The following is a 72,089-nucleotide window of genomic DNA, read 5'->3' on the forward strand; positions in this document are numbered from 1 at the left end:
CCCTCGTTGTCAACGCTGCATTGGAAATTCAAGTTTCCAAACAAGGTAACTTGATTCAGGCTTATGAGGAAGAGGCTAGGTTGCGGAAGGAGCAAGCAGAGGAAATGGATAAGAGGGCGGAGGATCACAAGGCTGCCCATGCTGCTCTCTTGAAAGCCCACGAAGAGCTGGAGCAACGCATGACCAAGCTAAATGAAGATAATCTGCAGCTGGCCGATGGGTATAGAGATTTAGAGAAACGAGCCAAGAAAACCGAGGAGAGGCAATGATTGATGACCGAGGGTCTTACACTGGGATATTCTTCCTCCTTTCATCTATCTCTTTCCTCTTATTTTTATCATTATGTTGACAAGAGTATCGAATTGTCCTACAGGTTATTAATCATATCAAGAACGGGCCTGAGCTGGTAGACAGCCTTGCTATCTTGCTCAATACTTCGTCTCAAGTCAGCCGCAAGGATGGCATTGAGGAAGGTGTGGAGTATCTGAAGGCACAACATTCTGTTGAGGAGCATCCACTGCATGGTCTTAATATTGGGAGAGAGTACAACAAACACATGAAAGAATACGACGATCTGTCGTTTCTTTTTCAACTCTGCTTCTCTAATTTGCTTCGACAGAGGATGGCTTCCAACGCCTAAAAGAATATTTTCAAGAGTCATCAGAAGATACGCCTTCCACTCCTTCAACCTCTCCCAAGCCAAATACTCCTTCCCAAATCCAAGGCCTAGAAGACGTAGCCGCCTAGAATCCGTAGAATAATTATGACTATGCTTTGTGATCCTTCTCTTATTGTAATCCTTTTTGACTCAATACAAGAAGTTTTTTTTATCTTTTACACTGTTTCTTATGAATAATATAAGTGTTAGAATTAGGATCTTTTTGTATGTCAATAAAGGATTCTTCAAATTTATTGACTTGCGGGTCACTTCTGACACACAGACCATGAATTTTTCTGACACGCGGGTCACTTCTTGCACGCATGCCAGGAATTATTTGACACGCGGGTCACTTCTGGCACGCAGGCCATGAATTATTTGACACGCGGGTCACTTCTGGAACGCAGGCCATGAAATTATTTGACACGCGGGTCACGTCTGGCACGATGGCCATGAATTATTTGACACGCGGGTCACTTCTGGCAAGCAGAGCAGGAATTATTTGACACGTGAGTCGCTTCTGGCACGCATGCCAAGAATTATTTGACTCGCGGGTCACTTCTGGCACGCATGCCAGGAATTTTGGTTTAATTTGTAAACAAGACATGACTTTGGACTAAATGATTATTTGAATAAGACACGGATCGCAGGCATATTACATGATAACCTTTACTCACATATGGTAGCTACAAGCAGCAAGCATTCTAGAAAGAAAGATAAAATGATACTTTCACATGTAACATCTTTTGAGTTGAGTAATATTTTAAGTCCTTGGGATTTCAGTTCCATCTAGTTTCTCTAAATTGTAGGCACCTATTAACAATACTTCTTTTGACAAACCTCCTGCATAAAAATTGCATTTCTGTACCCTTGAGTCGTAATATTTCTGCAATTGACGTTTGTAATTGTGTTCACGGATAAGTGTCATTCTCGCCATTCTTCAAGAAGATCGAGGTTCAACCGTAGTTCTTCCTCGTTATTATTTGTAGATAAAACTCTTGTTGATTGCATGCCAATTTCGGCTAAAATCATGGCTTCTATTCCATAAATTAAACTGAACGATGTTTCTGAATTAATTGACTTTTTCTGAGTCTGAAAAGCCCAAAGTACGTGAGGTAATTCGTCTACCCATCTCGTTCGTCTAGTACCCAGTCTCGACTTGATTCCGTCTTTAATGTTTCTATTGGCTCTTTCAACTTGGCCATTGGCCTGTGGGCATGCAACCGATGTAAACACCTGATTGATCTGAAGTTATTTCAACCATGCCTGCAACCCGCTATCCGCAAACTGCATTCCATTATCACTAACCGACGTTTGTGGGAGGCCACACCGAAGATTATGAATTCCCACAAAACATTTTTCACACTTGCGCCCGTGATGTATGCAACTGGCTTGGCCTCAACCCACTTAGTAAAATAATCAATTGCTACAATGAAAAACTTAACGCGTTCCGGAGCTTCTGGAAATGATCCCATAATGTCAATAGCCCACTTCTGGAACGACCATGCGGATGTTACTGGCACCGGTTCATTTTTTGGCGTTAAAGTCTTAGGAGCATGATGTTGGCCTGAGTCACATTTTTTGATCTCTTTCACTGCGTCCATATGCATTCCTGGCCAGTAATAACCTGCATTCATAAGCTTGGTCACTACCATCCTTGGACCCCGCATGAAGACCACAAATGCCTTCATGAATTTCTCTTATCAAATAGTTTGCATCCTCAGTTGGCCTGAGTCACATTTTCTGATCTCTTTCACTGCGTCCATATGCATTCCTGGCCAGTAATAACCCGCATTAATGAGCTTGGCCACTACCATCCTTGGACCCCGCATGAAGACCACAAATGCCTTCTTGAATTTCTCTTATCAAATAGTTTGCATCCTCAGCGTTACATATCTGAGAAGCGGACCCAGGGACGAACAAACTTATAATACCCCATCTTATACTTGGTAATTTAAAGCTTTATATCTTACTTTCTGAGCCGCTGCTTTTTCTTCTGGAAGTATTCCAGATGTCAAGTAAGCAAGAATTGAGTCATCCAAGACTCAACTCCTGTTTGAATGACCATTATTTGATGTTGCGTAACTGAAGGTTGATCTAGGACTTCGACGCGAATGTCTTTTGCAAAATGTTCAAAATTCATTGAAGCCGATTTGCTCAGAGCGTCTGCGGACTTTTTGTCACTTCTTTTAATTTGAATGACTTTACATGATGAGAATTGGAGAATAAGATCTTTTGCTTGCGAATGATACGAAGCCATAACATCATTCTTTGCCTTGTATGTACCATTGATATATCATGCTATCAACATCGAGTCTACCTGTGCTTCTAAAAGCTTTAAACCGAGGTTTTTTGGCTATCCGCAAGTTTGCTAAGAACACTTCATATTCTGCCTCATTATTGGTACTTTTAAAGTCCAATTTGATGGCATAAGTAAACTCGTGCCCATCAGGATTGACCAATCTAAGACATGCGCCTGACCCTTCACCACTTGAAGATCCATCGGTAAATAATGACCAGACCTAGTTTCGTTCAGGAGTTATTGGAGTCTGATGTTCAATTAGGCATTCTTGTTCTTGTTGTACATAACTTCTGTGACAAAGTCTACCAGTACCTGACCTTTGATTGCGGGTCGAGGTCTGTACCCAATCGAATGTTCCCCTAGCTCGATAGCTCATTTTGCTAATCGCCCGGACAATTCTGGCTTGCTCAATACGCTTTTTAATTTGTATTCAGTTAGTACGTTGATTGGATGCCCTTGGAAGTACCTGTGGAGGCATCTGGCCGCATAAAACCAATGCTAACACTAATTTTTCAAGCATTGAATATCCGGTTTCCGCATCCGTCAATGTTCTGTTTACATAATAGATCGGTGTTTGGAGATTCATTATGTCTGTCAATAGTACAGCCTCAATGGCGATGACAGATGCTGAAGGATACAAAGTCAATGGTTCTCCCGCCTGCGGCGCAGTCAGAGTAGGCAAATCCATCAAGAACTTCTTAACTTGCGAAAATTCTTATTTCGTTACCGCGGTCCATTTAAAATGTGATTTCTTTAAACAGTTTCTCAATGTTGACACAAAAGGGAAATATTTAGCTGCATGATTGGCTAGAAATCTATTCAAGGCCACCAATCTACCATTCAGTGTTTGCACCTCTTTGACAAAAGAAGGTGAAGGCATGCGGGCAACTGCTTGGACCTTATTTGGGATAGCCTTGAAACCCGCACCCATGACGATCACACCCAAAAACTTTCCTTCTTTCATTCTGAAAGAACACTTGCTGGGATTAAGTTTCATGTTAATCTTTCTCAGGGTACTGAATGTTTCTTCTATATCCCACAACATCTGATCTTCCTAAGTACTTTCTATCACAACGTCCATGTATACCTCTAGGTTGTGCCCGATTTGTTCGTTAATGGCTTCATCCATCAACCGCTGATAAGTAGCCCCTGAATTTTTAAACTAAAAGCATCATCTTATAGCAAAACGTGCCTTGATAAGTGCGGAATGAGGTTTTATCCTCATCACCCGCTACCATGCGGATCTGGTGGTAACCTTTGTAAGCATCAAGGAAACATTTGTATTTGAAAGGTGCCACTACATCGACTTTCAAATCGATTTCTGGCAACGGGTAACAGTCTTTAGGGCATGCTTTGTTTAAGTTCTTAAAATCGATGCACATCCGCCATGTTTCATTGCTCTTGGGAACAATGACTGTATTCTCAACCCACGTTTGATATTGAATTTCTCGAATGATCCCAGCGTTCAATATATCTTGAACATGCTCATTCACAGCCTTTGTTTGCTCAGGACCCATCTTACGTTTTTTTCTTGACAACTGGTGTGAATGCTGGATTTACCCGCAACTTGTCTTCCGCTATCTTTCTTGGAACACCTGTCATGTCCGCAGGTTTCCAAGCAAAGATGTCCATGTTTCTTGTTAACAATTGTTTACAAAACGTCCTCACTATCTCAGAGATAGTAGGTCTAATCGTGATTGTTTGATCTAAAAATTTCTTATTCAACACCAACTTTTCTGGTTCAGTTCTTTCCGCTTGCTTTTTATTTCCACTGACTCGTCCTCCCTGAATCATATGAATGCTCAAATCCTTGACCTGCTTTTTAGGTGGGCCAAGATTGACTTGTGCGGAAGGTTTGTTAGTCCATTGCCTCAATGTTTTAACAAAATGTTCCAACTTTCCAAATTTAACCACAGCCTCAATCTCATTTTTCAAATTAACGCAATCGTCTTTATAGTGACCGATATCTTCATGAAACACGCAATGCTTTTTGGGTTTGAGATGTGCTATCTTCATGAGTGGTTGAGGTTTTCTGAAATTCACATTTTTCTGTGGTTAAGATTTCTGAGGGAGTCTTTATCAGTGGAGTCCAACTGTTAGTATTCCGCGTGAGAGTACTTGCTTTATTTTTGTTGCCGATTAGTGTTCTTGCGTCTGGTTGTTTCGAAGCTTCCGCAGGAGGTTGAAGTCTTGACCATATTGATCATTTAACTGACGTGTTCGCCCACGAACTTTGAAATTCCACTTTCGGTGCTTGTTTGGGGCTTTCAGATCCCAAAGTTTTTTTATGTCCCCGTAAACAATTTTGCGGCAGACATTATCTCGTCCCATGCTTTGGGCATTCCATCTTTGCCCATTAAACAACGGATCAAGGCATTACTTCACACGTTCTTGCGGAAGGCTCCTCTCAACATGTCCTCGCTGATTCCTCCAATGTTTAAGCTTTCATCGTTAAAACAAGAAATGAAGTCTTCGATAGACTCATTGTCTCGCCTAACGACGCTCAGAGTTTCGGACGGGTCTCGTGTGTGTTTCTTCTGTCGAGTGAAATGTTGAGAGAACTTAGCTACCAGATCATCCCAACTTTTAATCTGTCCATCAGGTAGTTTTTCGAACCATTCCCGAGCCGCCCTAGTCAACGTCAATGCAAACATATGGACGGTCCACCCACTGAATCCTCTTACCGTCACAAAATTAAGTAGGTGATCGCTTGGGTCAGACATTCCATTATACTTCCCTAAGGTAGTAGGAATTTTCACGTTAATTAGGAACGGAGCTGTGGCAATGCGCGAGATAAACTTTGACTTCTTGGCAAACGCTGCGGGCCGGTATGGTTTTGTGAAGTCTTCTTCCGCATCGCTACAATATTCCATATGGCAAACTATCACGCGTGGGCGACTAGTTCCCTCTCTTCCATGGACCTGACTATCACCGCTGAAGTAACTAACCTCGTCACGCGGTACGTCGGATCTCTCTGACTTCTGAAATCATGACTCTGGTCGTATTCAATTATGTGGGAAGATTCTCGCACAATTGGGCGATCTCTATCATGACCTCTCCTTTCGATTTCTTCCTCAGAGAATATTTTAGTCCGGAGACTCACACGCATCTGGCTCCTCCGTATTGATGGAGGAGGAGATGGATATCTCAATGGAATCTCATCATAAACTAAAGTTCGAGCGCGAATTCATTCTTCACGAATCATACGTTCATATTTTGCTAGAGTGTTTTCTTGCTGCTGGCGCAACCATTCTTCAGGAGATTGAACTCCTTCAGATATGAGATTACGAAGATGAGATCTCGCAAGAGTAGAATTACCAGATCCGTCTTCCAGATCTAAATCCGTGCAGACCCCGGCGAGTTTCTATCATCACATGTCCTAAATCACCTAGAGTCAGACCCCCAGGTGCGACGACATCCTCAGAACATCTAGCTATTGCCGGAGTTTCCGTCGGCCCTTGGAGAAATTGACTTATATCGTTCGGAACAACAAAAACCTTTACAATTCTAGCACAAGCATGGATGATGCCAATGAAGAAACACAGATCTAATCCCTATGGAGTTGGATCAATGAGTCCACAGGATTCGGGTCGAACAATTACCAAACTAACGATACAAGCCCAATATCTCAAGTCCAATGACAGCAACCTGCAAAACAACCACCGTGAGCTCGTTACGGGAAGGACAAGAGGGGGGGCTTCCCATAACCACCCTCTGACATGAGAATAAGAACCGTTCTAATGAAGAGAAAAGTACTTAGAATATTTAGAGTAAATCGTGGGGAGTGAATGGATACCTTGTGAAGATGATGAAAGTATTTATAGCCGAAGGGTTTTGGGAATATTATTGGTATAGCTGTCTTTTTCCAGAAGATGCTCTTGTAACAACTTGGACATGTTCAGCATATGATAGGACGAGTTGAATGGCCATGTGCACGGTTATAACAAATTCGCCACTTGTCCTTTTCTAATTTGTTGTTGCATCACGTGCTTCCCAAAGAAAAATCCTTGTAAAACTTCTAGAAGGAAGCTAGTTAGTTACAGCTATCCCTCTGACGTCACCCTCTAATCACCTTCGCGGGTGGGAGTTATAACCTGCGGATGACTTCTGAGGACGTCTGTACCACTCCGCAAATAGTCTCTGGATTTTGTTCTTATTCTTCCTGGTGGCTAATATGTTCTGCGGGTGACGTTTGAGGGAGTCCTCTTCCACCCGCGGATATTCCTTACGGGTATTTGGGTCTTTTTGCTACCCGACCTCTATAACGTTATAAAACCATAATCATTACAATTATGAGTGTAATGTTTGTGGATTTCCATTTTTTTTAATATAAGTAAAAAATATTTCAAAGAACTACATCTAGATTTAAGGTATAATCTATGTTGGCAGGGTAAAGGCAGATGAAGTGGTGAAACTTATGAATTCAACCTTACCCCAATCCTTTAAATCAGGGTCATTGCGGACATGGTAATTCACTTTCACTTTAGAAACATATTTTTCAACTATTTTTTATTTGTAAAAGATTGGTTTTACCAGTTTGAAACTTGATTTTAACTTGTTTAAACTGGTTTCAAGGTAGTGGGTTACAAACCACTTTCAATTTTATGGCAAGAATGTATGGAAGCTTGGATTTTGGTGATGTAAGCGATAATCATATATTTCAGTGTTTATATTTTTTAAACTTACTTTTAATAACATGTGATGAATCTTGTGCTGTGGGGTTATCATGGGATAAGTGGAAGCATGAGGCGAATGAGAGGATTGGGACAGATGGGTGGTGGTTTGAGCGGCTTAGGTGGTATCTTACTATCTATGACAATATATGTTTTCTTATATCAGGTAGCACTATAGTATGGCAATATATAATTGGGACGAATGAATGGTGGTTTGAGCGGCGTGACTTGGTTTGGTGAGTACCTTACTATCTATGACAATATAGGTTTTCTTATCAAGCTGGATCCTGGATCTAAATGTTGCTTTATCAGGTTTGTAGTAACTATTACAAGTCCTAAAATCGCTTAATAGGATCAACGGTGTGAAGTTACATCTAACATTAAAAGTTGAATTTGTCTTGTCTTATGAATTTTTATTGAAAGAAATGGGTGCAGTTAAACTTTCGAGCAGCCTAATACTTACTACATGATCACTTTTTGATTTATCATTTTAAAAGTTCAAAATTCTACACACTAGGAGCGTAAGTGAGCCGATCCGAGTTAAAGCTTGTCTGGGCTCGAGCTTGAGCTTGGCTCGCCAGTTTTTTCAAACTCGGGCTCAACACAAGCTTGGGTTGTATTTATTAATTAATAATTGTTTTATATACATTTTTAATTATTTATATAAATTTTGAGAAAAACTTTAAACAATCCTAAGCTCGTCTTGAGCTCGTGTACTACCCTTAAACGAGCGAAAGCTTGGCTTGAGCTCGACTTGGTAATGTAAAATTGTAGCATATAAGTCTAAAAGAGGTAAAACTAAACACACAAGGCTCGAGCTCGGGCCCGGGCCCGAGCTCGATAGCTTTACTAGAGGTTAAAACGCAGTTCGTAAACTTAATACAATAATAATTTCATTTTATATATATGAGGTATAAAACGCACTTCATAAACTTAATACGGTAATACCTTTTTTTTAAAATTGATATAAAGTATGTCGTTGACAAATTTATTTTAGGAACTCAATTTTGGTTTTATTTGTTGTTTTTTTGAAATTTGTTTTAAGTTCCAAGGTCCAAGGATTTGTTTTAGTTTCCACTTGTTGTATTTTCCTACAACAACGTTAACAAGTTACTATTAAATCTGATTTTTTTTCATTTTGTACATAATTAGATTGTCGTTTTGAAAGCAATATTCGAATCCCGCCACATTGCGTGGGTTACGTACTAGTCTCTATATATGTATATATTCACTCGCTCACATATAGTGGTGTGCATAATCAAAAGAAATAATAAGTTCTAAAACACATACTTTTGTAATTTTTTTTAAGCTTTTGGATTTTAACGTTTTTAAAATTTTTAAAATTTTTATATTTTTTATTTAGAATACTCCTAAAATCGGCAGACTCGAATGGAGATTAAGTATTAGTTGTCGTTAGTAGAGTGGTAACCTTTAAAGAAATTAAACAAGACAAATAATCTACAACTCAGGCTACCTCCCGAGAGTGCTTAGTGTAGCGGGTCCTCAGCCTCACCCCTTCATCACCATCACTTGTCGAGTGACTTGGCCTTGTAATCCCGATCCGCTCTCTCCACTTGATTCTCGTCGATGTGACCGTGCTCGTTAGTCCTTTTATGATGTGCCCCCCCAACTCATCCACACATCGTAGATATTCTCCTTTTGTAGGTTACAAACATCCAATACCTCATTGATTTTTATCTTGCCTAGCTCAAAATCCCGATGCACGCTTGTTGACTTCACAACTTCCATTGAAGCTTCATTATTTTTCTTTGGAATACTTTTCACTTTGAAGCACACCTCTGTATCTTCTATTCATGACCTGATTGATCTCTCATCGATATCTATATTTGCTTTTAAGGTAGCTAGGAAAGGGCGACCAACAACAATAACTAGGACTTGATCGTCCTTTAGAATGTATAAGATGACAAAGTCGATAGGAAAAACCAAACATCTCACCTTCATCAAAAGATTCTGAACAATCCCATTAGCGCGCTTGATTGACCCATAAGCTGTTTGTATGATCATCTTCATGGGTTGAAGTTCCTTCAGACCTAAGAACTTGGTACATCATGCGTGCTTTTGTATTTCAGGTCATTGATATTGTTAAATTGAAGACTTATACGAACATGTAATGATATACTGGGAAGACCGGACCATGATTTGGTGTCTTAGGAAGTATTAGAAGGATTCGGAAATAGTTTGGATGAGAAACCATATGCTGATGCTAAAAATATATAAGGTAGGTGGACAACAAAACGCCAAGAAATAAAACGAGCATATCCTGGGCTAGAAAATGAGTTATGGGACCCAAACTATATGAATTTAGGGTTTCTAGATGAGAGGAGTATGAAAATGAGTCTTTGGTCGCGTACTGCGTCATAATGGGTACATGTCCATCGATATACGCGATGGTCATAAAAACGTAAAAATGGGTTTGGACCTATATGTTCTATTTTGTGAACCCTAATCAGATATCTTCACTTTCAACCATCTACGAGAAAAAAGGGAGATTCTAGGAGCCACAGATCACGTCCAATCACCTCTGGGTTCTTAGTTCATTATCCTGAATCAATAGCCAAAGACTTATCAAAGATCATGAGCTGCTGATCTGTCTCGAGTAATACTCAGGATGTGGAGTATTGTATCTTTATAGTTTTTTCTCATATTTTTAGAACGAACTAGTCGTAATTGTCAATTATCAATCTATGAACATTGATGTTTGGTATTATTGTGCATAAGGTCGGTTTTGGTTTATTTCAATCAAGACTATTAGTTTGCCCATTATCGTGATATGTGCCCATTGCTACGCGACGGACGTATGGCTGGGCTGTCGCGCAGCGGACGGAGCTCATTGTCGACGGGAATGTTGTAGAACATTCGATTTATGCCATGTTGATTCCATTTCCGCCATTATATATTCCTAATCTTGTAATTCATGAACCTAGACGGCTATTACATGTCATAATATTAATGTGATACTTGAAAATTATGGATGTCGGGTATATAAAAGGGTGGTATTGATTGCTATTTTTTGGGTGCTTAAATATGTTGATTACTAGTCGAATTCAAAGTTTAAGAAATTTCATTATTATGTCATTACTTTGATGAACATGATTTTGTTGTATAAAATGAATAATGTTGAACTTAAAATATTAAACCTTTTTGTTAATTGATATATTTTTATTATGAACCCGAATTGTCATAGTTTTATACCGACATGTGGTCTTAATGTGGCATGTTTACCGAGACAATTAGTTTAGTTGTATTTCAGTGTGTGTTTTCAGTTTGTCGAGTCATTTTTTTGTTTCGCTTGTTTATTCATTTAATCGGGTCCTTGGGGATAATTTTCTTAGTTTGAGCATTACGAGTATAGATCGACCCAATCTCTATTCGGGTAGGATGATATGGATGTATAGAAATGTTGGGCCTAAATTAAGATGGTTTGTACCTTGTCTATATATGTTTGATTTAAGCTTGTAATGTGGGCTGGGCTACGGGCTAATATGTAAACCGAGATCTCCTTAAGATCTTGGTGGGCTTTTGGTCAGTTTGGGCTTAGGTGTTTGGTTCCCTATATATAGTGCATGTATTGTATAGGGTTTGGTTGTTCATTCATTTGTGTTTTGGCCATCTACGAGTAACTAGACGTGCGAGTATTGTAAGTGCTTAAGCACCGTATATTAATAATACGTGTGTTTTGAAGCAATCCTGGTGTTACGTTCTTGTGTTTACTCGTGTTCTTGATTCACCAAGTGTTGGTATTCTGCACCAATACTTGTTTGTTGATATCATAATTGTAGTGATTTAGATTCGGGACTTACAATTGGTATTAGAGCCTTAGACCTTATTCAGGCTTGTTATTGTGATATCAAAGATTCAAGAATTGTGTTTCTTGGTGGTGTTGCTGTTTTCCGGCGAAACTGTGACCGGAGAAGAAGAAGAAGAAGATAATTTTTGGGAAAGATTTGATTTTGGTTTAAATAAATCAAAATCCCTTTATTCTCGGTAGTTTGTTACGTTTTAGATTGAGTCTGTTGATAATCAGGGTTCTCGGCCGAAATAATTGGTTGTTCTCAGCAAATTCTGGTGTTCGGTGGTGTTTGTTCTCGGCTACACTCAGTTCTCGGACTGAGTTTAGTCAAAAACATAGTTCTCGGTCAAAGCTCTGGGTTATCGGTGAAACTTGGTCAAACTCTTAGTTCTCAGTCATCATTTGGTCAACGTTAGCTGCTTTCGGTCAGCGTTTGGGTTCTCGGTCAAAGGTTGGTCAGACATTGAGTTCTCGGTCAAAGTTTGGTAAACTTGGTAGTTCTAGGTCAAACTCAGTCATACATTGAGTTTTCGGTCAAACTCGGTCAACCAGTGTGAATTTGTTCACAGACCAGTTAAGTGTTTGGGCTTGTTTGATTTTGACTTAAGTAATTTTTGGACCTATAATAAATCAATTAATCCAACTAAGATGGATCAGTTAGCAATTAGTAATGGATCAAACAACAACACTTCACTCCATCAAGAACTTGACTCCATAATGGGGACTGCCACTCGTATACCCCGTCTCTTGTCTCATGAGGGGTTCAGTGAATGGAAATTTCGTTTTGAACATTACGCCAAGATGAAATATTCCAAAATTTGGAAAAGTATTGTTAGGGGACCTCAAAGAATCACCTATCAAAAGGATAACTCTGATATAGTTCTTGTGAAACCAGTTGCACAGTATGACGATGATGATTTTTCTAAAGTTGAGGAAGATGAGAAAGCTCTCTCCACTCTAACCATGACACTCTCACCCAAGATTGCTCTTCAATTTAGAGAACTTCAGTCTGCTAAAGAGTTATGGGAGGCACTGATCGAAGTATATGAGGGGAATGAAGATATGAAGAGAAGTCGCCAAGATCCGCTGCGACAAAAGTTCAATATGTTTAATTATGTTTTGGGAGAAACGTTGGAATCCTAACTTCAAAGATTCATCTCACTTGTGACTGAAATGAGATCAGCACGGATTTATTTGAAAACTTCAGAAATAAACAACAAGCTGGTGAACTCATTGCCGAAGAGTTGGGACATGAATGTTGCGGTTATCAAAAAGACTAAGGACCTCAACAGAACGGGTATGAGTGAAATGATAGCCACTGTTAAAGCATGTGATATGGATGATAAGCAACGTGCAATAAATCATGCAAGCTCTTACAGTGCGGCTGGATACAATGTTGCCTCCAACAGTGCTCTTATTTCTCAAGACAGTTTCTCACTGTTCAAGGCTACTCAACAACCACCTCGGGGTAACTTCCAGATGTTCTCATCCACTCGAGATTAATCATCATCATCATCCAGCCCACCCCAACCAGCTCCAGTATTCTTCACCAAGTCTGGACAGTCTTCAAATGATACTCACACTTCCAGTCAAAACTTCAGTAAGATCCCTACCATATCAACAGAGACTCAAGAGAATATAGCTCTAATGGCAGGATTCATGAATTTGTATAATGCATTTTTGGCTGGAGACTTGGTTCAACCTGTGGTTGCTGCTGAGCTAGATCAGATACATCCCGATGATGTTGAGGAAATGGACATCTCGTGGAAAATCGCCATGGCAGTATTTCATGCGAAGAAGTTCACTAAAAGGACGGGTAGAAATAATTGGAACATGCCTAATAATCAAAAGGTGGGTTTTAACAAAGACACTCTTAGGTGCTACAATTGTCACGAGCCGGGTCATTTTGCTCATGAATGTACTAACCCAGCGAAGGATGGAAATACGGAAAGGGCATTGGTTCCAGTTGGGAATGCCAGAGGTGAGGCTGGAGGTAGTTCAGGTAATGCAAAAGAGGTATGGTTGCTCAACAGTTCTCTTGGGAAGGTCAGATGGCTGCGCTCAACATTGGAAATCAGACTGCAAACTTCATCAATGTTGAAGACACTGGAGAAGAAGATGCTACAGAGAAGAAGGTCAATGAGCTTCAATTTGCGTATATGACGTTCACTTCTCCAAATTCATCTGAGGTAAGTTTTCAACCATGTTCATTAAATTGTGTTGAAAAAATAGAAATGTATAAGCTTCATAACGATAACCTAAATAGAGATATGGAGAGAATAAAATCAGAAAATTTCAAACTTAAGAAAAATGAAAAAAGTTTTCTAGATAAAATAGAAGCTCAAAATAAGGACATTTCTAAGCTTAAGTCTGATTTTAGTGTAAACTCTTGTCATCATCTTGATGCCAAACAGGAAATCGTTGAATTGACTGCTAAACTGGAAGCCTCCAAGTTAGAAATTTTAAATCTAAGTAGTAAATTTGAAAGGGTTGAACTAGAGTTTAAAAAATTCGATGGCTCCAGTAAAGTTGTCAACTCAATGATTGAAAATCAATTGTGGTGGAAAGAAAATGAAGGTGAGGGAATAGGATTCAGTCAAGTTCCCCCACCCTACAACCACAATTATGTCCCTACCGTTGTTACCAAAGAACAGGAGGAATAGGTAAAGGACATGAAGTACGGTAAACAAGACAAAGGTGATGGAACCAGTTCAATGAATGCTGGTCCGTCTTCTTCAGATATGAACGATTCTAATGTGTCTACTTCATGTGCAGAAAAAGTAATTGTGAAGGAATGGACTGATTAGGATGACGACCCTTGTTTTGAATTTGATAATGACATTGTTTCTGATGTTTCTTTAAAACTTCCTGTTTTAATTCCGTTATTCCGACTGTTTGTGTGGGTTCTGTTTTAAAGAGCAAGGATTCTTGTGTGGTTGATTCGGTTGAAACTTTGAACTCTAATAATGTGATTTCTAATAACACTAAAAATTCAAAAAATTTCAAAAAATACGTTGCACCTAAATTTGTCAAAGAGGGAGGCTCTAATGACAAACAAGGTGATAAGCTTAATGAAGCTAAAAAGGGGTCTCGCAGTTCTAAGCAAACTGGTCCGCACAACCAGTCCAGACAAGGAGTTGCCCAAAATGATTTTTACATAAAAGGTCAAACCTGTTTTTACTGTGGCACTCCGGGTCATATTGCCAGAAATTGTCCACATCGTCCATATGTCCCTTATTATGGATTTTTTCAGAGGAACATGCCCTATATGCCTCATAACTCGTACAGGCAGAGATTCAGGTACAATCAGGCTAGTCCCTCTTACGATGACTGGAGTCGAAACAAATCTGGCAAGTTTAGTCCTCATCAGACCAAACCTAACATGTTTCGTGAGAGGGTTAGAAAAAGTGTTTCAAATTCAAATATAAACACTAAGTCTAAACCAAAACAGGAGGAAAGGACAAATTCGTCTTCTTCCAAATCCATAACACCGGAGGTTACGACAATCATTCGTACTTATAATGCGAAGTCATACAGACATAAATGGTTGCCTAAACCTCCGGCAAAAGCATCTATAAAATCTATGTTTGACGATCAAAAGGACATGTTATGGAAATCCGTGACAACTGTAGATGAGTCAGGGTCACCCAGTGTAACTATGGACGGGGTACCAAAATCTAACTAATCCCATGCTTTTTGCAGGGGCAGCTATGGAGGAATATCATCAGATCTTGGTATGTTGATTGTGGCTGTTCCAGGCACATGACAGGAGACATTACCCAACTACATGACATTCAGACATTTAATGGTGGGTATGTGTCCTTTGCGGGAGGAGAAAAGGGAAAGATCACTCAGAAGGGTACTGTAAGTAACGGTGTTCTAAAATTTGAAAATGTCAATTTTGTTCCATAATTGAAGCATAGTTTATTGAGCGTGTCACAAATCTGTGACAAAGATTTTTCAACTCATTTTACTAAGAAAGAGTGCCTGATTTTGAAACATGGTATAATTATACTAGAAGACTGGATTCTTGTTCGATCACAATGAAAAGTTAATGCTTTTGTGATCGACATGAACAAAAATGTTCCTAACGAAATAACCTGTGTGTTTTCAAAAGTGTCAGAACATAATGCAATGCTTTGGCATCGTCGTCTTGGTCACACTAATACTAAAAATCTGAATCGTCTTGCTAAAAATAATTTGATACGTGGTTTACCAATTAAGGATTTTGTGACTATTGAAAAGTGTGTGGCTTGTGCTTTGGGTAAACATCATCAAATATCTCACAAGCCAAAGTTGATTAATACCATATCATCAGTTTTTCAATTACTTCATATGGACCTTTTGGACCATTTCATGTTTTGATTCTTTCTCGTAGCTCTTATTGTTGTGTTATTACTGATGATTACTCACGCTTTACATGGGTATTTTTCTTGTCAAATAAGAGTGAAACTGCAGATTTAATCAAGAAGTTCGTAATACTCATGGAGAATCAACTGAACTTGAAGTTGAAGGGTATTCGTTGTGACAATGGAACGGAATTCAAGAATGCATCATTGAATCATTTCAATTCAGAAAAGGGGGTACTAGTTAGTACAGCGCCGTAAGAACACCACAGCAAAATGGTGTAGCTGAAAGAAGAAACAGAACTCTTATAGAGGCGGCAAGAACTATGTTGTGTGATTCTAAACTGCCCTTGTTCTTCTGGGTAGAGGCTATTAATACGGCATGTTATGATCAGAATCGGGTGATAATTAACAAGTCCAAAATGAAGACTCCATATGATATAGTTTATGGTCACAAACCCACTGTTGCACACTTCAGAGCGTATGGTTGTCCCTACACACTGCTAAATCTTAAGTCTAGTCCAAAGTTCAGGGCCGCAATGAGTGTTATTTTGTTGGTTACGCGGGTAATACAGCCTACAGGGTATACAAAAAATCAACCAAACAGATTCTAGAGTCCTATGAAGTTCGTTGATTAGAAGAAAATGAGACTGACGCTCGTGTTGGTCCTGATTGGTTATTTGACTACAACGAACTTTTCAAACCATTCAACGTGTTTCCCGTCATCAACACAGAACCTTTAGGTGTTTCCACAGTGGAGGCTGCAAAAGATAATTCACAAGCAGTGTCTCACATTTCTCCACCACTGGATGATGATGTCGTCGAGTTAAGTAATGATTACCTGCAACTGACACTCAGCCCAAGGAAACCTCAGAAACAGATTATTCGCCAAACACGTCTGAAGATGCTGCTATTGTTGAGGGGGAGAGTTCCATCCGTCAGATCTTCGGGAGCACAATGTTTCCCGATGCCATTCCAAATGAATATGTTGCCGGTACTTCGTACTCCCACAGTACAGCGACATCTGGCTGGAAGACTCCCCTTGCTGATCTTAGTGAGAACTTGTCAAATCTGAAACCTAACAATGATGTTTCTGATCATTTAATTCCATCGAGAATCCAGAAGAATCATCCGATTGAGAATGTCATATGTCCCATTGAAGCGGAAGTGTCCACCAGAAGTCAGACAGGACACATTACCAGCTGTATGTTTTCCTGCTTCATTTCTCAAATTGAACCAAAGACAGTAGAAATGGCTTTTCAAGAACCTAGTTGGGTTGTTGGTATGCATGAAGAATTATATCATTTTGATAAGTTGAAGGTTTGGAGATTGGTTAAGTTACCGTATGGAAAGAAAGCTCTTGACACAAGATGGGTTTTCCGAAACAAGCAATATGACACATGGGTTATTGTTCGAAATAAGTCTTGATTGGTAGTTCATGGTTTTCGTCAAGTTGAGGGATTAGATTACACTGAAGTCTATACCCCTGTGGATAGACTTGAGGCCATTAGAATTTTTCTGGCCTATGCATCATACATGGGGTCCACAGTGTATCAGATGGATGTTAAGACCGCATTTCTGTATGGTGAAGTCAAGGAAGAGATTTATGTTGATCAGCCACCGGGTTTTGTTGATTCTAAGAAACCAAAACACGTCTACAAGCTAGACAAAGCATTATATGGGTTACATCGGGCTCCTTGAGCGTGGTATGCTACATTGACCGCGCATCTTCTTGATCATGGCTATAAGCGTGGAACCATCGACCAAACCTTGTTCCAGAAAACTGTCAGAAAAGATTTGATTCTCGTCCTGATCTATGTCGATGATATCATTTTTGGATCCATCAGCGCTGAGTTGTGCACAGAATTTGAAGGTGTAATGAAGAAGAGATTTGAGATGAGTGCATTGGGTGAAATGACAACATTTCTGGGGCTACAGGTTCGCCAAAGCTCGACGGGAATTTTACTGCATCAAGGGAAGTATGTTGAAGATATGCTGGCAAAGTTTGAACTTCAAGATTCCAAGAGTGCCAACACTCCCGTGGCAGAAAGGCCACTATTGTCATCTGAACCTGAAGGGAGTCCTGTAGATCAAACGTACTATCGATCGATGATCGGGTTTCTGACGTATCTCACAACCAGTTGTCCTGACATTATGTTTGCAGTCTGCCAATGTGCTCGTTTTTAGACTAATCCTAAACTCTCACATTTAATTGCTGTTAAACGTATCTTTAGATATCTGAAGGGACAACCAAAGTTAGGTCTTTGGTATCCCAAACAATCAGAATTTGATCTTTATGCTTTTGCTGATAGCAATTATGGTGGAGATGACATTGAAAGGAAATCCACGTCAGCTAGTTGTCAGTTCTTAGGAGACAGTCTCTTTTCATGGCAGTGTAAGAAACAACACACGGTGTCTACCTCGACCGCCGAAGCGGAGTATGTTGCCGCATCTGCTTGCTGCTCTCAGGTTATCTGGATGCAAAACCAATTGCTGGATTACGGTTTGGAATTTCTTGACACTCCTATTTTTTGTGATAATGATGCGGCCATTGCAATTGTGAAAAACCCTGTTCAACACTCTAAAACCAAGCACATCGATATTAAAATTCATTTTATTCGTGAATGTTTCGATCGAAAATTAATTCATCTTGAACAAGTCCACACTGACAACAATGTGGCGGACTCATTTACAAAACCGGTCGGAACATCAAAATTTAATGTGCTTGTAGGTTTTCTTAAAATGCTTCGTTTCGAGGATTGAGTCTTTTTGGGTATAAATTTGTACATATTTGTTTATCTTTGCACAAATTTAGGGGGGAGAAAAATCAAAAAGACAAAAATAGTGTGTGCGTGCGTTGTTTTTATTATTTAAGAAAAATCAAAATGTCAAAAACAGTGTGTGTGTGCGCTGTCTTTATTATTAAAAAAATTAATTAAAAATTACTACTCAAGATTCATTCTCGCTTAAAATTATGTCGATTTCTCAAGTTTGAAGGACATATACTTGTATATGGTTGGTCCGGTATTCTACTTGTAGTTTCATAGGATAGCCATTTACCCAACGACTGAAAGCACCCGGGACGATTATGATGTGTTTTGTGTTTTTTTCACTTAAAACTATGTCGGTAACTCTGAGCTGGAAGGACATGTATCTTCATACATGTTTGGTCCGGTTAACCACTTGTGGTCATACAAGATAGCCATTTACCTAATAGATTTACAGTGACCGGGGTGACTGAATTCTTAACACGTGTGTTTTATGTAACTCCCTGGGAAATGATATTACTATTCAGTTAACAGCTTTTTAGAAGCTTTAGTTTTTTTTAAATAAAAATTGATCCAACCTTTGGAAAGTGATAGATAAATTGTTTTTGTGTGCCTAACGGGTGAAGTTATTAAGCTTAAAAGGCTCTAGAACAGCCATTGATTTGTATGGTAGCTTTCCACGATGCGTAAAAGTTGAAGTGATATAAACTAAACTAGCTAAACTTACTGTGGAGAGTCATTTTAAAGAAATGTGCATGTCTTCACATACATCTCTCCAAAGGATAGGCAGAAAAGCAATTACCCAGTTATACACAAGCCCGTTAGTGTCTTGATCACCAAAAATATTGTGTTGTTAAGTTATTATTATTATTATTAAGTTGTATAAAAAAACTACAAAAGAGTTTATTTTATCCTATTAAAATTGTTTTAAAAGATTAAAGGGTCAAACTAGAACTACAGAGATGGGGCACACAAGTAAGTCCTGTCATGTTTCGAATGAAAAGCTTGTCAGTTCACTGGCTTGTAAATCCAACGTTCAACCTTAAAGCTTAAATTTTGGCTTATATAAAAAATATTTTGATCAAGCACTAGGGGGTTGGAGTCAAATTGGGGTGATCTGGGGAAAGCCAAATACGCTTTGAGAAGAGATAAAAGGCATCACAGGTCCATGAGTTATGTCCATCTAAGCTTTATGTCGAACTGAACCTAACTCATATCACCGATGCAATGAAAATCATGCTACGTTTGTTATACCTGCTATCAACCTGTCTCTTTATGTCATAATAACGCTGAACATGAATCCTAGTGACAGCCTCTTAAACGATATGATTCCATGTTCGGATTTTTACATAAAAGAGCGGCGTTTTTACAGAAACTGAAATTTGATCCCGATCTTATAAAATTCTAGGGAGTTCTTTTGTACGTTAATGTGTATAATCCTGTTATTTAATTCATTTGGTACGACATTTTATTTTATTTTATTTTATCTGTTTTGTTTGTTTTATCTCGAATCTACTCTCCTCGAAACGTTTGTTTAAACTGAGCTTAGTTTCACATGGGTTTTGAAAGTTTTTGTGCCGTTTGTCTGTTTGGGTCATCTCATGTTTGGACGGATTGTTTGAGCCCATTTAAGGGTTTTCGGCCCTTGATGGTTAGGGTATAAATCTTACCCCTAATCCATTATCATCTATTTTTAAACTAACAAAAACTTTTCGTCTATCAATTCTCTCTGATAAACCGAAAGCACTCTTGCATAGTTTGATTGAGCTAGTTCACTCGTTGATACTAATCGATTATCTCACAGGTAAATGAGCAAAAAGGCTCAAGATAATTGGTGTTTCGGTGGGTTCTTGAAGGCATTGATAATTGTGTGACCAGATTTTGAGGACTGTAAAGGGTCGTAGATCATTAGTATAAACGTCTAAGAACCTAAATTGGTTGTTTAGAGTATTATGTTGGAGATTAGTGTTTTTGTTGCAGGTTTTATGGAGGTTTAATGGAGATCTCGGTGGGATGAAGAAGACTGCACAATTTCCAAGGAGGAACCCAAGGGGTTCTTTGTCCACAGCTGTCAAGAAGTTCTCGGTTGACTTTCGTTGACCGAGAACCCCTTGCCTTGACCGAGAACTCTCGTTCTCGGCTAAATTTGACCGAAAACATCCATTCTCGGTTGACCTTAGCTGACTTCCATTGACTTTCGTTGACCGAAAACTCTGATGATGACCGACAACTCACCTCGTTGACCGAGATCTCTCCAGTTGGGCCTAAATCTCACTGATTGGGCTTGACCAATACTGTTATTATTTTCAATGGGCCATATGTTGATTATTTGGGCTAATTTTTAAATCTTAAAGCCCAAATCAACTAATGATTTTATTTTTACTAACTTGATTCGTTTGGTGCAGTAATGGTTAATCTGACTCCATTAAAGTTTGTTGATACGCACAATATTGCTGGACACCTATATGATCCACCACTGGCCCACAAAGAATTCGAGTCTATGATTGTCGATCTCAACACGTGCAGGATTTCTCACACACTACGAGAAAATCCTGTTATATTCAAGAAGATGATCACCGAGTTTTGGAACAATGCCTCAATCAATCAACGAGGGCAAGATGGAGTCGTGTCTAAAGACTCCAAAGTTCAAAAGAAGCCAGTGAGTATCACCGAGGCTATCATCAGAGAGGAGTTACTGTTTGGTGATCAACCTGATTACCCGAAAGAATATTTCACTGCTGACGATACTGAGATCCTCACCAGAATGGGTTACGAGGGTACTTTCTCTGGCAATCAAGAAGCTATTTCACCCTTACTGGAGGTTCTTAATTCACACGTTTTTCACATGCGTGTCGGGTAGAAAAGGGGGTTATGACGAGATAAGCCATATCCAGATGTCTACTGTCACTGCTCTAATCATGGATTGGAATTACAATTATTCCAAGTTTGTTTTCAATGAAATGATGAGCAATCTGAAAGGGGAGAAGAAAGAGATGTTCCTTATGTATCCAAGATTCTTGCAGATGATCTTTGATTCTCACTACAGCAATCTCGTCAAGTCTGTTGATACTTTGGATATGAAGTCTATGGGACCCAACACCTTTGGGTTAATTAAACAGTCCAGAAAAGGATCCAAGATTGTGTATCAGGGTCTAAATGCTCTGGTGAAATTTGGACGATTTGCTGAAACAGAAGCTGAGCCAGTTATAGCTCAGGTTGTTGATGAGCATGTGGCACCAGTTCAACCACGTGCTGCAGCTTTTGAGATTTCTAATGACGAGAATGAAGAGACAGAACATTGTAACTTGGAGTCCGCTCCAAGTGCCCAAGCTTTAGAAGATTTTGAAAGATTCAAAGAACAACTTCAGTCAACTGCTCTGAAACCTCCTCAGACGGCTGCTGAAACTATTGAAGAAGACATAATTGAAGATCCAGCCGCACACCTCGGTTCATGCAAACGAAGAAAGAAATGTGCTTGATAGTGAACATGAAACAACTACAACACCAACATCAATTGAGACCACCAGCCCACAACAACACATTCTCCAACCTGAGTCGCATGCTCTAGAGACTCATGTTGAACCAAGTGCATCCACAGTTGAGAAACTGATTCAAGATCAGGTTTTTGATGACTTTGCTCGTGATTTTGATTTTGAATCAGACATTCCACACACTGATGAGGCCAACATGCCATTTAATACTGCTCCCTCCAGCTCATCTGGCCCAGAAAATCAAGGTCAGTGAAGTTCGAATGTTACTGATAAGATTGCTGAGATTGTTGCCATGCAAGAAAAATTTATGCAGAACAAGGGCAAGGGCATTGTGTTAGAAGATGCTTCGGTTGACGTGCAAACTCTCCAACGTCGAGTTTTTGAGCTCGAACAAGATTTAGTTGTTAAAGGTGTCCGTATTCAAGAGCTGGAAGCAGGCAACTCTGAAAAAGATACCAAGATTAAAGAACTACAGTCCAACATAGGAGAATTAACAGCTTTGTATCTTGACCTCCAACAAAAACTATTTTAGAAGTTTGGAGATGAGTTTAAAGGCAGCGATGATGTAGCCTCCAAAACGCCCAACATTGTTCAAGGTGGCAGCTCTACTACTCTCCCTGTAGAGAACATTGATGAGTCCAAGACAATGAAACAATATATGGACGCACCACCAATCTTCAAAGAAAAGTCCGATAGAATTCAGAAAAGGTTACTGGCAATGAAGAACTCAAATCAAAATGTCCAATCATCAGATCATCCAGACATATTCATTGTTAGTTTCCCAAAAGGCTTCTCAGACAAATATGTTGATCGTTCGGGAGTTGTGTCATGGGGCTTCGATGTCGAAAAGAACATGTGGTGGGTTAAGAGGAAGACCGGGACCACCGAGTATTACAAGAAATTGAAATATTTCGGTTCTTGGACTAAAGTAGATCTAAGTGACTTGATAAATTCCCTTTTACCAACCCTACCAATGATAAGCGTGGTACTGATTTTTGGAACTTTTTGAGAAGTCAAGTTGATAGAGGCTTTCCTAATATGACAACTGCTGAATCCTTTTTGAAAAAGCTAAGGGGGTCAAGGATCCAAGGACAGGGAAGACAATGGTCAACATTATGTGGCCTGCTACTAACAAGGCCACTCACATTCATGTACCTGATGCAATTCCAGATGGCACCTTAGACAACATGAAGCTCTGGATGTATGACAGTGTAACTTCCATCGTGGTTGTCAAATTACAAGATGGTAAACGGCAGTATAGATTTGTTGAGCCAAGACATTTGTTGAATTTTGGAGAAAGGGATATTAAGACTCTCAGCATGTTTTAAATAATCGTTGATCCAATTTTTGAGGTGGCTGCTAAGGAATACACGAGTATGGTTGCGTCTATTATCAGATGCAAGCTTTGGGCCGGTGCATTGAAAGATGCCGACATCGATTACATGGAGCATGATTAAAGACCAAGCTACAAACCAATGGGGAGATTGTTGGGCCTAAATTAAGATGGTTTGTCAGTCTATATATGTTTGATTTAAGCTTGTAATGTGGGCTGGGCTACGGGCTAATATGTAAACCGAGATCTCCTTGAGATCTCGGTGGGCTTTTGGTCAGTTTGGGCTTAGGTGTTTTGTTCCCTATATATAGTGCATGTATTGTATAGGGTTTGGTTGTTCATTCATTTGTGTTTTGGTCGTCTACGAGTTACTAGACGTGCGAGTATTGTAAGTGCTTAAGCACCCGACGTATATTAATAATACGTGTGTTTTGAAGCAACCCCGGTGTTACGTTCTTGTGTTTACTTGTGTTCTTGATTCACCAAGTGTTGGTATTCCGCACCAATACTTGTTTGTTGTAGTGATCCAGATTCGGTACTTACAAGAAATATGCAAAGAGTATACCCAAAATTTTCATCTTTGGTTATTTTTTATTTTTAGTTTATTTTTATGTTAATTTATTATTTTTATTATTATATTAATATTGTGGAACGACCATGACCGAAATGCTATACGGCCGTCGCCAATGTTTATTGTCGACATATTTAATTTAATGTTTTATTTTGTAGATATGTCAAACCCATCGGGATCGTAACACGCCGTCGGGTGCAAGAGGCCGATATAGAGGCTCGCGGGTGCGGGTCGCTGTAGCCCATTTTCCGCAGCTTGTGGTGCACCAGAGTACCCACGTTACAATGAGCAGAATCCATGGTTTTGGAGATCTGGTATGACGGGGTGGTGGTCCAACCGATCCCCGATATTAATATACCCTCCATTGTTGGAGATCCGGTATGACGGGGAGGAGGGTCAACTGATTCACGATATCAATAGATCTACCATAGTTGAAGATGGTCGGTAGATACCTCACATGGTTCTTCACTTCAAGCATGGATCAGAGGAGCATAATATGTACCAACGGTTTCGTTCCCTGCAGTTACTCAGACACATGAGCTTTTCCTTGGAGTTTGATTAATCAGTTGGGATGAGGTGAAAAGATTGAAGACTATTTGATAGAGCGATGGAGGTCCATGTTTGCATGTGAATCGGTTCGGTATGTTGAGCTCAAACATGAGTTCTATTCCACATTAGACACGACGCTACTGATTTTGCAGAGCCATATGCCATATCATTTTCACTTGGCCGACAGACTTATGAGATGTCTATGCCGGATTTTGTTGTAGCCACCGGGTTATACACACATGCGGATGTACATACTCTAGCCTTTATTCAGAGTATCCATGTCACACCCACACCAAAGGCGGCCGAACATATCGGGGTGTAACGGATTGCCCAAGAATGCAAGACACTATTAAAGTGACAATATTTTAACAACTCAATAATTTCATTCAATCACCAAAAGTAACACATCTTATTCATTCAAATAACACCAAATATAAGAATTTAATTGTTCATTCTTCTAATAACCTAAACGGTCTCAAATAAGATAGCGTCTTCAAACTCCAATCAACCAATGATCAAACCTATAACAATGCATAATATAATATATGTCAACACGTATGTTGGTGAGCAATTTCATATTTTTGCTTATATATAATATGAGGCAAAGTCCACAAACGTATATGAGACTAATAACAAAAGCATCAATTGCGGTATATAAATCATAAGTAAATGAGGATCCTTTCTTATCAGTAACAACCGACGTACTCGGATAATGAGGCCCTATTCTACTAGCACAAGGCTAAAGTAGTTAGTGGTGCGTATGATCATACTTATTGAGGCTCAACAACAACATAAAATAAACACTCGTGCACGTAAAACATATGAAACATATAACACACAATAGAACAAGTATTCTAAGTATCATACACCCTAGAGTTTGTGGTTTGAGGATCGAGTAATATAAATCATTCTTGTTTTGAACAAGTATGCAAGTTACCCCCAAAGTATATAAAATGAAAACGAGGGATGAAATGTACTCACATGAAATAAGTAACTTGAAGGATAGTTTACGATAAAATGGGGAAGGTTAAGTTCAACGGGCAAGACCTAGATTAAAAAGGGTCTTCAGTTAGTAGATGGTTTTAAAAGCTTTAAAGTAAAATAACTTGACAAGTAAAATAATTAATTAAACCTTGAGAGTTAAAGTGTAAATACATAAGAATTAAAGTAATGATTTTTAAAAAAGTAAGTTTACTCGAAATCGGGTCTCGGTATTCTATTCATTAGTTTTACTTAACCTTTGTTAAGTAAATATTTGGGTAAGGTTGCAATACTGCAAGATCCTTTGTTAGATAGATACCAAAACGAGATTTTACGAGTGTTCGAATTTGTCGGTTCGAGTTATTATAATTGGTCAAGCTCGAAGCCAAGATTTCAAAGTAATAAATGTTATGAGATAATGAAATCAAAAAAACTTAACCAAGTGTGTAGTTCTATTAATGAGAGACTTGACGTCCGTTAAGCGAGTGTTTGGTTTTGTCGGTCCAAACATGTTATAAGATCAAGTTGAATCTGACATGCCAAGTATTTTGAGAAAATGATTAAAATTAGTTTAGAATATAGTTTTAGAGAAAAATACGAGATTCGGTGGCCCAAAACACAACTTGTGTGTCTTAAGCGAGTGAACTCAGTTTAGTTCGGTCTTGGTTCGTTCCTTGACTCGGAATAAGACCGAGGATGGTTACCACATACCCAATACTATAAAACTTATTAAAATGAACATAGAATTTATAATATACAAATCTTACATGTAACATATTATTAAATCATTTTAAATATAAAGCATCTAAACGAGAGTTCGGTCTTGGTTTGGTCCTTGACTCAGAATAAGACCGAGGATGGTTACCACATACCCAATACCATAGAACTCACTAGAACAAACTTATAAATGATAATACTCAAGTATTACATACAGTATGTTAACAATAAAGTATTTAAACAAATGTTCGGTCTTGGTTCCGTCCTTGACTCGGAATAAGACCGAGGATGGTTACCACATACCCAATACCATAGAACTCATTAGAACAAACTTATAAATGATAATACTCAAGTCTTACATACAATATGTTAACAATAAAGTATTTAAACAAAAGTTCGGTTTTGGTTCGGCTCTTGACTCGAGATGAAACCGAGAATGGTGGCCACATACCCAATACCATAGAACTCATTAAAATGATTTGGAAACTAAAGTAATTAGAAACTAAACAACATTAGTAAGCTTGCATAAATTAAAGCATAAATTAAAGTGTTTAACAAGGACTATCATAGTCCTCCAAGAAGCCTTGCCTAACAATACACCTAAACCGACATGGCCGGAGAAGGTAAAGCCAAGGAAACAAGGGGTGTATGTTTTAGACAAGTTATTAAATGGGATTTAATTAACAATAATTAGTTAGAAACAAAGATTAGCATTAGTTTGACCTTGAAGAGTCAAACTATCAAGAACTTGAAGAATGGAATACGTGGATCTTAGATTGAGAGAGTTTGGAGAAGAAATAGCAAACCAAAATGGGTGAATGGGACTTGTTTTTATTGCGGAAAAAGTATAGTTTACTCATAAGGGGTATACTTGAATTTCATTGGTTAAAAATGATCAAACAATGCACAAAACAACAAGAGGTGGTTGACACAATTAGTCATTTAAGTTTGTTTTAAGTCGTTTTTAGACATAAAGAGGTGTTTTAACGTACCGAAAAGGATGTTTTCTTGATCCGACATTTTTGTAACATAAATGAACATAAAAACCAACATTTTATTAATAAAAAAGGATCTGAAAGACCAAAACGGGTTGGGTTTCCAATACAAAAACAAATACAAGTTAAACCGAAAATGACGAATGTCACAATCCAAGGTTATGATCAGCAGGGTGATCGGGTGTTTTGGATACTTCAGGGACATCCGATTGAGTTTAGGAGTAGATAGGAGATGGGGACCACCCCAGTTAAGTTATAGAGTCACTTATCTGGAACCCCATGTATAGGAACCTCAACAGGGTTGTTGCTAGAAATCTTGTCGGAAAACATTCTGGCCATGACAGGTGCAACTACCTTGATTTACAATGCTTGTTGTCGATCATTGGCCATTGGGAGGCCAACATTGCCATGCTTTTACTCTCTTGATTTTCACAAACTGCTCCCTGACACACTTAGAGACCCTGACGAGCAGGCACGTGTTCAGACTGGAGGTAAGACTGGAGGTACTGGTGGTGATGTGGGACTAAGTGGAGTAGCCAGTGATGATGTTTTGGAATAGTAGTTGGTGATACAACAGACAACCGGTTACATTTCGGTTATCATTAAACAAAACCGTAATCACTATTACAAAGCATAAACCACAAAATCTAGCCCAACACTTGAGTTCTATAATTGTTCAAGAGTTGTGTGAGTTAATACTTGATAACTCAAGGTTGATCCTTTAAAACTTAATTAATCTTAATTGGTATTTTAAGAATAATACAAAGGTTATTTTTACTAAAATATCAAAGACAATTCACATAATAATTTAAGAGATTGTCTCATCTTTAAACTAAGTTATCGTATAAATACTCTTTATAAATCATTTGCTTACATAAAATGATGTTTTAGGGGAGGTCATGAAGTTAGCATATCTCTTTTCTTTATATCATGAAATAACATGACTTAGGAATAAGGTGTTATCCCCACATTTAATCACCATAGCAAGCTCATTTCACATGGTTACTAACTAGTTGTTAAACCAAGTTAAGAGGATTTCTAACCAAGATGATACACTTTTATCCTTGATCATCTCTTTAAAAATATAAAACCCCAAAAATATTGTCTTTAATTTATGTCTTTAAATTTCCTTTTAAAACTAACTTGTCAAACCAAATCACTATGATGTTTACTTTCGGTTAAAATAAATAAAACTATTTACTTGTAAAAATCAAACGAGTGTGTATGTGGATTGATACTTGGTTCTTTCCTATACTTTACTTTATATACGATATGTACACTTGCCTATTTGTGTGTGGTTTAGTTAAGATTCATTTTTTATAAATTTTAAAACTAGACGTTGTGTGAACAACCTTTTAAAAACAACTTATTCTATATTATCCACACACATCAAGTTTTTGGTGTCATTGCTGGGGACACAGTGAATTTGTACAAACAATCCAAGTATTTATTAAACCTTGTTTATAGTGTATATATTTAAAACCTATCAAAAAGAACAAAAATATTTTTCTTTTTTCTTTTTTCTTTATTTTTATTTTATTTTTATCTTTCTAGTTTAATAAGTTGCTTAGTTAATTTAATTTTAGTTGTGCTATTAGACTTTTTACCTTCCTAAGTAGTGTATGTCATCTACATATTCTCCCTAACTCATTTCACAACTTTTCGAACCCGGACATCACTTTTGCCGAAGAACACACACTCAGGCACGAAAAGCAACCAGAGGATTTAAGAACGAACCAGAAGGATATACAACAACCGAGGAAAATGAAGAGGAACCTATGATGAAGGAACTAAACAACGAGCTAAATATGAGCCAATATGGAAAGCCAACACTTGACGGCTATGGCAATCGCGTTGCACCACCCGAAATTCTTCTAAATTTCAAATATCATATACTGTACCGTTCATGTGATTGATAACTCTGTCCAATTTCATGGGCTTCTCGATGAAGATCGTTTATCTCATATCTCCCGATTTCTTCAAATTTATGGAACTTTCAAAATCCAAAATTGCTCTGAAGATAAAGCTAGGCTTAAACTCTTTCCATTTTCACTCAGAGGTAAAGCCTTGGAATGGCTTGAATCTTAACCATCCAGTGCCATCACCGTCTAGAATAAGATGGTAGAGATATTCCTTATAAAATACCTTCCACCCGACAAAACTACAAGTATCGAGACAAGATCACCGAATTCCGGACGGATGAAGACGAATCACTACACGCAGCATGGGAGAGATACAAGAGCCTTCTTCGACGATTTCCGCACAATGGATTGAACGAGTGGCTTCAAGTCCAAACTTTCTTCGACGCTCAAAATAGCCAAAACAAACAGGCAATCAATCACGTAGCTGGTGGAGATCTCAGAACTAAATATCCAAATGAGGCATTCGAGATCTTAGAAAAATCTGCCAAGAAAAGTTTTGCCTATAATCCATCTTGATCAACCCCATCACACAAAGTCATACACCATGTCGACAACAATACTTATATCTCTTCGCGTTTTGAGGCCCTCTCGAATAAATTTGAACAACTTCAGGCTGGGTTGGTCAAAGCAAAGGTAAAGTGCGACATGTGTGGGGGAGATCACAAGGTCAAATACTGCCAAAGTATGACTATCGAAGAATGTGATTCCGTAAGCCGAAAAATAACATGTATGGAAACACTTACAACCCTCGTTGGAAAAACCATCCTAACTTTGGCTAGAGGGATGGAGCCAACAATCAAGCTCCCACTGTCTATGATAAACAACCTTTCAATCAAAACCAACCCTCTCAACCTATACCTCCATACCAAAATCAAGGTGCAAGTACCAGTCAAAAACCAAATGGTGGATCTACAGTGGAGACTCTACTGACGCAACTCATAGCTAGTACTAACGCTTCAAACAAATTTACCGAAGATAGATTCCTAAAGAATGAAGTGGAGCTAAGGAACCAAAAGACTTATTTATAAAACATCGAAAACCAAGTAGGTCAGCTGGCCTAACTACTTTCTGAGAGAAATGTTGGGTCAAAAGTTTGACCCAAATAAGAAGATTTGACCTAATTGAAGAATATTGAAGATTGGAATCTTCTCAACCTCCTCAGAAACTGCTAAGTATTGAATCCGGGTACACCTTGGACCTTCTAGTAAGCTTTTACTTAGCCGAGTACGAGATTTTGCCTTCCGGGCACGGTTTACTTTAAAGAATCTTCTTAAGTGGATATCCGAGCAAGGTATGCTTTTTGGTGATTTCCGAGTAAGGTTCATCTATTTGGCATATCCGAGTAAAGTTCACTTTGTCAAGCAGGGTTGTTCTTCAAGACCAAGTATTTTACTCTTCCGAGTAAGGTATGGTCAACCAAGTCCAAGAAGCCAAGTAATTGGAAGACCGGGCAAGGTATTATTTAATAATTATGGTCTGAGTATACTTGATGAGTTGATGGAATATCTCTAAGTTATATCGAGTAAGGTTCTGCTCGAGTAAGGTATGTACTCCCGAGTACGCCTTATCAAATAAGTTATTCAACTAACAAAGAGCCGAACAGGATCATAGAAGAACAAGGTTGCTCGTGAGGATTTGTCGAGCAAAGTTTGATAAGTCCAAGAAGATTGAAGTCTACTCGGTGAATATTTTACTTGGTAAAATATTCTCTAAGTAAAGTCTACCCGGAAACTGATTCCGAGTACACTTCTATGTTTACCAAGTCTGAAGGAAGGCCGATTACACTGCGTACTCGGAGACTGAAGTTTAATGAAAAGCTTACCCGGAAGACTTGTTTTACACTTAGTATATTTTTGAATATGTAAATTGAGTATGTACTATCGGATAGGGTTTCTAGAAGGAATGACAGCCTGTCTTAGGTTGGCAGGGCTATAAATAGAATAATTAGGGCACGCCGCCAGAGACACGAAATAGACAGAATATACTAGTGGATAAGACCAACACATTAATTAAGAGAATATTGTGTGTGTGACGGCTGTCCTAGGATTCCTCCTAAACCCTAAATCGATTATCCTTTTGTATGATTAACGTTATATAAATGGAAATCTTTTGAGTGAATCCTTCGTGTGTCCTCGTATTTTGAATATTCATTGCAACCGTATGTTTGTTATTGATTCCGCCTTTAACAAACGGTCATCTTTCTAAACTTAGTAACCCGTCATTAACTCTCTTGTCAACACGATTAATTTTGTGTGAGTTATGACATGATTGATTAAGATCCGATTCTAAGCGCAACCTGACAAGTGGTATCAGAGCTGGTTGCTGCTATTTTTAGAAAGATTGTTGCTGATTAAGTTTTGAAGAAGAATGATGTAAGCAGAGCACTGTTCGATTGATTTGTGACGTTAGAGGCTCTGTTCTTCATTTTTCTTCCAGATCTACAAGTTTTAGGTGTTTTCTTTTCCTTATTTCACTTAAAGCTTTGATTTTTATTGTTGAATCTTGTCCTATTCATATCAGACATCTCAGATCTTAGAATTTATTCTCAGATCTGATTATTTTACTTTATTTTTGATAAAAGCTTAACTTTTGTTTTAAGAAAATGTCTGGATATGAGGAACAAGAGGTGTCTACTAATAAGATACCTAGATTGTATGATCAGGAGAACTTTACCAAGTGGAAAGTGCTTTTTGAGGCTGCCGTTTGTTATAATGATGTGGATATGTGGAATTCTATCAAGAATGGACCACAAGCTGCAGTTGAAGAAGGTGCTAATGCAAACGCTATTGCTGCTGTTAGAGAGAGAATGAGAAAGGTTGATGACAGGGCATTGGCTATGCTCAAACTTGGTCTGTCTTGGGAAATCCTCACAAAGGTTGCACATCATCAAACTGCTAAGGCAATGTATGATGCAATCCTTGAGATGTATGAAGGGAACACTGAATTGAAGAACATTAAGAAGCAAAGACTGAAGCAACAGTTAGAAAGATTCAAGTATAGAGATGGTGAAAGGTTGAAGTCAATACTAGAACGTTTTCTGAGTATTGTGAATGAGTTGAGAACAACTGACTATGTAATGACTGACTTTGATTTAAATACAAAGTTGCTCAACTCAATGCCAAAAGAATGGTATACTGCTTGCAAATTCATCCTTCAAAAGCAAAATTCAATGAATTGAAATTGGATGATGTAGTATGTTTTCTTCAAGCTGCTGAACTTGAAATGATTGAGAATGAAATGATCAAGGAAGATAAACCAAGTTTCAATGTGTCAAATGCTTTAATTGCTCCAATGGGGAATCTTACAACAAAGAATCAACAACAAATTCCCATCATTGAAGAACCAAGTGATCACAACAATGAGAATGCTAGGTCTTTCATTAAAGGTGGTTCAAGCAATCAAAGTGGTCAACAGAGATTTAATGTTCAATTGATTGAAGATGATTCAGTTTCTGTGGGAAATGGAAATGCTCAAAGTGCTGGTGCAGGGTATGTTCAAGGGAGTGAGGCACAAGCCCTAATGACTATGTTCACTGAGTCCTACAATGCATTTGTGGCCAAAAACATGATTCACACAAGTGTAGTGCAGGATGATTTGGAACAAATAGATGCTGATGACCTTGAAGACATGGATCTCAAATGGCAAGCTGCAATGTTGGCATTAAGAAGCAAGAGACTGTACAACAGAACTGGTAGATCACTAGTTTCTGGTCCAAATGAGAGAATAGGATTTGATAAGTCCAAGGCTATCTGCTACAACTGTCAACAGCCTGGACACTTTGCAAGAGAGTGCAATTTGCCAAGGAACTTTCAAGTCAATCAATTCCAACAGCCTAGAAACCAACAACAATACCAGCAGAATGTGCATAGAAACAACAACCAGCAGAACTTCAACAATAACCAAGGATTCAATCCCAACAACAGCAACTTTGTAAGGCTCCGAACCCGGTAGCCCTACTTGCGCGTCGGATTTACTCATAAACACAGTTCTTACAAATCAGAGTTCATTAAAACTTTCGCGGAATATAAAAACTTTCATGAAACGTTACAGCAATCCAACACTTGCCTTAATTAAACATTCTTGTCTTTCAAAATAAACGTCAATTACATTAAAACATTTTGAGTCTTCAGATGCCAGTCTCCTATTCGCCCACCATGTGCCCGCTCAAGCTAGCTGTCTCATTCTACTCAACTGCGTGCATACTAAAAGTCAGCTACGCTGAGTGAGTTCTAGTTAATCAAGCAACTTATCATACAACCACTACATACAATATATACGTATCCGAAGACACATATTCCACAGTCTAACATGCCACTGCTTAACCACTAAATTACCCCTATAGCTTAGCCTCTTAATTACCCCTACAGCTTAGCCACTTATGCCACTTTATGCCACTTGATGCCACTTTAATAACGAATATCGTTATGCCACCTTGCCACTTTAATAACGAAGTCACGTATAGGCTTACCCTACCACGTACTATCGTCATGCCACTAACACTCTTACTAGACTCTGCCACTTCTATCACAATCTACCCCTACTTGTCTACAGCACACTTTATATCAATACAATATTTACATAATAAGCAAGTCACATCATAGAATACATACACACTAACAACCACTTGACAATCACTATCCTTGGCGATACGTGCAATATCCGAAGATCGTTCACGTACCGACAAGCATTACATAATAGCTACTTGTATAACATCTATACACTTACCACTTAAGGTAAGTGTATTCACACTTTCACATCTAACCTGCTTACCTTACCACTTAGCCTCTTATTTACACCTACCACCTTGCCACTTTGCCACTTTAATAACGTATAACGTTATGCCACTTTGCCACTTTGCCACTTTAATAACGTATAACGTTATGCCACTTTGCCACTTTAATAACGTAAAACGTTATGCCACTTTAATAACGTATAACGTTATGCCACTTTGCCACTTTAATAACGTATAACGTTATGCCACTTTGCCACTTTGCCACTTTAATGACGTAGTCACGTATAGGCTTACCCTACCACGTACTATCGTCATGCCACTAACACTCTTACTACACTCTTGCCACTTCTAACACGCTCTACCTCTACTTGTCTACAACATGCTTCATATCATTTACATAATAAGCAAGTCACATCATAGCATTCATACCCACGTAATAACGATGGCACGTACAGGCTTTCCCTATCACGCGCTCACGTTATGCCACTAACACCCTTAGACTCTTGCCACTTCTAACACACTCTACCTCTGACTGCCTAGATCACACTTCATATCATTTACATAATAAGCAAGTCACATCATAGAATACATACACACTAACAACCACTTGACAATCACTATCCTTCGCGATACGTGCAATATCCGAAGATCGTTCACGTACCGACAAGCATTACATAATAGCTACTTGTATAACATCTATAGCATACACTTACCACTTAAGGTAAGTGTATTCACACTTCACATCGAGTATGCACACAGCCCCGAAAACATAACAAGGAAATGGGGCTAGAAACTCACCTGAACTCTGCTTCTTCCTCCGATAGTTGTAAATCCCTTCTTTAACTGAGCTCGGCTGACTGTATAAGTTACACGTATCAATACTCTCCTGATTTAATCTGGTGGCCTAGTATTAGCTTACTTTTACTTATCGTTTTTAATCTATTTTCTAATCGAACTTGACTTTAGGCGAAGTTAAACTTAGGCGAACTTGGCTTTAGGAGAAGTTGTCATCAGGCGAACTTAGCTTTAGGCGAAGTTGTTATCAGGCGTACTTAGCTTTAGGCGAAGTTGTCATCAGGCGAACTTAGCTTTAGGCGAAGTTATCAGTTAGGCGAACTTGGCCGTAAGCGAAGTTATCAATTAGGCGAACTTGGCCTCAGGCGAAGTTACCAGTTAGGCGAACTTGGCCGTAAGCGAAGTTTTCAATTAGGCGAACTTGGCCTCAGGCGAAGTTATCGCTTTGAAGGCGAAGTTATCGCTTTGAAAGCGAAGTTGCCCAGTTCACGGCGAAGTTGCCCAGTCCAGCAGCTGTTTGGTTTCTATCAAACATTTTGGCGATTTTAACACCCTTGTTATGGTTCAACATCACCCACTACGTTCCCCAACCGTTTTCGGTCGTTTATACACTATAAAGCTTGGATCTTTAAACTTCAAAGATCAAGAATCATACCTTTTTGAGCTTGTTTGGATCTCGTTTAACTTGTTTAATCACAACTAATCGCTTACCCTCTCTCGGATCTTGTTCGTTCCTCTCCTCGGCTGCCGGCGGTGTATGTGGTGTGTGTGTTTTGGGTGTGTGTAGAGATATGGATAAATGGATGGAATGGAAAGGATTGGGGTTTAAGGGGGTATTTATACTCCCTCAAGCCCATGGACCGAAGGCCCATATTTCCTTTTGGTCCATATCCAAACCCATCTAATTATCCTACTAAGTCTTCATATTTTGCTATTATTATTATTATCGTTCCACTAACTCGTTTATTTCACCCGGAAAAATAATATATTAAATATTACTTAGAAATTTCGGGATGTTACAAGTCTCCCCTCCTTAAAGAGGTTTTATCCCCGAAACCTAGCTTATTTCTCCAAAAGGAATACCTTTGTAAATGGAATACCTTTTTCTTTATAATCGCACACTTTATTGAATCACCTTTGCTTTCTGGGTTATCCTTCTTACTCCTGACTTGTAGTCATCGAGCGGTGATCATGTGTTTTAGCTATTAAGGTAGCTTGTCCATGAGGCTCTCGATGTCTCAAGTCTCGTCTCGTTTTTCCAAGGGTTTCCTTTGATGCTTTTGTGACAATTTGGCAACTCTCTTAGCATATCTGACTACAAGCTCCAAGCGTGACTTCTTCTTTACTTTTTGCAGTTGGAGTCATGTTGTTTTCGTATATCGATCTGCCTCAGATTCTTCTCGTGTCCGCCTCTTTTGTAACAGTCATCTATCCTATCTCTAAGGAAACACAAATGTTATCACTCTAGGAATTATTTAGCACATGATTCGTAAGGTAAGTAGTTAATGACGTTGATCAAGTGTAATTAACTATTTGCGTTACTCCTCGGGTTCTACATACTTCCCTTCATGATTTCACTTGTGCTTGTTTATACTCTTAAACAGTTAATCAGTTAAGATCAATTAATCCTATCCCTAACCTGCACTCATTCTTCATTTAGCAAATAAGCCAACATTAACATACACCATTTACCATACACTTTACCCTTACTGAGCTTGCTTGAGTGACACATGGCTATCTTGAACTGGCATCTTCTTTCTTTCTCATTTTAAATCTCATTCTCTGTTCGAGTCTAAGCATGTAGGATGCTTAAATCTCTCTAACTTATGCTCTGATACCAACTTGTAAGGCCCCAAACCCGGTAGCCCTACTTGCGCGTCGGATTTACTCATAAACACAGTTCTTTCAAATCAGAGTTCATTAAAACTTTCACGGAATATAAAAACTTTCATGAACCGTTACAGCAATCCAATACTTGCCTTAATTAAACATTCTTGTCTTTCAAAATAAACGTCAATTACATTAAAACATTTTGAGTCTTCAGATGCCAGTCTCCTATTCGCCCACCATGTGCCCGCTCAAGCTAGCTGTCTCATTCTACTCACCTGCGTGCATACTAAAAGTCAGCTACGCTGAGTAAGTTCTAGTTAATCAAGCAACTTATCATACAACCACTACATACAGTATATACGTATCCGAAGACACATATTCCACAGTCTAACATGCCACTGCTTAACCACTTAATTACCCCTATAGCTTAGCCTCTTAATTACCCCTACAGCTTAGCCACTTATGCCACTTTATGCCACTTGATGCCACTTTAATAACGAATATCGTTATGCCACCTTGCCACTTTAATAACGAAGTCACGTATAGGCTTACCCTACAACGTACTATCGTCATGCCACTAACACTCTTACTAGACTCTGCCACTTCTATCACAATCTACCCCTACTTGTCTAAAGCACACTTTATATCAATACAATATTTACATAATAAGCAAGTTACATCATAGAATACATACACACTAACAACCACTTGACAATCACTATCCTTGGCGATACGTGCAATATCCGAAGATCGTTCACGTACCGAAAAGCATTACATAATAGCTACTTGTATAACATCTATACACTTACCACTTAAGGTAAGTGTATTCACACTTTCACATCTAACCTGCTTACCTTACCACTTAGCCTCTTATTTACACCTACCACCTTGCCACTTTGCCACTTTAATAACGTATAACGTTATGCCACTTTGCCACTTTGCCGCTTTAATAACGTATAACGTTATGCCACTTTGCCACTTTAATAACGTAAAACGTTATGCCACTTTGCCACTTTAATAACGTATAACGTTATGCCACTTTGCCACTTTAATAACGTATAACGTTATGCCACTTTGCCACTTTGCCACTTTAATGACGTAGTCACGTATAGGCTTACCCTACCACGTACTATCGTCATGCCACTAACACTCTTACTACACTCTTGCCACTTCTAACACGCTCTACCTCTACTTGTCTACAACATGCTTCATATCATTTACATAATAAGCAAGTCACATCATAGCATTCATACCCACGTAATAACGATGGCACGTACAGGCTTTCCCTATCACGCGCTCACGTTATGCCACTAACACCCTTAGACTCTTGCCACTTCTAACACACTCTACCTCTGTCTGCCTAGATCACACTTCATATCATTTACATAATAAGCAAGTCACATCATAGAATACATACACACTAACAACCACTTGACAATCACTATCCTTGGCGATACGTGCAATATCCGAAGATCGTTCACGTACCGACAAGCATTACATAGTAGCTACTTGTATAACATCTATAGCAAACACTTACCACTTAAGGTAAGTGTATTCACACTTCACATCGAGTATGCACACAGCCCCGAAAACATAACAAGGAAATGGGGCTAGAAACTCACCTGAACTCTGCTTCTTCCTCCGATAGTTGTAAATCCCTTCTTTAACTGAGCTCGGCTGACTGTATAAGTTACACGTATCAATACTCGCCTGATTTAATCTGGTTGCCTAGTATTAGCTTACTTTTACTTATCGTTTTTAATCTATTTTCTAATCGAACTTGACTTTAGGCGAAGTTAAACCTTAGGCGAACTTGGCTTTATGCGAAGTTGTCATCAGGCGAACTTAGCTTTAGGCGAAGTTGTCATCAGGCGAACTTAGCTTTAGGCGAAGTTGTCATCAGGCGAACTTAGCTTTAGGCGAAGTTATCAATTAGGCGAACTTGGCCGTAAGCGAAGTTATCAATTAGGCGAACTTGGCCTCAGGCGAAGTTACCAGTTAGGCGAACTTGGCCGTAAGCGAAGTTATCAATTAGGCGAACTTGGCCTCAGGCGAAGTTATCGCTTTGGAGGCGAAGTTATCGCTTTGAAGGCGAAGTTGCCCAGTTCGCGGCGAAGTTGCCCAGTCCAGCCGCTGTTTGGTTTCTATCAAGCATTTTGGCGATTTTAACACCCTTGTTATGGTTCAACATCACCCACTACGTTCCCCAACCGTTTTCGGTCGTTTATACACTATAAAGCTTGGATCTTTAAACTTCAAAGATCAAGAATCATACCTTTTTGAGCTTGTTTGGATCTCGTTTAACTTGTTTAATCACAACTAATCGCTCACCCTCTCTCGGATCTTGTTCGTTCCTCTCCTCGGCCGCCGGCGGTGTATGTGGTGTGTGTGTTTTGGGTGTGTGTAGAGATATGGATAAATGGATGGAATGGAAAGGATTGGGGTTTAAGGGGGTATTTATACTCCCTCAAGCCCATGGACCGAAGGCCCATATTTCCTTTTGGTCCATATCCAAACCCATCTAATTATCCTACTAAGTCTTCATATTTTGCTATTATTATTATCGTTCCACTAACTCGTTTATTTCACCCAGCAAAAAAATATATTAAATATTACTTAGAAATTTCGGGATGTTACAAACTTCCATCCAAACAACAACTTCAATCCCAATTTTAATAACCACTATCAGCCTCAGATGAACAACCAGCAGGGAATGAATCAGAATCAAGTATATCAAATGAACAACAATCACAATCAAGCTGTTCAAATCCCTGCAACTCAAAACATTCCAGCAAACCAAAATCAACCAAGAAATCAAGGCAATGTGGCAGTAACTACTCAGCATGAGGGAAGCTTTGACTGGAGTAACCATGAGGAAGATATAGCAGATGATATCAGAAGAGCTAATGTGGCATTCATGGCCATAGACTCTGCATCTTCATCTAAGGTACATTCTAATCCTAATGCTGATTTACCTAAACTTGTCAATGAATTAAAAGAAAAGATTGGTAAGTTAGAAAGTGAATGTTTTAAGAAGCAAAGCATTATCAATGCTTATGAGGCAAGTGAGATTGTTAGTGAGGAAAGAATTAAAAGTTTGGAAGAGGATTGTATGAATAGCTATAGAGCTCAGACAAGATTCACAACAGAAATTAGTGGGTTGAAGAAGATGGTGATTGATGAAAAGGTGCTGAATACAAAGCTGCAAACTGAAAATGAATTCCTAAAGAACTTAGTTTCAACTGGAAACATTTGTGGAATTCTGAATAAAGTAAAAGAAGATGTAAAGTACAAGGCTGTTCCACCACCATTCAACAACAACTTTATGCCTAAAGTTGACAAAGAAAAGAGAAGTGCTTATCTACAACAATTCAAAGATGTGTTTCAAGACAAAGAAGATATTGCAGATTTGTACAAAAATGTTGAGGTGAGTGAAGATGGTGAATTTGTTATGAAGAAAGAAATGAAAGAGGAAAAGTCAATTGGAGTTCAAGTCTCTGAAGATGACTTTGATTCAGATAAATTAGATCAAGATGATCTAAGTGATTTGAGTGATCAAATCACTGAAAAAGAAATTCAAGCTGCTGAAAAAGGAAGAAAATATAAAAAGCCTGAATCTGTTGATCAACTTCCAAAGTATCCTCCAGTTACACATAAATGAAAAGAATGAATGAGCAATTTAAGAGAGAACATGTTTCGTTTGACATTGGTGAAAAGAAGAATGTGAGTTACAATGCTGTCAGACCTCCAAGCAAAAAGTTTTTGGAGAAGTTAGAAGAGAACAAGAAAAGGAAGGTAAATAAGAAAGAAATGGATATAGAATATTTTACTCCTATTTATCCTATCTTTTCAAGTGTTGAAGACTTTGATGTGGGAGAGGTAGAGACTGTTGAGGAATATGAAAGAAGGAAGTCAAGATATAGAGAGAATGAAGATGATCAACCACTAAACTTGAAAAAGGTTGTCTTTATTAAAGGGAATGTGGAAAGAAATGACATCAGAATGGCTGAATTTGTACCATTCTCAATTGATTATGACAATCTAAAAAACAAAAAGGCAATTGGTGTAAGAGAGCCCAAACCAAGTGAAAGATTCAGGAAACCACAAGAACATGAGATTTTCAAAAGAAAGGTGTGGTGTAGAAAGTGTGATGAATATGGACACCATACTGATTCATGTAATGAGAGACTCAAGTTTCAGCCTTTCCATGTCCCAAATGGAACAAAGTTTGGTCAAGACTTTGTTCTGTACAAAGAGAAGTATGCAATGTATTTGGGAAAGGGAAATGTGAATAGAAAAGAGATAAGAGTTGAAGTAAAGGGTGAGACAAAGAATAAGATGCATATGACTGAAAATGTGAAAAGAAGTAAATCACCTCAGAAGCAAAAGCAGGTGATAAGGAAAAACCAGTCATTGAAATTCACCAAGAATACTCATTCAGTCAAGTCTGATGAGTCACAAGAATCATCAGGCAGTGAGAATTCAAAAAGAAAAGCTGTATATCAAAGAAAGAAACAAGCTGTACTCACTGGTGATGAAAAGTTCTTGTTGAAACATGGATATGAACCACAAGGTTTCACATGGAAACCTAGAACTGGAGCTAAAGTTGAAGCTGTAACTGATGTAAGAGACTTCTCAGAATCTAAGGACTATGTCTTACAAGAAAAGAGAACTGCCTCAGTTGAGCTTGACAATTCAGCTTCACTTGTCAAGACACCAAGAGAGTGTGGGTATGAAACTGACCATTTAGACAACTTGGAGATCACTCATGAAGATCCTGAACCTACTACACTCACTTCCCAAGCTGCCACTAAAATTGAGACTGATAAGTTGCAAGTTGAAGAAGCTTGCATCTCATCACCAAACTAATCAAATTTCTCTTTGGGCAGGAACAGGCCACTCCATTGAATGATATATGGTATATGGATAGTGGTTGTTCTAGGCACATGACTTGTGACAAGAGGTCACTTGTGAATTATGTAGAGAAGTATGAGGGTCCAGTTGCCTTTGGGAGTGATGAAAATGGAGGAAAGATTGTGGGTAAAGAGATATTGACAAATGGGAAGGTGTCTTTTGAAAATGTCTTTCATGTTGAGGGACTACAATACAATTTGTTGAGTATATCTCAAATGTGTGATAAGGGTTACAAAGTCAGTTTTGATGATTCTCATTGTTTCATCTTAAAACCTGAGTTTGTGATCCCACCTGACATGATTATGATGATGGCACCAAGAAATGGCAACTTGTATCAGTTGAATATGAAAGATGCTATTTCAAGAGGTGGTGCATGTTTTGTGTCCAAAGCCACTGAAAATGAGTCTAAATTGTGGCATAGGAAGTTGTGTCATGTGAACTTAAAGAATATGAATAGACTGGTCAAGGGTGAACATGTGATTGGTTTACCTACAAGAGAATTTAAGTCAGATGATCATTGTGACTCATGTCAGAAGGGAAAACAACACAATTCTACTCATAAGACAAAGCTCATCAACTCAATTGATCAACCACTTGAGTTACTTCACATGGATCTTTTTGGTCCTGTGAGTGTACCAAGTATTGGAAAGAAAAGATACTGTTTGGTAATCATTGATGACTATTCAAGATATACTTGGGTTTATTTCCTAAGTACCAAAGATGAGACTGCTGAGTTGATTAAAGGCTGTGTCACAATGATTGAAAACAAGCTGAATAAGAAAGTGAAGATGCTGAGAAGTGACAATGGTACTGAGTTCAATAATGGAGTTATGGAAGAATTTTGTGCTATGAAAGGGATACTTCAACAATTTTCAGCTCCAAGAACTCCTGAACAAAATGGTGTTGCAGAAAGGAGAAACAGAACACTAATAGAAGCTACAAGAACCATGTTGGCTGATGCTAACTTACCTGTCACATTCTGGGCTGAAGCAATCAATACTGCTTGTTATGTTCAGAACAGAGTGCTTGTGAACAAAAGGCTTGATAAAACTCCATATGAGATTTTCAACAATAGAAAGCCTTACATCAAGTTCTTCAAGCCCTTTGGCTGCAAATGTTTCTTACTGAACACTAGAGACTATTTGAACAAGTTTCAAACTAAGTCACTAGACTGTTTCTTTGTTGGATATTCTACTCACTCAAAGGCTTACAGAGTTTATGTGAAAGATCACATGAGTGTAATAGAGTCATCTGACATTATTTTTAATGAGAATCAATTCAACACAGTCAGTGGTGCAACATGGCTGTTTGATCATGAAAAATTGATAAAGTCATTCAAGATTTATTCTGAAGACTTTGATGAAACATTCTACAAGACCAGTGTACTTGAAGAAAATAAGAGGAAAGAACTGGACTTGGAAGAATTGTGGAAGAAAGTTGCTAGAACAGAAAAAGAATACACTTTTGTGAATAGCTCCACAAACAATGACATTGAACAAGATCAGGAAATGACAAGTCAAGATAGTACTGATGTACAAAATGATCATGTTCATAATGGGAGTGTCACAAGAAACAAAACAAATGATGAAGAAGCTGCAACAACAGCAAGATTCCAAGACTTGTTTCAAAGTTTGAATCTGGGAAACAATGGTGCATCCACTTCAAGACAAACCAATGATGAAGCACCAGAGTTTCATGATGCAGAGCTGATTTGATCATTGAAGAACCTGAAATCAATGAAACAAATCTTGACATAAATTTGTCTACAAATATGATAATACAAACTCCTACTGTTGAAAAGAATCATCATGCTGGAAATATCATTGGTGACCTGCATGAAAGAGTAACAAGGAGTCATTCTGAGATAGCTAACATCTGTCTGTACTCTTGCTTTCTATCTCAATTAGAACCAAAGAATATTGCTCAAGCTTTAAAAGACAATAGTTGGGTAGAGGCAATGCAAGAGGAATTGGCCCAGTTCAGAGATTTACATATATGGGATCTTGTAGACAAGCCACATGACAGATATGCAATAGGAACCAAATGGGTGTTCAGAAATAAAGGGATGAAAGGGGTTTGGTGATTAAGAACAAAGCAAGACTTGTAGCACTGGGATGTCTTCAAAAGGAAGGGATAGACTTTGAGGAAGTGTTTGCACCAGTTGCAAGACTGGAAGCCATAAGGATTTTTCTTGCATATGCTGCCTCAAAGAACATTAAAGTATTCCAGCTTGATGTCAAATCTGCATTCCTTAATGGAAAGATTGATGAAGAAGTGTATGTGACTCAACCACCAGGCTTTGAGGATCCCATGTATCCAAACAGGGTGTATAAGCTAAACAAAGCCCTTTATGGTTTACATCAGGCTCCTAGAGCATGGTATGATGAGTTATCAACTCATTTACTTGAAAATGGCTTCACAAGGGGAGCCATAGACAAGACACTCTTCTATAAAAGACAAGGGTCAGATTTGCTGCTTGTACAAGTCTATGTTGATGATATCATCTTTGGATCTACAAATGAAAATATGTGTTTGGAGTTTGAAGAGGTGATGAAGTCCAAATACAGCATGAGTTCCATGGGTGAAATGAATTTCTTTCTGGGACTACAAGTTCAACAAAAGGATGAAGGAATCTTCATTCACCAAGCTAAGTATGTGCAGGACATTCTAAATAAGTTCAACTGTCATGATTACAAGGCTGCTTCAACTCCAATGGACACCAAAGAAAAGATGATAGCTGATGAAAATGGGGAGCCAGTTGATGAACATGAATACAGAGCCAAGATTGGATCACTGATGTATCTGACTGCAACAAGACCAGATATCATGTTTGCTGTGTGTGTATGTGCTAGGTTCCAATCAAATCCAAAAGTCTCCCACATGAATGCTATGAAAAGAATATTCAGATATTTGAAGGGAAGATCAGACTTAGGGATTTGGTATCCAAAGAACCAATCATTTGATCTGATTACATACACAGACAGTGATTATGATGGATGCAATATGAGTAGAAAGTCAACATCAGGGGGATGCAAATTTTTAGGTGAAAGGCTAGTGTCATGGCAATGCAAGAAACAGACAACAGTGTCAATCTCCACTGCAGAAGCTGAATATGTTGCTGCATCTGCCTGCTGTGCACAAGTTCTCTGGATTCAGAATCAGATGCTGGACTATGGTTTGAACTTTCTAAACACCCCTATTCTGATTGATAATACAGCTGCATATTTTACTGTTAAGAATCCTGTGCAACATTCTAAGACTAAGCATATTGAAATCAGACATCACTTCATCAGAGATTGTAGTGAAAAGGGGTTGATTGAAATGCAAAGAGTTGATACAAGTGATAATCTGGCTGACCTATTCACCAAACCACTTGATAGAACCAGGTTCAACTTTCTGTTGAAAGCCCTGGGGATGATCAACTCTGATGAAATCTGATTAAGGATGTGTGCTTAGTTGTGTACCTCTATGAGCTACTTGAATATTTTAAAAGAGGTCACACATGCTGAATATATTGCTGAATATGTTGCTGAATATGTTGCTTAATATGTTGTTTAATATGTTTTGATTATGTCACTGCTTTGATGTTAACTGATAGGTACTTGAGTGACTACTTGTGCAATTTGGTTGATTTTGATGATAATACTTGACTATCTTGTTAACTGATATGATGTTATGATAAGTAATTAGATCTGTTTAGGTGAGATTAATTGCTTATATAATGTCATGAGTAATCACATGTTTATGATTACTTGAATATGATCCTAATCTGATCTTCTGAAGTTGTTAAGGAAGAATAGACATTGAATGAGATTACAGTCTGTTTTTTCTTAATGATGATAGAATGATTAAGATTTGAGTATGAGATGCAACTGTTTGTGTCAAAATGTATTTTATGTCAAAATTATGTGATTCAATGAAATTTTTAATGAATTTTGCATAAATACTAGATTTTGGTCAAAACATGAGCAAGTTGATTAATGGTGTAGAGATATGATAAGATTATTCAGTTCAAGCTTTTAAGAAGCTTAAAAGAAGGATTTTTAAAGGGAAAAATCTCAAAGAGTTGTTTTTGCTGAAAATTATGTCATTTGCCCAGTTGAAAGGACATACAGTTGTGTATGTTTGGTCCTTAAATCTCTATAGATTCAAAGGATAGCCATTGACCTGAAAACTGAATGCATTTGGGGCAATTATGACTTGTTTCTTATTCCTTCACTTAAAACTATGTCAATAACTCTGACTTTGACAGAACATATATTCACATGTATGTTTGGTCCTGTTGATCACTTTTGGTCAATACAGGATAGCCATTAACCTGACAATGAAGAGGTATTGGGGTGATTGAATATTAAACTGTATATTTGGGAAATGATAGTTCATTGACTACTTAGCTGATCATATGGAATTAATAGGCTAAAAAGGCCTTAGTATAGTCATTAACATGTATGGTTGCTTTCCCATGATGATGTAAAATCTAAGGTGATATAAACATAATGAATATGCTAATCTTTATGTGGAGATGCATAGTTGTTTTGCATGTCTCAAGATAGATCTCTCCGAATGATATGGCAGAAAAGTGATTACCCAGTCATACACAAGCCTGTTGTTATTTGATCAACCAAAATGAAACATTTTTTTAAATATGACAAAGAACATGCTTTAAGAAAATTTGAGAAAATATCAAAAACAAGGGGAAGAATGAATAAATCAACCAAAAGTTGATAAGTGTTTTAAATATTTTATCAAACAAGAGGGTTACAACAAAAACTACAAAGATGTTGGCAAAATCTGTCTCATCTTGAATGAAAGGCATGTTGCTAACTGTAAGTCCAACGTTCAACCTCTATACATGTTTGAATATAAAAAGTCCAAAAATACAATAAGTTCTGTCATAAGAAACTATTTTTGACCAAATACAGGAGGTTGGAGTCAAATTGGGGTGATCTGGGGAAAGCCAAATAAGCTTTGAGAAGAGATATGAGGCATCAAAGCACAGTGTTGACCATTATTGCATTATGCTCAAATTGAACCTTAATCATATCACCAAAGAGATGAAAATCATGCTAAGTTTATACCTGCTGTTAACCTATCTAAGTTGTCATAATAATGCTGAGAGTGAAGCAATGAAATAGCTACTTAGTCAATATGATCCCATTCCTGAGATCTTTTCAGTTTATAAAAGAAATTGTTTTGAAATGAAGTATAACTAAAATTTGATCTCTTAATGCACCATTTGCTCTTAAACTATGTTCTGAAATGATACATAACTTAGAAATGTCTTTGAAAAGTGGTTTAAGTCAAAAAGTGTTGCATTTTGCCTAAAATAGGCTGAATATGTAAGTTCGAGTAAGGTTTGATGATTTCTAATCCTTCTCGTGCACAAACTGTTTGAATATGTATTTTCGGGTAAGGTTATTGAATTATAACCTTTCCGAGTACAGAACAGTTGATTATGTGTGAATATGTTGTTTGGGTTAAGGTTTGACAACTTTTAACCTTTCCGAGTAAGCTTAGTCATTTTTGACTAACATTATGATTTTTGAGCATGCTTTGAAATGTTTGCACTATTGCACTCACTTTCCGAGCAAGCTTGAAGTCTTGAGATGATTATGTGTTGAAATAGCTAACTGTTAACAAGAAATTCTTGTTTAGAGTAAGCTATGCATGTTATATGTTAGCTTTGAGTAAGCTATGCATGTAATATGCTGATTGTGTTGTCAAGCAAACTTTGTGCACTTAAGTGAGTGTACCGAGTAAGCTTTGAGTGAATATGTTGTTAGGAAAGACTTGTTAATCTTTCCGGGCACGCTTAAATGTTACTGTTTAAGTCTGTCATTTTCGGGTATGGTTTGATATGATAAGTTCCCTCGAGCAAGGGCATACCTGATGTCTGAATGTGTTTATCCTAGCTAGCATTATGCTAACTTAGGATTTTCGAGCAAGCTCTATGAAATTTTAGACTATAGCACACGTAAATGTTTGTGTTTAATTTCATGTCGAGCATGCTCTTTGATATGTTTGTATATGATTTCTTTGAAATTACAAGTGTTTTCGGGCAAACTTCGTTTACCGAGCACACTTAATATTTCGGGTACACTTGTGTTCCTTTAATATAATTGGTAATATTTCAAAACCCAACTTTCCGAGTACACTATCTGCTAGAATTTGGTTTCGAGCACACTTTGTACTATATGAAAGTTATTCGAGTATACTTAGCACAAGATTATTGTCTGAGCACACTTTACATTTGAAAGAATGCTGAGCACAATTTTCATACAAGCATACTTGAATGAATGCATTGATTGAATATGTGAGTTAGTATGATAAAATTGTTTAGACTCATACTTGAATGAATACGTTGTTTGAATATGTTAGTGATTGTGATTTTTAGGGTTCATGCTAGATAAGTTTTAATTTGAATTTGAGAAATTTTTGGAGGATCTTAATTGATTCTTAGTAAGAATGTTTATTTGATAACTATATTTGATTATTTGTCTTGCGATTTATTTCTCAAGAAATCAAGTATTTCGGGTAAGCTTTCTTCATTATATCTTAAACTTTAAATTAATTTACTTGATCGAGCAAGGTTTAAATAGAGAAGTATTCGGGCAAACTTTATATTCAAAATGAATATTTTTCGAGTAAAGTTTGACCGAGTAAGGTTTGTTAGTGGAAGAGGACCGAGTAGACTTTGGATTAATTAATTTTTCGAGTAAGGTCTTATGATTTTAAATGAGATTAAATGTTTTTAATATATCAAGTGGATAATGTTACTGGTTGACAGCTAGTAATTCACAAGAAGACAAAAAGCATTTAAAACCCACTTTCAAAATGTATAAAAGAGGGACTTAGGCAAATTTCTTCTACATTATTTCCCTCTATCTCTCTCCTTCCACTGCAAATCTCTCTTACTAAGAAAATTAACCGACTTATCGAATTCAAGATTAATCCAAACCCTAATTTTTATCAGCCACTTATTTCCGACTCGGTAAGCATGCAATTTTATGTTTTCCGATCACGATTAGATTGTGATTGTGACTTGATTATGTATTCAAGTACTAACACTCTGTTTATGTGTTTAGGTTATTAATTTGTCGAATAACAGGTTCTTGAAGATTTTTATCTTTCTTCTTCATTTTTATAACTTGAAATTGTCTAAAGTTTTAAACTTTAGGTCTAATTTCACTTTGAATATGTTTGTTTATGTTTTACAGATATGGCAGACAACGAGCAGATGTATGTGTTTGAGCCAAAGCACAATATGTGCGCACTACTTCAAGTAACACCAGAGAATGAACCGATGGCTCGGATGATCCTATGGATGGCACGGTCAAACATTAGCTTTGCACTAACTGAATGCCCGATTATCTACAGAAATCACTCTTTGGATTTCTGGAGATCAGCAGAGCTTGTTGAAGACGGTAATGAAAGACGAATCGAGGCGACTGTGGCCAGACAAGAGATTCAGATTACTGAAAGGATGATAAGAAGGTGTTTAAGACTGAATGACGATGATCACAATCACATCAGCTTCGATACAAAGCATCTGTTGAAGATTTTCAGAGAAACAATGGGGTATCAAGGAAATGTTCATGAGGGACAGTTTCAGAAGGGTTTATTTCCGATGCTGTACAGATTTCTGATTCACCACATTATTCATGGATTTGCTCCAAGAAAGGGATCATGGACTCTGATGAGCCTTGATCTAGCAAATGCCACCGTTGGTACAATTTTTGATCTGCCATTTAATTTTTCCAAGATGATTTTTGATGGGCTAGTGAGGAATCTGAAGAAACCAGAAAGCAAAAGATTTTTACAGTACCCGAGATTCCTGCAGATCATATTTAATAGCACACTGCATGATTTACCAACAATTGGAACCACCCACAAACTGCACGATCCCAATGCATACAAGAGAATAAAAAATCCTGGTGTTTCTAACAATTTTGACGCAAGTATTCCATTGGAAATTCTGCCATGGTTGTTAAACCATGATTTGGCTGTTATGCCTGTACCTGAGCTGAGCTCAGAGGAGGAAGAAGGGAGTGATAATGAGAGTGCTGGAGGAGACTCTGATGATGATGAAGATGGAAATGATGGGGGAGATGGTCTGGATATGGAGATTATGGCACAAGTACAGGGGGAGCAACATGAAGAACTTGAACAACCTATCCCTACACTACCACAATCACCACCACATACTTCACCACATCAAACACCACCTCAATCTTTCAACTTAGAACAACCAGAAACCTCCACACAACACACACAATCCCCATCCATCACTGAACAACCCACTTATGAACCATTACCTACAACCCCACCTTCAAGCCAACAAGAAAACACACTTCAAAGAAATATTGAACTAATGTTGGAGAATGATGAGCTAAAGAGGAGAGTTGAGGAGGTTAGGGATGAAAATGCTGAGTTGAGTAGAAAGAATGAAGAGCTGACAAATGAAAATGAAATATTGTTGAAAAAGCTAGCTGAGGCTGAACTGATGATTCAAACCCTGGTGCAGGAGGTTGAGAAGACCTCAGCTGCCCCAAAACAGGGGGAGAATATGGATCAAGAGACTGATGCTGAAAGTGCTGAAAATATTGATGGTTTGATGAGGATCATAAATGAATATGATGAAAGTGATGAATCTGTAATGAATGTGAATGATTATGTTGAGAATGTGCTGACAGAAGAGTTGACTGAGATTATTGATGAAGAACTGACTGTTGAGAATGTGAAAGTGAATGCTGCTACTGAGGAAATAGAATACACTGAGCCAATTGATGATCAAGAAGCTAGTTCCAAGAGGGTAGAGCATGACTCTGAATTGGAAGACTTATTCAAAGAGATTGATGAGTTTGAAAGTGATGAACAAGAGGATGAAGAACAGGTGATGAGAAGAAAAGAAAAGGGTAAAATGATAGCAACAGAGGATGAGCCTGCTGTATATGTTGAGAAAGATGTATCCTTTGTTGATACTGCTGCTGCTGCTGCTCTTGCTGAGAGAGAAAGACTGATTAAAGAGTCAATGGAAAGGGAAGCAATTGCCCATTCCTTGACTGAAGAAGAGTTGGCACAACAGGACCTATTGATCAATGAAGCCAATGTAGCAAAAGAAATATTTCAAGATGTGGTAGATCAAGAGGTTATTGAAATACTGGTGAATATGAACAAAACTCAAGAGGTTGATGACTCTTTGAGAAAGGTGGTTAACAAGTTTCAAGAGCAACAAGAGCAGACTGCTGAACCATCAACCAATCTTCACACTGACATGATTACACCTGAAGAGATTGGGGAGTCAATTGCATCTGAAGCTGCTAAGAAATGGGTTGATCAAGTAAAAGAAGACATGAAAAAGAACCCTGCTAGTAATTGGGGAGAAAGAAGATATGAAAAGACCTATCAAAGAAGAAAGAAATCTGCTGAACAGACTGTTGATGAACCAATCAGGGCAATCCCCTTGAAAACACTGAAACTAGGAGAAAAATTACCAGGGGTTCCTGATGTTGATGTCCCTGAGGTTGAGGTTCATGATATTGATATTGCTGAACCAGAGCATCCTGCCTCTGATGAACCAAAGATAGATGCCATGAATGATCTATCAGATGATGGGGAGGATGACTCTGAGGAGTCTGATGGAAAGGGTGATGATCACCCTGATCAAGGAGGTGAGAAAGTTGACACAAGCTCTAATGTTGAGACCCCTCAAGCTGAAATGACTTATATTCAAAGGGACATAATTGAAATAAATGCAGAGAAAGTCCTAAAGAAGGTTGAGAAAAGAAAGAAAAACACTGAGCACTATAAAATCTTTTTGAAGGTTAGAGGGTATCCTGAAGCTGCTTTAGAAAGATACACTGTTGATCAAATTGAAGATCTGTACAAAAGTGAGAGAGATAGTGTCAGAAAAATTTGTTAAAAAGGATGACAGGGTTGAGCTGGAAGAATTAAAGAAAAAGTATGATGGAATGTGTGGTTATCTGATTGAGAAAGGGATAAAGCCTGAAGTTGTGAGAAACTTAAGCAAAGAGGCAGTATTTGACCAATATTCCAAATGGAAACAGAAAGAGATGAAAAGGGTCTATACTGAGAGCTCAATTATGAAAGAAACTGATAATGAACCACCTGTGAAAAGAAGAAGAATCAGGACTGTGAGTGAGAAAGAGAAGGAACTAGAGAAAATTGCTGAAACTCCTATCCCTCAGCCAGAACAGCCTGAGCCTGAGTCTGATGAAGAGAAGTTCTTGCCATGGGAAAATGAGGAAACGATAAACATCCTCAGGAACATAATGATATATCAAAGAGGCATGACTGAAGCTGATTTCAATGCCCTGGAAAAGGTTGATCTGAAAGACTTATTTTATATCCAAAAGGCAGAATGGGAAAGGCCTTAAAGGAGGGTGAAAACCCTAGGTATTATGCAGATGGCAGGTTTGTACCAGCAAGATCAGCAAATACAGTGGGGATGGCAAAGATGTTAAATGAGCTTCACAAGCATGGGGTGAATGTGAGAGAGCTTGAAAATTTACCAACTGAAATGGTGGAGGCCACATACAGAAAATTCTTTAATTTGGTCATGAAAAGCCAAGAAAGTCAATTCCTATTAGACCTCCATTTCATCAGAGATTCCCTAGAGGAAGAGGTCATGGTGGAAGAGGTGAGTCAAGTAGCTCTGCACAACAAAGATCATATGGACCACAGTCTGATGTGGATCTACCAAGAGAGCTTTACTATGACTCAGTTACTGATTCTTTGAAAGTCATAATGGAAAGTAGGCAGTTAAGGGAGATTGTTGTAAGAAGTGATTTCAGAAAATACAAAGAAGAACAACTACGAAAAATGGAGTCACTTCACTTATATGATTTCAGGGATAGAGACAGATCAGCAGGAAGACAAATGAATGACTTATCTAAGTATCTGCAAGAACAGGCGGCTGATGGCTTCAAGTTTTTAAAAGAAAAGAGAAGTTGGAGACTGATCCAACTTCACAAGTCAAGGAGGTCAGAAAAACTGAAGAAAATGGACAGGGCTGAGCTGAACTTCCAGATGAGAGTCCGAGATCAAAATCCTCTGTCCAACATGGAGACTTGTATAAGCTTGGGAAGAAGGATGAGAAGGCCGAATTACACAGTGCAGAAAAATGGTGTCATTACAAAAGTTGAATACAGAGAAGACACTGGCCACTATGTGCCGAGGAATTCAGATGGGAAGGCCTTGGCAACAATTAAGAAGGATGCAGATCTGACATGCCTACATAATGATGATCTTGCTGATATAAGAGACTTGGTGATACAAGAAGGACACATTCACTACCAGGTGCTCAATATATTCAGAGAAAGGGCAGCATCTGTGATCCAGCTGAGAAGACAAGCAGCCTACAATGAGAGGAAAAGACAAATGAGATAGAATAGGCTTTGCTTTGTAATGTCTTCGGACAAACCTTTGATTATGTAATTTTTTACTTATGTAATTCAATTACGAAATTTGATGTGTATTTTGCTAAGTGTAAGTAACCATAGAGTGTTTTGGGTCAGCTGAGGTGTTCCAATCTAGGGGGAGATTGTTGGGTCAAAAGTTTGACCCAAATGAGAAGATTTGACCTAATTGAAGAATATTGAAGATTGGAATCTTCTCAACCTCCTCAAAAACTACTAAGTATTGAATCCGGGTACACCTTGGACCTTCGAGTAAGCTTTTACTTAGCCGAGTACGAGATTTTGCCTTCCGGGCACGGTTTACTTCAAAGAATCTTCTTAAGTGGATATCCGAGCAAGGTATGCTTTTTGGTGATTTCCGAGTAAGGTTCATCTATTTGGCATATCCGAGTAAGGTTCACTTTGTCAAGCAGGGTTGTTCTTCAAGACCAAGTATTTTACTCTTCCGAGTAAGGTATGGTCAACCAAGTCCAAGAAGCCAAGTAATTGGAAGACCGGGCAAGGTATTATTTAATAATTATGGTCCGAGTATACTTGATGAGTTGATGGAATATCTCTAAGTTATATCGAGTAAGGTTCTGCTCGAGTAAGGTATGTACTCCCGAGTACGCCTTATCAAATAAGTTATTCAACTAACAAAGAGCCGAACAGGATCATAGAAGAACAAGGTTGCTCGTGAGGATTTGTCGAGCAAAGTTTGATAAGTCCAAGAAGATTGAAGTCTACTCGGTGAATATTTTACTTGGTAAAATATTCTCTCTAAGTAAAGTCTACCCGAAAACTGATTCCGAGTACACTTCTATGTTTACCAAGTCTGAAGGAAGGCCGAGTACACTGCGTACTCGGAGACTGAAGTTTAATGAAAAGCTTACCCGGAAGACTTGTTTTACACTTAGTATATTTTTGAATATGTAAATTGAGTATGTACTATCGGATAGGGTTTCTAGAAGGAATGACAGCCTGTCTTAGGTTGGCAGGGCTATAAATAGAATAATTAGGGCACGCCGCCAGAGACACGAAATAGACAGAATGTACGAGTGGATAAGACCGACACATTAATTAAGAGAATATTGTGTGTGTGACGGCTGTCCTAGGAATCCTCCTAACCCTAAATCGATTATCCTTTTGTATGATTAACGTTATATAAATGGAAATCTTTTGAGTGAATCCTTCGTGTGTCCTCGTATTTTGAATATTCATTGCAACCGTATGTTTGTTATTGATTCCGCCTTTAACAAACGGTCATCTGTCTAAACTTAGTAACCCGTCATTAACTCTCTTGTCAACACGATTAATTTTGTGTTAGTTATGACATGATTGATTAAGATCCGATTCTAAGCGCAACCTGACAAGAAAGCCTGGAGGACTCCCTAATAACACAATTACCAACCCCAACGCTCAAGCCAATGCAATAACCCTAAGAAGTGGCATAACTGCTACAAACGACTCACAAGTCACACCCATCCAATCTGAAGGTGAGGCTGAGGTTCTTGACATATCCGACAATCAACTGAATCCAACTACTTATCCAGTCAAAGAACTTGTGAAACCATATGTTACACCAATTCCTTATCCAGCTCGACTGAAGTAGGAAAACGCAGAGGCACAATATGGAAAATTCCTAGAACTCTTTAAGCAACTGCATACTAACCTTCCATTCATAGAAGCCATTTCCCAAATGCCAAAATATGCAAAGTTCTTAAAGGAAGTTCTATCCAACAAAAGGAAGCTAGATGAACTATCATACGTGATACTCAATGAAGAAGGCTCCACCATTCTCTAGAACAAGTTTCCAAAGAAGATGACTGACCAAGGAAGTTTCACTATCCCCTGCTTGATAGTAAACTTGTTTGTAAGCAATGCCTTAGCTGACCTAGGAGCTAGCATCAAGTTATTGTCTTATACGGTTTTATCTAAGCTAGGACTTGGAGAACGCACTCCAACTCGTATGAGCATTCAGTTCGCCGATAAATCAGTGAAATACCCAAGAGGCATAGTTGAAAACATGTTAATCAAAATCGACAAATTCGTCTTTCCAGTTGACTTTGTTATTCTAGACATGGATGAAGACAACTCTGTACCGCTTATTCTAGGAAGACCATTCATGTAACAACTTGGATTTTCCGTATAATATTTTATATCCATTACCCGACCCATTTTTATGTTCGGGAAATTTTACCAAGAAAATGTCATGTTATTCGAGTTAATATTATTTTATTATTATTTGTTATTATAATTATTTAATATATTAAAATAACTTCCAAACATATTCAATTTCAACCCTAAACTAATCTTTTTACCCTTAATATTTCCATCTCTAAACTCCAAGGACTAAAGTGCAAATTTTGTTTATTGTAACTTCTTAACCCATTAACCGAGAAACCCGTACCCGTTTTAAAACCCAAACCGCAACCCGTATACCCATTTTTCTTGAGCTGTAATTGTCGTGGTTAAATTGGAATTGATTAGTGTATATTAATCCTCATACCTTTTTCGGCCTAACCGACGTAGTGAATTAGGAAACAAGATCGATATTGATACGAAATTGATTATTCTATGAGCCGTCCTAAACCAAATTACTATTTTACATTTACAGATCATCATAACTCAATTAATCTTTCCCACACCATCCGAGAAGCAGCGCTTATCAAACTCCCATAATCAATTAACTTGTAACAGCCTTCATTACCCTGTTCGTCATCGTTTCTGGTCGGTTTAACTTTGATCAAATTAAGCATACAATCAACATCGTATTAGGTTATTAAATATATGGTTATGTTCGTCGTCCATCATGCTGCATTAACCCTATGGTTAATAAAACAAAAGATTTACAGATTTAACGATTGAGGTTTTAGGGTTCATATCTATTTGGGGGTTAATTATTTGTGGTATTTAAATTTTCAGTTCTGTAATACACCTTAGTTATGCCACTAGCAGTGGCTGATGCCTACTGGGTTGTCTCTGGATCGCTGGGGACGCCGGTTTGAACCCCTCCCCCCTCGCCCCTTTATTTTTGGAAAACAGTTTTGTTAATTTATTAATTCATTAATTATATTAAATCATTAATTTATATTATAAGTATTGTAACTTATAACTAATCAATATTTTTATAAAACCGACATATTACGGATCACTTTATGAACCTATGTTAAAACCATTTATATATATATATGTGTGTGTGAGAGAGAGAGAGATTATACGATTATATATTAAGTATTAAAAATTATTAAAGGTTTTAATTTATATATATATATAATATCACGTTATTTAACATATAGTATAATTTCAAGTGTTTTTTTAAAAAGATTTCATTTTATGTAATTATTGTTCTTATTATTATTAGTATTAATAGTGTGTATATGTATATATATATATAGGGTTGGTATCATTTAAGAACTCCAAAAAAGTTAAAAACTGTTAGGAACTCTAAACATCCAAACATTTTTTAAAATTTTTTTATATACTAACATTATTTAAGATTAGTTTTATCATATTTTATATAAAAAAATTTGATTAGATATATAAATAACAAGTTTACATGTGTAAAATTTATGTACTAACAAATTTACATTGGTGTAAAGTAAAACATAGATATGTATAAAAACTAATTTTCAAAATTGTAATCGTAAATATAGATATAAAAAATGATAAAGCTACACTCAACTAACATTAACATACAAACATTTTTATAAAAAACGTTAGTTTTCAAGGGTTCTTTCAAGTTCTTAAATAATCTAAGGGTTCTGTAATGATACTCATTCTATATATATATATATATATATATACATTAAATGTATTTTTAGTTTAAAATATATACATAAACCAAATCTCTTTATAGAATCGATTCAAAAATTATAAATATTTATTTAGTAAAGTTTTTATTTAAAATTATAATTTTATATGATTAAAGATATATTATTTAATATAAACTTGTTAAGTAAAGGTAATATTACAACATAATAAAGTAATAATAAAATTATGTAATATTTAACTTTCGGAAGAACACATTCGATCATCAAAGTTCCGAATCTCTATCTAGTTTTAGATTCGTTATTCAATTCGTATTTATTTTCCGCAATTTAATTAGGAGTTCTCGTCGGTAATTCCCGAAGAGCGTGATTTACCTCTTTCTTATCTATGTGTATTTAATATGGTGAGTAATTCACTCCCCTTTTTTACTTATTTTAATCCTTTTGGGGGGACATATGCGTATCTTTTATTTTTACCTATTATATAGTATTCATAATTGCAACTGTTTAATCCTTGTGTGTATATCAGTTGATGCTTAACTTGCTATATGTTTATTTGCTTTATTTTATCACATTCGGAGAGGCCCATCATAGTAATAGTATGATCATACGACTACCATAGTGGCCAGCGTCCAATCGCATGACAATGGTTTCACCGACAACTCACTCACGGTAAGAAATGCCCGATTCGCATGGCAACGGTTTAGCCCATTCTTTGTTATATGTTTGAAATGTTTAAATGCTTTGGCTTAATTGTATCTCACAAGAAAAGTTTGCATTTTTTTTTAAATATTATGTTGAAATCAAATTAAACGATGTTTTACTCACTCAACATGTGTTGTTGACAAAAGTATTTCTATTTATACGCATATGCAGGTTATCGTGTGAATTTATATCATGACTTGTTGAAGAATTTAGCATTGCTATGCTAGAAGAGATATAATCAAGACTTAGATTTGTATATATTGTTTGGTTTAATGAGTTGTACTATGTTATTTGACTGTATTTGAATATTTAATTAAATTAAATAGATATGGTCGCCTTTAATTATTGCATGATAGTACCTTGAGAGCTATGAGCAATCACCTCACGTCCTGATATTTTCGCCTTAAGTTGGGATGTGATAGATTGTTATCAGAGCTGAAGGTTTAAGATAGGTCGTAAATTGTGTCTTGGTAACATGCTTAGGATACGTGCATGTCTGTTTGCTTTATATTTTTCATCAGCATGGTTTGATCGGAGTTTCCGGTATAGGTGTTACGGTGGTCGGTTGTTTGATTGGAAGTTTCTGGCCATGTTACGGAGGGAGTTGGTTGCCCTGCTGTTGCCGGCGGCGGCGGACGGCGACTGAAACTCAGCTTCTCTTTGTAGGTGATGCATCAGTTTTGCATTACCGATTGGCGTTCATTCTAGATCTGTAGTTTTCGTAATCGGAATTGCTTTGTTGCCTATTATCAATTTACCATTACTGATTTTGCAACCACTTAGTTCTGAATGAACAAGCACCAAAGGTTACCTTTAAGGTAATCATCAAGCTATTCACTTTATATTGAAAATGCACTCTTGCCAAATTGAATCTCTTCTCTCTTTGTAAATTATTTGTAAGTAAAATGACAACATTGCATGTATTTTTGATTTGTTTGAACTGTGCTCACAAGGTAATCTATGAAATGCCTATACTAGGAGGAGATGCTTAGATTTTTTCTGTTAGATAACAAATACCATGACCATGATTTACTATAACTTATTATCTGATTTAAATAATGCTAATAACTCAAAAATACAGTTATTCATCATAATTGAACAAATATGTTTTGGTGCACATAAGGTATTCGATGAATTCCATGTCTATATATTTTGGGTGTTTATGGCTTGAGTGGTGTTCAAGGTTGTGACTGATTTAGTTTAATTTTTTTGTTCTATGATGATGATTTTAAACTGATCTGTGCACATCAGATTGCCATTCTTGGGTGTTCAGGTGGTGTGGCGGCGGCAGACCAGTACGGTTTTGTTGTCAGTTGTTTACCCGAAACATGTTGCTTAACTCACAATTATACTATTCCTATCTTAGGAGTTTTATTTGTTTGTACTATATGGAAGCTTGGTTGTTCTTTAGTGGTCATAATTGGTCTTCTTATGTTGTTTGTACATTGTCTTAGGCTATGATGACGCTCTATTATTGAAATGGCAACATATGTTGCATCCGTAACGGAGATCTTTGCATAAAAAGTTCTTCGAAACACCTGGGGATTTAATTATTTATAAATGAGATGAGAATTTTATTTGCATTTGAAATTATTGTCTGTTGAAAACTCACCAAATCAGTGCTTTGGAATCGGCATTTTAACTCACTAATTAACATTTCACATCTAGCAGCGTAATGGCGGCTTAGTGTTTTTTAGGTATTGCTAATTTCCTTATTAATTTCCTTATGATTGTGTATTTTCTTTGCTCTGGAAGGGGGTTCGCTCGATGATTGTTAACAGCTTCATCGTTAGGAGGTTCGTTCGATCGAGTCAAGAATATGTACATTTTTGTGAATTAAATTTCTTTGTGTTTTGTTTAAAATTACAAAAAGGGAATAACTTTGTATGGACTGAATATGCACATGTTTGATGCTTGGAGTAAGTGATTCATTATCTAGAGATGATATATCGGTTGATCGATCATAGCTTACACTTGACAAACTTCGAATGGGGAAATAAGCTTGAACTAGAGAGAAAATGCGGCTTGCAAGACACTTGGACTGCAACCAAGACAGATTGCCGTTTGCCTTTTAAGTTAGAAAACCTAGATGGAAAACTAAACAGTTGGAAAAAAGACTACGATGCCCTCAAGAGATAGTTTGAGACTGTCAAAGCAGAGAATGATTATGTCAAATCTCAAAGTTATAAACTTCATGCTGAGGTAATATAATTTACATTACTTGATAGAAAATATAATTAATGATTTTTCCTAATAATAAGTTATCACAAAGTTTATGGTAAGTATCCATGTCGTCTTATGGTAAGTAGTCACGGTCTCTTAATTTTTCTCTATTTGAGTAAGTTTAAAAGTTGCATTTATCCTTGCTAATAATATTATAACACTAAAATAAAATAAAGGCCCAATTACAAATTTTGTCCTTTAAAATAAGACGAATTACGGTTCGTGTCCTTTTCTAAGTTTCCTTGCAGGCGGTGTACTTTAAACTTTTTTTTCCTACAAGTTTTGTCCTTTACGCTAACTGGGTTAGAAAAAGTCAGTTAAATGCCCTCACGTGAGACGCATGTGAGGGCATTTTTGTCTTTTCGTCTACCTGCAACTTCTTCTTCTTCTTCTTCTTTTTCTTCTTCTTCTTGCAGACCACCATCACCATACCACAACCACTCCGACCATGGATTTCCTCAAACACCATCACCACCGCCACCACAGGTCCGCCACCAACCACCGCTCCATCTCCGACGCCGACTCCCATCTCCGACGTCGACTCCCACTCCGGTCGAATCCCTTCTTTCCAAAACCCTAAACCCCTCTCACACCCAGAAACCCACAAAACGACGGTCAATTCCCCTCGTTCTGACGCCCAGAAACCCACAAATCCCCTCTCACAAATCAAATCAATAAAATCAATATTCTAATATATTGAAGCATCACACCACACCCAGATCGTGTTCATCTTCTTCATTTCTTCATATGTGAACCACCCGCCGGAGCACGACACAGCTGACCCTTCATCCAGTGGCCCCACCTCTCCACTTTCGACGAGTCTCCGGCGAAGTCCGCCGCCGGGTCATTCGGATCCGGACCTTCCCGGAGCGGCGACAGGGCTTCCAATGGCCTTAAGCTGCCGGATCTTGACATAACGGGTTCGGGTTGACCCGCATGGTGGCTGCTGCCTTTTCTTCTCCGGAGCAGGCCCGAGTTGGGTGAGCCGCTTTGACTCCACCGCATGGTGGCTGCTGCCTTTTAGTGTGTGAGTGGGAGTGTGAAGTGAGATGAGAGAGAAAAGAAATAGAACGGTGGTTGGTTTGGTGGTTAGGTAGTGGTGGTGTTGGTGTAGTGAGAGGGAGGGAGAGAGTAGAGAGAGAGAAAGAAGACGGGAAGAGAGAGAGAGTATATATTTAATATCTATTATTTATTTTTGTTATAATATATTAATTTATTTTTTAATTATAAATAACTGCCAGTAGACGAAAAGACAAAAATGCCCATCACATGTCTGGCACATGTCATACTTAACTGAGTTTTTCTAACCCAGTTAGCGTAAAGGACATAACGTGTAGAAAAAAAAAGTTTAAAGTACACCGCCTGCAAGGAAACTTAGAAAAGGACACGAACCGTAATTTGGCTTTTTTTAAAGGACAAAATTTGTAATTCTGTCTAAAATAAATGTGTGTAAAAAGATTATTTGGTAGTAGAGGTGCATAAACCGGTTTAAAACTCAAAACCGGTTCGTGTTAAAACCGGTCCGGTTTTGTCAACAAAAGTCAAAACCGGTTTATGATCGGTTTCGGTTCGGGTTGAAACCGGTTTCTTAACATGTTACAATCGGTTTCGGTTCGGGTTTTGATCGGTTTCGGTTCGGGTTTTGACTGGTTTTTGTCCGGTTTTGGCCAGTTTCGGTTCGGTTAACCGGTTTGAAACCGGTTTTGGTGGAGAAAACTACAAACCGGTTCCAAACCTCTGGTTTCAATCGATTCCAAACCGGTTTCTACATAATCGGTTTCAAACCGGTTCGGTTTCGGTTTGATTTTCGGATCATTCGGTTAACCGGTTTGTTTGCTCACCTCTATTTGTTAGGTCATTGGCTAAAAAACCTTTCATTGTCAGCATATTATATTGTTTACTCTTATGCCATAAAAGATACATGCTTATTTATTTCTAGGTTTATTAAAGTTTCATATATAGCTAAGTCAAAGCATATTTGCAATGGATTAAAATAGTTTCATTAATATCATTTGTGTAGATCCATTTGATGATAATAATACATACATGATATATGCACCGTTAGTAACTGATCTGCATAGACTTCTAGCAAGTAGGTGTGGGAAACGGAAGGGTTGAGTTACTGGTCTTAAAACCATATACAAAACACATCAGAAAATGTTAACTTTTAATAAATAACCCAATACATTAAGAGTTGAGTTACTGGTCTTAAAACCGTATACAAAACACATTAGAAAATGTTTACTTTTAATAAATAATCTAATACATTTATACTTATTTATTTCATTTTTTCTTAGGTGCTGCGTTTAACCCTGAAGAATGGCAGGATAACTGTCGTGAACGAGGTAACAGATTCCAACGATAATCCTTCAGAGACTGCCATAAATGTAGAACCAAGGCCAACTCGACTGCATTCAGTCCACCGTCACCCGACCAAAAACCAATACCTCAATGAGGTCATATCAAAATTCACCAGGTACAATGACATGTGTAAACGAATTTACCCATACATACTATGGTTTGTATTATAAACTATTTGTGTATTTCCATTTTGCAGGCTTCAAGAGTTCAATGGTTTTGCAGTGATTTTTGATTTTGAAAGTACAACTGATGGGTTTCGCTTAATAGGTGTTTGGTTGGTAATTGGGATGGAATCACCTATTACCGTCTTTATTCCTCTCCCTAAATTACCTCAGATTCATTCTATTATTACCCCTCATTGTTTTCTTTTTCATTCCATCACCTCTTTCACACTATATCACCTCCTCCACCACCTCCCGTTTCCATCTCACCACCACCCACCACAATCGCGTCCGTCACCCACCATCGCCGCCACCACCACCACAACCATTCCCACTCACCGCGCACCACAAGCACTCACTACCTTTTTATTTTATACTAGCCTTTTCTAACCTACCATATAACACAAAGTAATAATTCATCACGTTCCCACATGATAACCAACATTTGGGTAGCGTTTAGTATGCCTAAACGAGAGACGGAATGGAATGAACCATTATGATAGAATTAAAAAAAAATATGTTTTGTTGATCAATGGAATTGAATCACTCATTACCATGTCCATTTTATTCCCTCTAAAACACCCAAATTCATTTCATCCGCCCCTTGTTTTTCTTTTCATTTTATTCTTCTTACACACACTATATCACCTCCACCACCTCCAACCACTACTACCCATTGCCCTTTCACCACCACCACCACTCACCACTGTCTCCACCACGCGCCACCACTCACCATCGCCTTCGCCGCCCGCCACCACCACCAACCACCTCTGCCGAAAGCCACCACCACCACCCACTTCCGTTGCCACCACCACCTGCCATTGTCGTCCACCATCGCCACCACCAACCATTGCTCCCGGCCATTACCACCACTGCCCGCCACCCACCTTTTACCATTGCCACCACCACCACCACCAACCTGCCACCACCAACAATCCCTCCTGCCCATCACCACCGCCGCCCGCCACCCACCACCACCATTACTGCTGGTTGCCCACCACCACCATCCCACTGCCACTTACTACCATTTTTATTTTATTTCGGCTTTTTCTAAATTGCCACAAAAAAACTAATAATTCATGTCATTCCCACATGGTGGTAACCAAACATGTTAATGAAATGATAATGATCCATTCCTTTACCTGGTCCATTTCATTCTCTCGCTCATTCATTTCCATCGCTCATTCCATTACCCCATACCAAATAGACCCTTAAATGTAATGGTAATTTATTTCATTCTTTCGCTCATTCCATTACCCCATACCAAACACACCCTTAAATGTAATGGTAATTTATTTCATTATGTTCCTCATTCCATTACCCATACCAAACACACCCTAAGTTTGGTGCCTTTATACGTATCATTTTTATTAAGCTTTTGTTTTATTTTAAATATAAGGTTATAAATTTATATACTTGTTGGATATAAGTTTTAAGTTTAGATATAATAATATTATTACTTAATACACATAACATATACGAGTATCAATTTGTCGATCTAAAAAAATTTACTTTTCAAAGCTTCCAAACTTTCCCCTCATACAAACAGATTTCCCTCTAATAACTAATCAATTTTGACTCACTAATATTTTCCCTCCTAATTCTTATTCCCGCTAACTCATTGACCCTAAAACTTCTTTCTTCTCCAAAAAGTATTTCTCCTATAATATTAATCAAACCAGTAAAGCCAACGTCTAGGAATATAATTTATTGTTTCTTTGTGTTTAATTTTGTTTATTTAGTTACTTAACTAAGATTTTTTGACATTAAAGCAAAAGCAGTGCAGATTTTTGATATAATCTTATTTATATTGCTTCGGATTATATTGGTTGTCACCTTTCTTGTTGCTATGATTTATTGAATAGGCATCAGTTTAATTGATATGGGTCCGTTCTTCGCTGGGTATGACATAGGGATCTTCATTTTGTGGTACTAAATAGGCATCTTGGCGTCTGGAGTTCTTGTAACAGGTATGTCTTTCTCACATAATACTTGATTTCTCTTGTTTCTCACTTTCATAAGGCGTGATTATGTCATGATTTTGTGAAACTGTTTGTTGAGACCTAGTTTTTTTTTACAATAGTAGAAATAGAATAAGGTCCTTGCAATAAGAATGATGCTTAAATTGATATGACTCAATTCACTCAACTTTAAAATTTTAAATTGTTTAATGGAATCACATGAATCGGTTGTTTTTTTTTTCCTGTTAAATTGAAACTTGAATCTTCTCTTTGTTTTGTTATCTGAATCAAGCTTATGTTTCTCTGTCCTTTTCACAACATCATTTGAACATAAGAAAATTTTGAGAGCTCATTTGCTCATAAAAATGTGTTTTGGAAGTTTGTATCGCCACATTTTTTTATGTTGGTGCAATGTGCTTGTTTTGGACGAGCACTCATTAAACATGTTTTAAATTTCATTAGGATTGGTTTGATTATTTAGCTTCTATTTGCTGATCTAGACAAATGCATGTATATATTAATACTCTTGAAGTTTCTGTTCTTAAATATTTATCCATAACATGTTACATTTTGTTTTTTGGTCCTTGAGTGCACACCGTTCTTTAGTGACAAGCTTTTTGGTGAAAATACTATAATTTTCTTTTTATTTTTCATTTATAAACAACTTGTCTTGACCCATAAACCTTTTGGCGAGAACTAGTCTTCATCGAACCAAAATGACTATTTTAAAAAATACACACTTTAGGCGCAAACATGGTATGGCCCATTACCCTATACTATCCAACCGGTCCAAACCAAAATAACCATTTATAAAAAGACACGGTTTTGGCACAAAAATGGTATGTCCCACTACCCATACTGCATGACCCGTTTGTTGTGCGATGTATAGCTTTTTATTTTTGTCAATTTGAATTGCCTGTTTTTTTGTTAAATTGAAACTTAAACTCGCTATTTATTTTCAATTTATTCAATGGAATAATCTTTATTTTTTGTACATGAATGGCATAAAAATTATGCTGGAATTTGGATTACTGTTTTATGTTTCACAATCGACACCAATTGCAATAGATTGATTTGAGTCAATTTCATTTAATTATTTTGTTTCCACTGATTAGGATTTTCATTCAATACACTACTGCTACATTTGAAGCGGTGTCCTATTTTCATGGTATGCATGCATATAAAGTGTCTTCTTTATTCATATTGATATTATGGAACCTTAATTGTAAGGCCTTATTCCTGATGCCCTACATTGGACGTTGGATTTACTCATAAACATAGTTCTAAATATCATAGTAAATTAAAACTTTATGAGGAATATAAAACTTTCATAAACATTACATAATAATTAATAACTTGTCTTAAAACATTCTTGTGTTTCAAAATTAAAACATAAAATATAAAACATCCTGCTTCTTCAGATGCCAAACTCTTATTCTTCTCCCATGTGTCCCTGCTCAAGCCAGCTATCTCATTCTACTCACCTGCGTGAAAGTTCTAGTTATTCACACATCATACAATACATATACTTACATTCAATTATGCATCCAAAAATACATAATATTTACTTACTAATTTACCTTCCTTACATAATTTCATACATACATTCATACTTTATTACATTCATACTATATAATTACTGTCCTTTTCTATCTCAGACATTATTAAGGTCTGATTCCTCTTTCCTTGTCTATCTCAGATATTATTAGGGTTTGATCCCTTTCTTGTCTATCTTAGATATTATTAGGGTCTGATCCCTCTTTTCTTCTCTATCTCAGATATTATTAGGGTCTGATTTCTTTCTTCTCTATCTCAGATATTATTAGGGTCTGATCCCTTACTTTTTCATCTTCGTACATATTGTCTTTACATACCCGTAACATACATATACTTTCTTTAATCATTTATACGTACTCATATGCTATACATATATCTATCATACACATTCATCTTTCATATACATACCTCCCTTGTCAACACGTGCAATATCCGAATATCGTTCACGTACCGACAAGCTTTCATTCACATTCATAACATAATATCTATCACATAACTCATACATGCACACACTTACCATTTAAGGTAAGTGTATTAACTATCACATCGAGTATGCACACAGCCCCGAAAACATAACAAGGAAATGGGGCTAGAAACTCACCTGAACTCGGTTACGTTCACCGTTAATTGTTATTCCTTTCCTTAGGTATACACGACTAACTGTATAACAATTTCACGTATCAATTAACTATTACTACTAATATCGCGTTTCTAGTCTAGTTATAACCCTCAACGAATGGGGTCCGGGGGCAGAGCCCCTGGTAGCGAGGTTCTAGGGGCGGCAGCCTCTAGCGGGATCCAAGGGGCAGAGCCCCTAGCTGGGTTAAACTATTATCTACTTCGCTAACTCATTTGCTATAACGAATTAAGCCTGATTCGTTAACTGATTCGTTATCTTTCATGATTTGGTTCTTTAGCTGATTCATTATTCTAGTTCGTTATCTGAACATGGTCTGTTTCGTTATCCTAGTTCGTCATCTTGTCATCATATGGTTCGTCATTCCGATTCGTATCTGAACATGATATGATTCGTTACCTTAGCATAGCGAATGAGCATATAATGAACTACCAGATTCACTATCTTATTTAACGAATGGATAGATAACGAATTAAGGGCTCATTCGTTATCAAGTCACACGAATGTGTCCTATTCGTTATGAACGCGTAACGAATGATCCACCATAACGAACTATCAACTGTTCTTATCTAGATCTTTAAATTCGTCAAGAACATACGCAATCAACCTTCATCAAATCTGCAATTAACCCCTCGTTTCGCGATGGAATAACACAATTTAGGTATCATCGAACTCGCAATCTCAGAGCCTACAAAACCTAACCATCCAATCCTTCATACATGGCGTTTACACAGTCCGATTTGTTAATTTATAAACCCGATTATTCATTTAACAAATTAACCCATCAATTGTTAACGGATTTTAGTAGGATTTGTTGTGTTGGATTAGTTTTTAACATACTCAAACAGATCTATGATTTTTAGACGTAATCCGGACCTAAACGAACAAGTTCTCAATATAAACGTACCTTAAATGAGTCGGTTTACGAACACGGTCTAGTCTTGACGTTGTTTTGGTTCGTCACCCGATCTAGCACCAACGAGTTTTCACCTTCGGATCCTGGCTCGGATTATAGGATAGTGTTTTTGTGTGTTTTTGATGGTGTACGCTATGGTGTATAGATGGATAAAAATGGAAAGGATTAGGGTTTAAGGGGTATTTATACTCGCTTAAGCCCAAGAACCTAACGCCCATTCCATCTCTTGTTACATCTTCTAGAGTCCAACCCACCCTCTTATAGTTTATTATCTAAACCAATACACGACACATTATTTAATAAACGTAAGTATTTTATTTGTTCTTATAATCGAAAATAGGATGTTACAAGTCTTCCCTCCTTAAAGAGATTTCATCCCCGAAACCTAACTATTACATAAACAAATTCGGGTAAAACTTGCGCATCTCCTCCTCGATTTCCCATGTAGCGTCCGATCCCTTGCGATGCTTCCATATCACTTTCACTAGGGGTATAACCTTGTTACGAAGTTGTTTCTCCTTGCGATCAACAATCTCTACAGATTGCTCTATGTAGTTCAGCTGTTCATCAACCTCAACATCCACCAATGGCACATGCGATGTGTCATCAGCTAGAAATTTCCTCAGATGAGAAACATGAAAGGTTGGATGAATTCCTTCTGGCTCCTCGGGTAAATCTAGCTTATAAGCCACTTCACACACACGTTCTATAATCTTGAACGGTCCAATGTACCCCGGACTCAACTTACTCCTCTTTCTAAAACGAATAATTCCTTTCCAATGGGAGACCTTGAGCATCAAGTTGTCCCCAACGTTAAAGTCAATCGGTCGTCGCCGCTTATCAACATATGACTTCTGTCTATCTTGAGCATCTTTTATTCTTGCCTTAATCTGATCGAACTTTGAAGAAGTTTCTTGCACAACTTCTAAACTTCCCATCTCTTTCTGACCAATCTCTCCCCAACATACTGTGGTTCTACATCGTCTACCGTAAAACATATCAAACGGTGGCATACCAATACTTGAATGGTAGCTGTTGTTATAGGAGAACTCTGCTAGATGCAGATGATCATCCCAACTTTCTCTAAAGTTTAAAACACAAGCACGTAGCATATCCTCAAGGGTCTGGATCGTCCTTTCACATTGTCCATCTGTTTAAGGATTATACGCCGTGCTGATGTTCAATCTCATCCCCATAGCTTCATGGAACTTCTTCCAAAACCTCAAAGTAAACCGAGTATCTCGATCAGACACGATCGATAACGGTACCCCATGCTTGGATACAACCTCTTTGATGAACAAACTTGCTAATGTTTCTGACGAGATGGCCTCTCGTATAGGCAAAAAGTACACACTTTTGGTCAAACGGTCCACTATAACCCAAATGGTATCATGATTCTTAGCTGTACGAGGTAGCTTAGTTATGAAATCCATGGTGATGTGTTCCCATTTCCATTCCGGTATCTCCAAAGGTTGCATCTTCCCATAAGGCTTCTGATGTTCTGCTTTTACTTGTAAACAAGTTAAGCACTTACTGACATAATCTACTACATCAATCTTCATCCCTGGCCACCAGTAGTCTCTTTTCAAATCTTGGTACATTTTCGTAGTTCCTGGATGAATTGAATATCTTGACTTATGAGCTTCATCTAAAATTCGACCTCCTAAACCCAAGATTTGCTTTATCCGGTATCAAACGGGAGCTACGAGCAAATAGAACACCTTTCAGAAGTATCAATACCGTCACATGAATCGTAAATGCATGAATGTGATGTACCAAAAAATCCGTGGTTCCTAATGGAATAGGTAACAAAGCTACCTTGCCGCCCACTGCTACTAAATCACCGATTAATCAATAATTCAAAGTGCTTTTCTTGCGTCTTCTTGATAAACCAGTGTTTATATAGAGATGTAGGAGGATTTTTTTGGGGAGTAAAAAGCCCCTTTGACATCTCTTCATCTGCAAATAAGATGGGATGATACGAGGGTAACAGCTCCTAGTGAGAGACACTGGCACTGGTAGCAATTCGCGTTCACCTTATCGTCAGCATAGGCCTTCTGCAAAGAGGCCGCACATTGCTTTAAATACAAAGCAACGTGCAACCACCCTGATTTCCGACCTAGCCCCCCCGGTCTTGCCAATGAGCTTGTCAACCGAGTCTCAGTGCTTCGAACTCTCACTCTCCTTCAGCTGATTCAGATACCGAATAGTATCTCTTGGAGAGAGGCGCAGAAGCTCTCCCTTTGACTCAGGGGGCCCTCCACCACTTCGACTGATGCGAACGCGGTTCTCTCGTCGTGAAAGAAGTAATGAAAGGTAAGCCCCGGGTCAACCCGCACCCTACAATATGGGGTAAAAAAGCCAAAATAAGTTACTTTAGCCCTTATAAAAAGAAAACTGATTCTTGAACCCCTTTCACGCTCATGTCACGTCGAGGTACTGTAGAAGAAAAAACTGCAAAATCCGATCCAATTTATCGTAATCGATTAGTTAACATGTTGGTTAACCGTATTCTGAAACACGGAAAAAAATCGTTGGCTTATCAAATTATCTATCGAGCCGTGAAAAAGATTCAATAAAAGACAGAAACAAATCCACTATCTGTTTTACGTCAAGCAATACATGGAGTAAACAAAGACACATTTGGTTGTGAATTCAAACGTGGCAGATAAATAAATAGAAAAAAGGCACATATCTGCACAGACTAATCAATAGTTCAAGTCACACAATCCCATAATCCATTTTATCTTCGGAAAAATCCCTTCAACTATTGATGCCAAATCAAAAATATTGCGAAGTTCAAGGGAAATATCCAAATACATGTCTTATTATTTTCAATAATCCATACTTGTAGCAATAAAATACTATAGTTCCTACCCTAAGATTTTAATGGCGTGGAATCCACATACGGTCAAACCTAGTCTTAACACCATGCGTGTTTTCTATCAACTCGTTTTGCTGACCGAAAATCCTTTCCTTCTTCACCAGCCCTTCATCTACTAACACTTCTGATTGCACTTTGATGATTTCTTCAGAAAAACTTGAATTCATAATCAGCTGGTACGACTTCACTGTTGCAAGGACTTCCTCATTCTTACGACTTAGCGCATCGGCAACCACATTAGCCTTACCAGGATAGTACTTAATGTCGCAGTCGTAGTCCTTTATCAATTCTAACTATCTTCTCTGCCTCCTGTTCAGTTCTTTCTACTCGAAGAAGTACTTTAAACTTAAGATCTGTGTAAATAGTACACTTGGTGCCATACAGATAATACCTCCATATCTTGAGAGTATGCACTACAGCTGCTAGCTCTAAGTCATGCGTCAGATAAGTACTCTCATGGACTTTCAACTGTCTAGACGCGTAAGCTATCACTTTTCCTCGTTGCATCAACACGCAACCTAACCCACGATGCGAAGCATCAGTACAAACAACCAAATATTCAAAGCTTCTTCTTTAAACTTACCCCAACTGAATACTACCGACTTTCGGGTCATACCGGTCAACGGTGTGGTTATCTTGGAGAAGCCTTCGATGAATCTCTTATAGTAGCCGGCTAACCCTAAGAAGCTTCGTATATCAGTCGGATTATGTGAAGTCTTCCAATTCGTTATCGCCTCAATCTTAGCTGGGTCCACAGTAATCCCTTCATGATTTATCACGTGACCTAGAAATTGCACTTCTCGCAACCCGAATGCACATTTCGAAAACTTAGCATACAACTTCTCTTTCTTCAGAACCTCCAATCCTTCTATTAGATGCTCGACATGATCAGACTCAATCTTTGAATAAATCAATATATCATCAATGAAAACGATAACTGACTTATCCAAAATCGGCTGACACACCCTATTCATCATATCCATAAATGCCGCAGGAGCATTTATTCGACCGAATGACATCACGAGGAATTCGTAGTGTCCATATCGAGTCCGAAACGTTTTCTTAGGGATGTCTGCCTCTTTCACCTTCAGATGATGATAGCCTGATCTGAGATCTATTTGTGAGAACCAACTTGAACCTTGTAGTTGGTCAAACAGGTCATCAATCCTTGGCAAAGGATATCTATTCTTTACCGAAAGCTTATTCACCTCGCGATAGTCTATGCACATTCTCATACTTTCATCATTCTTCTTCACGAATAACACTGGTGTGCCCCACGGGGAAACACTTGGTCTAATAAAACCCTTGTCAATGAGTTCTTGCAGTTGGGACATCAATTCATTCATCTTGGACGGTTCTAGACGATAAGGCGCTTTCGCGACGGGCTGGGCTCCTGGTATTAAATCTATCTGAAATTCTATCTCTCGCTCCGGTGGCAACCCCGGAAGATCCTCAGGGAATACTTCTGGGTAGTTGCGCTCGACAGGAACATATTTCATTTCTTTCGTCTCGGCCGTAGCATTGACAACATACGCCAGGTAGGCACCGCACCTTCGCCTTAACAAACCCTTGGCTTTTATCATTGAAATGACATTAAGCCCAGAACTTTCCTTATCACAATAAATCGTCACCGCACTACAATCCAAGGAATTTAACCTTATTATCCTACTCTTACACATTATTTGAGCCTCATACTCAGACAACCAATCCATTCCCAAAACCACCTCGAACCCTCCTAAGGTCATAACATACAAAGCAACAAGGAACTCATGTCCTTCTAACTCACGGTCCTTAACCATTCTCATTATTTTAACCGAGGTGTCACTAGTGGTTTCTACTATAAAAGTTTCAGACACTCGGCAACATTTCATTTTAGCTAATTTACTAAATGAGGTGGCTACGAAACTTTTGTTCACACCCGAATCAAATAATACTGAAGCGGATATACCGTTTAATAGAAACGTACCTGCGACAACATCTGGAATCTGCTTGGCTTATTCCTGGGTTAACATGTAAGCTCGGGTCCTCGGCCTAGTCTGATCAGCATCATTCTTTCCACTCCCTCCTGTTCCACCGTCGGTGCATTACTTGGCAAAATGGCCCGGCTTA

Source organism: Bidens hawaiensis, unplaced genomic scaffold, assembly GCF_021521415.1.
Source record: "Bidens hawaiensis isolate Kalapana, Puna unplaced genomic scaffold, B.hawaiensis_p1.1 tig00000190_1, whole genome shotgun sequence".
In the NCBI taxonomy this organism is placed as follows: domain Eukaryota; kingdom Viridiplantae; phylum Streptophyta; class Magnoliopsida; order Asterales; family Asteraceae; genus Bidens; species Bidens hawaiensis.